Genomic DNA, 72089 nt, shown 5'->3' on the forward strand with positions numbered 1-72089 from the left:
TGGACCATCCTTGCCCTAAACATCGTTAGCAGCTGGTCAAATGCAATGGATAACTGTTCCGTTGACCCTGAACAGTTGACCCCAACAGCACTTTCTCAGTCGGTCGCTTTTCACTCGTCAGTAATAATCACCTTTGATCAGGTGGCTATTTTCCAGGGCTGTCACGATTTCAAGCTTTGCTTTCGTGACGACCCTTGCAACCATTGTTTAAATTGTTTATTAATTTTTATGTGTGATATATATTTGTCATGATTTATACAAATGATTGTTCATCATGTTGATGTCATATTTTAGATATGTATCTTCTTGTCCAGATTTTTGTTATGAAAAATGTTGCAAAAACCAATAAATGAAATGAAAATGAAATTGTCAATAGACAAATCATTCTAGTCATCAAGCCATGTTATATGACATAACATATGAGGCAGTCGCTAGTAAATGTCATCGCAAATTGAAAATCAGATTTTGATAATTTTTCTTCATCCCTGATGGATTTTTCTCAAACTTCTATCAATATTTTTACCATTTTTTATTATTTTTTTTACAGCTAACTTTTTTTTCCAAGGTGAACTTTCCATTTATTTCTTGTCAATGGCTTCCAGAGAGAAACGAATGTACGTTTCAGGCGTAGATCTCCCTTATAAGTAATTTCCCCGAGGAATTATTTTCAAGTGTAGCGATGATGCATGGCTCTGGGAAGCGGGGTGATGAGAGTGCTGAAACACCCCGTAAGATTTTTCTTATAGTAGTAGTAGTAGTCGTTATAGTAGTAGAAGTAGTAGTAGTAGTAATAGTGGTAGTAGTAGTAGTAGTAGAACTAGAAGTAGTAGTAGTAGTAGTAGTAGTAGTAGTAGTAGTAATAGTAGTAGAAGAATAGTAGTAGTAGTAGTCAGGGGCAGATCCAGCTCCCGCCAATAGGGGGCCCGAAATTTTTTTTCATCCATATTTTCCCCGATCGGCCGCTCATAGTTGATTTTTGTTTGTGTCTTTGAAGGGGTTGTCCCCAGTGGCGAAATGAGCTAAAAAATTTGGGGGCTCGATACGGCGTATTGCGCAAAATTAATAAGAAGTTGCAAGCGAGCGAAGCGAGTGAGCAAAAATTTTGATATTTTTATCACAAAAATCAAAGTTTGTGATAAATTTTTACTTAACACTTGGAAGCAAATAGGCCTACATTTCTTTCTTATCCCTTTCCTTTTCTCTTTTTTTTTCTTGGTCGTGAAAAATGGGGGGAGGGCAAAACGCCCATGTCTTACTTTCATTTCTTAGCTTTATTCTTATAAAGCAATATAAAAGTGTAATAATCTCATAAGCCCTATTTAGATAGTGCGAGCGCGTATAACGCAAGTTAAACATTTTTGGAGTTTCATGTGATTTTGTCCTGAAAATTGAACATTCTGGGCAATGTTTGTAAACCTGAACACGATGCATATTTCAAGTATTAAATAATGCGAGCGCGAAGCGCGAGCTGAAAATTTTTGACATTCCGACCTAAAAAATTGACATTCTAAGCACTTTTTGTAATCGTTAACGGTATAGGCAAATAACCAAACAATTGATGCGAGCGCGGAGCGTGAGCGGAAAAATGAGATTTCAGACCTAAAAATTGGACATCCTAATCATGTTTTGTAAATCATGAAAAAGGATGGTGATTTGGTATCTTCCTACATTAATGATGCGAGCGCGAGCAGAAAATTTTTGATGTTCTGATCTGAAACTGGATAATTTTAGCACGTTTTGAATAAAGATCAAGCTGCGTATTCGATAAACATGTGTGCGCGTGTTTTAGAGTTAAAGATAATCTGGGCATTCTGAATACATTTCATTTTTTATCATAAAAATAAAGAATGCGAGCGCGAAGCGCGAGCGGAAAATATTTGAAAAGGGTGAATTTAAGCACTATCTTAAGCACTGTGTAGGGGAATATTGAAGTGGATGTGGATAGCACTTAATAAATGATGCTAGTGCGAATGTCTATCAATAGACATTTTGAAAAGAGCATTTGACAGGGTCAGACTTTACCCCTTTTTCAACATTTTCTTTTATGGCGCCGGTGAAGTGCAAAAATATTATTATTATTATTTGTTTGGTGTCACCTGTGCCTGGGAGGCGAAAAGCGAACTGAATCACTCTGACCTGCAGGTCTCTCCTCCCGATATAACTGATATGTGCGCCGCTCGGCAGTGCGCCCCCCCCCCCCCCCCTTTCGCCAAAAGCTGGATCCGCCTATGTGGTGAACGAGGAGTTTACAGCTGAAGATTTCAGACAAAACTTTATAGTAAAATGTTAAAACCTTTGAATTTTTATGTCAAGAGGTTGGACCACACATTGAGAGGAACAATACAAAATTCAGGAAGTGTATATCCGTACGGAAGAGAGTAGCAATTACACTTTGGAAACTTACGACCAATTGTGAATACAGGACGGTTGGCCATCTTTTCTACCCAAATCAAAGACTTTATCAATCACAATTCACATGTCGCATGCCGCAAAACATTTGAAGAACGACGGGGCTGGGGAGGGGATAGCGCGCGCTATGACGCAATTTGACAGTTGGCGAACGGACCATGATAGGTTCGAAAGCTTGTGTGCGTTTACATCTACGAATCGGTGGACCGGGGTCGGCTCGATACCTACCCGAGACTACCTCTGGATGTGGTCTCGGGTAGGTTCGCTAAAAGGTGGCCCGAGGTAGGTTTGGGATGTTTACATCTGATTTCTTTTCGACCCGAGGTAGGCCCCGGGCCGGCCCGAGGTAGGGAATCTATCAGATGTAACAGGGGTCCGATTCGACCTCTGGTGGGCGAGACAAAAAATCAATGAAATGTGATTTTCTCAGAAAATCGGACATGGTTTTCACTATACCTTTGGAATATCAATAGACAATTCATTTCACACCAAATAACGAATAGAAAACAAAAATAAGTCCCCAGGAACCATTGGAAAAAAAAATCAAATTCATGCATTTTATATGACATAACATAATGAGGCAGCTGCTGGTTTATGACGTCACAATTCCAAAACTTAAAATTCGAATAACTTTTCTTAATCTTTAACGGATTTTGCTCAAATCTTCGCCAATATTGTTTATTCATTCATTTATGTTGTTTGCTATTCTAACAACAAACTTTTCTTCTGGGTGAACTTCCCCTTTAAATCGATTTGAAATACCCGTCAAATCACAAAGGGTGGGGGGTCATTGTCGAAAATTGATGAACCGCGGACAGCTGATCGCCGTAGAATTCTGCGCTGACAAAAAACCCCAAATATGTAGTTTATTCCAAGTCCAGGAAAACGCTGCTGTTTTGATTCACCGAATTTCGACAAAGACTGCTTTGTCATGAAGGGCTTTTGACAATAGATTCTCTACGTTCCAGAAAGCGTCTGTGTAGTGGTTGCAAAAACTCCGCATGAATTATACTGATAATCTGATCGTGGACCTACAAATGGTTCATGATCGGGCAAACTTACCGATTTTTTTTGTCGTTGGTTTTCTGCCAATGCTCATGCATTTTTTTTAAAGTTTCTAATGGGTTTTTATAATTTTGTGTAACAAATCACAAATAAACAAGACAGCTAATTGAGAAAAATAAATAAAAGAAAAGAAAAAAATAATTAAGCACCATACACATTATTAGCACACAATGGAAGCAATGCAGCATATCAAAAAGTAATGAACAAATGACTAACAGGTAGTTAAGGCAGTCCCTTTGTCTTTTCTATGATCGATCTTCGCAAGCCAGGGTGTGTTTCCTCTCCTATGCACTCGCGTATTTACCTCGGGTATTTACTTGACCTTATGTACTCGAGGTCAACACATGTGCACAGGCCTGATATGGTATCAGATTTCTGTCCATTTTGAGGACAAAGTGAAACAACCCATGAATTTGACCAAATAAAAAAAAAACAGGAAGGGTTATACTATATACCATGGGCAGAACTAGATATTTACCAAGTAGCAAGAAGGGAGGGGGGCAGTGGCGGATCTACGGGGGTTGGGGTGTGGAGGTTTACTCCCCCCCCCCCTTTGGATGCCAAGTGATAAAAAACAATGTGCATTAAAAATGACCATCATTAATTATGTCCAGACACACATATTTTATTGTTATAGCATGAACTACCTTTTGTGGTCTCGATGCGTTAGTAGATGCATGGACCAGTAGGTCCATGGTAGATGTCAGGAAAACATCACTTAAACGGGTTCAAACTGGTCCTTCTGGGGTCCGTCTTACAAAGAGTTTTGATTGATCCGATCAATCGCAACTATGGAAATCCAGCAAAGTCAACATATAAAAGCATGTTTGCTCAAAAATATCTCTACATATGAATGTATATCCATGAATTCATTGATTCGTTGACAATTTGGTGTGTTCTCCTTTGTCTATATATAAAGGACATTTTGCAAATTTCCTGTAGAAAAAATATGACACTGATGGATTTCTATAGAGTTACGTTTGATTGGATCAATCGGAACTCTTTGTAAGATTGGGGCCCTGGTGCCCTCCCCTACCCTTGGAAAAAATAAAGCTGGATCCGCCGGGGGGGACCAATTGGTTTGACCCATATTGTCGATGATCGAGCTGCAGATAATACCCCCTCCCGTACATCCACCACTGTCCTGCTTGCGCGACCCTCGTCAGCAGAGAAGAAAGATGATAGAGTGAACCCCTACTCATTTTTAGGGAGCCCAAGGCCAAGGGGTTGGGGGGGGGGATTACACTCCCCCTTCTCCCGTTGATCCACCACTGGTGGATCTCCCACACCCCAACTGCTTTAGACGAAATGCGACCCTGGTCGAGCAAGTTGGTAAACATGCTCTGGGCAGACCAAATAAATAAAGCGGTGTCTTCTGAACATTGCTCGTCTGTAGGAATATTGATGGTTACATTTAACTTTGTGATTCAAAGCTTTCGAGATTTGCTAGTTATATATCATTAACGCGAGCTAAACTTTCGGGTAGATAACTGAGCTTTATGGTCCGTTTATGAACGGCAACATTTTCCTCGCTCACTTGAAACCTCGGCCAATATACAGATATCGGGAGGCTTATCACGTGTACTGATGAATTTTGCATATTAACCCTTTATTTTTGCTGGCACGGTAAAGGTTAAGGATCTCACTACATCGGCCAAGCTAGTGAGTAAGACGATCGACCCTCTGCAAGCATGGCAATGTGTTGGAAGCTCCTTGCTCCTTGCTCCACCTCCTAGACTGTTGTTATTTTGTACGATACGACTACCAAACACATAACACACTACATCCCCATAACACTTTTTTTTTAAAAAGGCTTTTCAGTCTTTTTAGACTATTTAAGCCTGCATACACACACCCCTGAATAGTCACACGAAACAGTTTTCGGGGAAAGTGAGTAGGTAATTAAGGTCCATGGTTAGGTGAATCACTGGGGGTAAGTGAATCGCTGGAGGGCGTGTGTGCGTTGGTTACGTGTGCGCGCGGGGGTACCGGTTAGGTCCAATAGGGTTTGCCCCTGGTTTGCCCAATCAATAAAAAATGTCCAGGACGTGGACTAGCATGGCAAGTGATCGCTGTCCGCGTTGATGTGTCATTTGATCATCATGAAGGCGTCGGGGAGAATGAAGACGTGCTTACCCAGGGCGAGAGAACGTCTTGCAGCCAACTGGGGATGGGTGGTGGTTGCAATGTCATGGGTGCTGTTTATCAATATGTACGGTATCATGTATTCTTACGGCATTTTATTCGTCGAGTTCCAGGCTGAGTTTCAGAGCTCTGCGACATTGACAGGTAAGCGAGAGAGTCGTTCATCGTTTTCTCCAGCCATATACAATAGAGCTATATTACATGCATAATACAGTATCTGCAGAATACACTCGGATGTTCTCGTAGATCAAAGCACTGGCGTATACTGATGGGGGTCGTGGGGCCCTGCCCCCCTCCCCACTACGAAGGAAAGGGGGAGAAAAGGAACAAAAGGGAACGAAAAGGGTGACAAATTGTTGTTTCGTTGTTTTTGTTTTACCATTTGAGTTCGAATGACCTGATCTTCTGACCATGGACTACGCACATGCACAGAACACAACTACCCGTTCTGTTCTAATATCGCACGCTATAGGCTGAGACTGAGAGAACCGTTTATCCCTCTGTCATAACTGTCTGTTGCTTCAAGACCATTTGAGGTCCAAAGTTGTGCCTCCTTGAGGAGCCCCCGCTGCAGATATTTGACTATTTGTGCACTTTAGAATTGTAAGATGTTGATGTTGTTCTAGTAGTAAATAGTAGTAGTAGTAGTAGTAGTAGTAGAAGTAGAAGTAGAAGTAGTCGAAGAAGTAGTACATTATGCAAGATTTCTGTCTAAAAGGGACAGAAAATCGTTTACAACTCTCAAATGTCACGGAGTGACCCTGAGTGCGATCAGCTGAACGTGTTTACAAGTTGGCCGGGATTTATAATTCTCACTATAGGGGTGATCAGACTCTCTGGAGAGACTTTTATTCACTTTTAACAAAGAAATTTTAATTAAAATACTCATGTTGAATGCTGTGATCAAAATTATATGAGTTTCACATTCATTCGAACGAGAGGGCAAGATTATTGTCTATATACAGTGCATTACTCGTGAAAAATACTACCATTGCGACCCCTTCTCAGCCACTGATTTAGTCCACCTCCTGGACTGTTGTTATTTTGTACGATACGACTACCAATCACCACTGATTCAGGCGTGACGACCCGAGTGACGTCACCGATAGAGTACTCAAATATCAGAAGAGCCGATTCGAAAACTAACTTCCTCTGAAAATACGGTACGAAGATCACGTCTAATGAGGATATGGCTTACATTTTCGTGAAATATACATTCCTTTCTACAATAAATTTGATTTTTTTTTCTCCCCGTCTTTAACTGCCCATTCATTCTCGGGCACACATGCGCAGACCCCCATTCACTCAACATGTTAAAATACGGCACATAAAAAAATCATTAAAAATCAATCCCTCGATATATTTCGTTTCAATTCACTGACATTAATCATTATAAACAAAATAGATGCGTTAATCAGGTTCTGGTCCAGCTCAAACGAAAGTTAAATGGCCTGAAACAAGACTAACCATAATTTCGGTCAGTTCACGGAGAGAAAAACCGGAACTGCATTGCCGATAATGATAATTAAAAAAAAAAAAAAAATGCAATCTACATGTATCTTCTCCAAAGGCCCTTATTATGAAAGGGTATGAACATAGCATTATTTCTGTCATTTTTCTTTTGATATACAAACATTTGTGACCTGCCACCCCAAAATCAACGATAAGTCGACCCTAATGAATATTGAGATTTTTATTGAGCTACAAAATTCATTTGCTAAGCTTTAATACGATATGTTAAAATTGACCAACAATAACCATTACAAGTACTCGATTGAATGTAGAGGAAATTCAGCAAGAGCTTAAAAAAAGAAGGAGAAAACAAGGTTTAAAGTTTGGGGTTCACTCAAGCATGAGATGTGCATACTGTGTAATCTCAGTGAAACTTCCAAGCAGTCCGAAAAAGTAGTGTCCAATAAAATTTTGTATCTTTTCTTATATTCAACATCACGACTTAAACTTTTTACAGTAGGAAGAAGAAGAATTTCTCTTTCAGATGAGTTTTTTTTTTTTTTTTTTTTTTTAGAGACTAAATTACTATTTTGGCTATTTACAGAGAGCCTTACCTGGCGACTTATTAGTGGTGGTAGGTCACATTTTGTCTATTTTTAATAAATTATTTCTATCAATATTTTCGTAGAACTACATTTATTATGTGTCATATCGACGGATGCCCGTGCGTACGAGCAGTGGAAGCCAAATGTCTCGTATTTTTCATAATGTCGTAGTTGTAGTAGTAATAGTAGTAGAAGTATCAGTAGTACGTATTAATACTATAGAGTAGTAGTAGCAGTAGTAGAAAAAGAAGTAGTAGTAGATGTAGTAGTTTAAGTAGTAGTAGTAGTAGTAATAAAGGTAGAAGAAGTAGTAGTATTAGAACCAGTAGTAGTAATGGTAGAAGTAGTAGTAGTTGTAGCAGCAGCAGTAGTAGTAATAGTAGGTGAAGTAGCAGTAGCACGTACTAGTAATATAGAGTAGTAGTAGTAGTAGCAATAAAGTAGTAGTATAGTAGTAGTAGTAGTAGTAGTAGTAGTAATAGTGGTAGTAGTAGTAGTAGTAGAACTAGAAGTAGTAGTAGTAGTATTAATAGTGGTAGAAGAAGAAGTAGTAGTAGTAGTAGTAGTCAGGGGCGGATCCAGCTCCCGCCAATAGGGGGGGGGGGCCGACATTTTTTTTCACCCATATTTTCCCCGATCGGCCGCTCATAGTTGATTTTTTGTGTGTCTTTGAAGGGGTTGTCCCAGTGGCAAAATGAGCTAAAAAAATTTGGGGGCTCGATACGGCGTATTGCGCAAAATTAATAAGAAGTTGCAAGCGAGCGAAGCGAGTGAGCAAAAATTGTGATATTTTTATCACAAAAATCAAAGTTTGTGATAAATTTTTACTTAACACTTGGAAGCTAATAGGCCTATAAAGCTGCAAATTATATTCAGAACATAAAACGGACATTTTACAGAGCACTTAAAAAAAAGTTTGTAAATATAATGAAAGCTCGATGTCCGAGCTGAATTATGCTTTGTATATTGACTTCAAAACTTGATATTTTAAGCTACATATCAGCTTTTTTTTTAGCAAGATGTGTTTCTCATCGAACATGCAATGCGAGCGCGAAGCGCGAGCGAAAATTTAATATAGTAACATTAAATATTTTTTTAAATCATTTTCCAAGACTTCCCCTGACGTTATTTTATTCACTCGTCTCCATCCTCTTATTTTTACCTCTTCTTTTTCCTCCTTTCTTTCCCCTTCTTTTTCTTTTTTCTTTCTTTCCCCCTTTTTTCATTTTTTTTTGCTCCGCCAATAAGGGGGGCCCGGGCCCCTCGGGCCCCCTGGATCCGACCAAGGTAGTAGTAGTAGTAGTTACTACTACTACTACTACCTTGGTCGGATCCTATTCGGAATAGTAGAAGTAGTAGTAATAGTAGTCATAGAAGTAAAGTAAGATGGATGCTTTGCTTGTCATTTGAGGGAGGTGGGATGTGTGTGTGTGTGTAGGTGAGTGTGCAATGGTGTGTGTGTGTGATGGTGTGTGTGTATGCTGTAGTGGTAGAAATAGCGAATTAGTAGTAGGTGAATATCACTCTGTTTAAAAAAAATTAAGCTGTCGAGGGTTGGACTTAACCTTCACCTTTGTATTCTTGTGCACATTGTTTAAGAATTATTTCTATTGTACTTCGATCGAATGAGCTAGTTAAAAGACGTTAGGCTTTTTTTTCACTTTGAACCCACCGATTTATCTCGGATTCTCGGTATATGTGTACCTTGGATCCGCATGTGCAAATAACATTGTGTCCGAAGACTCACGTTTATTGACATGTGTTGACACATAATATAACAGTGAATAACAATTAAAGATACATATCTAACATAAACATACAGTTGTTAACATCATTATTTCTCCGCAAATAGTGCTTATATACATTTTAAAGAAAATACCTACATAATCGATTACAAACGATTACTGAATTTCCCTATGCAACTATATACATGGATTAAAAATTATTCTACGCTCTTTGCTGTTACGAAACCATGCTGAACAATAAATAAACCTTTCATTTCGTTACACAACTCCCTCCTTTGAAAAGTTCGGTCCCCGAGCTGACCAATTCAGTAACAAAACATAAATATACAAACATGTCATAAGAAACAACACTGCACGAGATCTACAGATTGAGATACATGGTCTACTTTCAATGTTCAATAGATTAAACATTGCTATCCGTACTTGTGCAAACGATTTCGAATATTTTCCTCTCCCTGATTTTATCAGCACAATGCTAATTGTTACATACAAATATTATTTTCTGACAAGATGTTTATCGGCAGTCATAACCGTTTCGTTACTGACTTCAATTTTCACATTTAAAAAAACCGACAAATTAATATGCTTATACAGCATGTACACAAAATAACAACAATAACGTAATAATTAAGTTTGGAAACTAAAAGTCCAATGTTTTACAAATTAAAGTCCAGTGAAACTTTGGCTTTCAAACTTAGTCGTTTATCAGTTCTTTTGAAAGCACAGGTGGATAGACTACGTCGCAATTGGATTCAGCCCTTCTCAACTTCATCACGGAATTCTGAATGCGTTTCCGGAGGTCTTCCCTTCTTCGGTCCAACAAACAGCGTGGCGGTACTTGAAAATGGTTGTGCGAATGGCCAGGTTTCCAGTTCAACACTTTGGCTCCTGTTCATGCGAATCGCCTGTGATCTATGCCGCTTTCCTCCATCGCTGATCGTCTGGTCTAGATATCTCCTGCTGTCTGGTTTGGATGGTCGTACCTCTTCTTTTTCACTGCCTAGCTGCACAAGACAGACTTTTTCATGGTCAAGCGACCGGCTCTAAGGTGAGACATTACCGAAGTCCTCAAACGATCTTGGCACCGATTCCCGACATTCAACTGGAACATCCTGCACAGTCTCAGCCAACTGGTTCTGCAGCTGCTTCGGTCCGCCCGCCGAAGTGCACCCACCAAATAGCTCCCCACCTGTGACTCCCTTGTCCATCAGGCCTGTGACCGATATTCCAGCTCTATCGAATTGTCCTCCAGGTATTGCTGTACCACTAAGTCGTTTAGTGCTCCTTGCCTCTTGTTCCTCACAATCAGCCGAGATAGAACCCGACTGCTGTCCAACAATTCTGCAAAAGGAGTTCCCCTCTGATGTTTCAACACTAGCCTGACCAGCTTTGGGATAGTTCTCTCCTGAATTTCCGTCATCTGAGTCTGGCTCTTCCGATTCCATTTCAAGAAGAAGGTCTTGAATGAGCCTTTTCATTCTCACTCTCAAGAAGGGTGTGCCAGTACGGACATGAATTCCGTCGCCATCTCGGGTTACAGCAGAGCTGAACCTGGCCTGCTGGTATTCCCACCTTTCATCCTCCATTCTTGAGAACGCCTCCGCATTCAAAGCAGCTTCTATTGCCTCGTCCAGTGATCTTGGTTGCGAGCGAAAAACCCCTTCTCGGATTGTGCAATCTACAATCGCATCCAGAAGGTGCCCCCTCGCCAACCGGTCTTGTCCGACTTCATCAAATTCAGGATAGGCGAGAGCCGTCAGATCTCTTATGCTCTGTCCTAATTCCTGAAGTGTCTCTCCTGGTCCTCTCCGTTGCTGTCGCAACTCGGCAAGGTAGACCTCTGCCTTACCACCTGGACCATATCGTCTCCTCATTCTGTCCACTAGTTCACAGTAACTAAGTCGCCTTCCTGTTTTCTGCGTAAGCAGTGTAAGAGCGCAGAACCTCTCAGGCTTGCTGCCAGATATTCCATTGCCTCAGATTCTCCCCAATGATTCACCACAGTGCACGCCTGAAAATGGATTAGATAGTCTTCAACCGGTGTGCGACCATCGAAACAGTCTGGTATAATATTTGGTTCCTTTCATCTAACTTCGTGATGATTTAGCAGTAAATTTCCTGATTCGGTTCTCATCTCGGGTGCTCGTCTATGTCTGGTATCTTGTAGCCCAGTCCTGAAAAATTCTTGTTCCAGTTCGGTAGGCTGCGGTATCCTTACTGCTCTGAAGTTGTCAGTTTGTGAAGATCGGAACTGAACTCTCGGCCCACGCCTACCGCACGCCTCATCAGTCCCCCACAATGGCGTCAACCCCATCCTGGTCCGTATCTCCACCATCATCTGATCAATCTCCGCCATACTGCTCTCAAACTTCTCCATCACCTCAGCCGGCGATACCGCACGCCCTCTTTGTCCTCGAACATCCATTTCTGAACTTCTACACCAACAATCCCACTTCTGACACCTCGTGTAGCCGAACCGACTTTCTCTCCTGACGAGCTGGTTCGTTTCGGCTGCAATATACAACCAGTTGGTGTAAAGTCCGTCTTTTTCACTTCTGACTCTTTGCTCCTTCTCAGTAACTTAGATTATATCTCATGGATTTCAACATCTCCGTCATTCCGTATCTCCATTTTCTCAGGACCAGTATTCAGTATCTCCGTAATTTCAGTATTTCGGTATCTTCTCTCGTGTCAGTATTTTCAGTATCTCAGTAAAGTCGGTATTTTCCGTATTCCGGTAAAGTCAGTATTTTCCGTACTCTCACTTCTTCTGGTCAGTACTATACTTACATCACTTTCGTACTTCTGCTTTTCCGACCATGTATACTTGCAGCTCCGTACATCAGAATAACGACAATTAGGAAGCAAGGCATCCAGTTCTATACTGAAGAAATCATGTTCATCCTGTCGCAGAAGGTTCCAATAAAAATTGAACAGTTTCGTTCAGAAACCTCTAACTGCCAAGCATATTGCATGGCTCATAATCGAGCATAGATCTCGGTTATGCTCAACTATTTAGGAGGGAAGTTGTCAGACAGTAAAATTTAATCATCTTTTAAAAACAGTTAAAGTCATGAAACAAATCTTTACAACAACAACAATGGTAATTGTCACTATTGTTTATCCCCGAACAGTGAAGAACAATTAAAGATACATATCTAACATAAACATACAGCTTCATGACGAAGCTGGAACAGCAGATGTTAGATTCAGCCCCCTGTCGCCCATGGATTTGGTGGCGTTACATAGACGACATTTTCTTCATCTGGACCAGGGATGAAGACAGCCTCCATACATTCATTGACCACATCAATTCCTTCCACAGGACCATCCAATTCACTTCTGATTTCTCCCAACAGGAAACCCACTTCCTTGATGTTACAGTCCAGAAAAAGTCTAATGGTATCACCACCACCCTATACTCTAAACCCACAGATACCCACCAGTACCTCCACTCATCCAGCTGCCACCCCCGTCACTGCAAAACCGGCATCGCTTACAGTCAAGCCCTCAGACTTCGCCGTATCTGCTCCGAGGACCCTGATTTTTCCTTCCATGCCAGGAATCTGCAGAAACATCTCTGTGCTAGGGGCCACGGGGCCAGGGCAGTCCAACTGGCAATTAACAAAGTTCGTTCTCTCCCCAGATCTGAAGTTCTCAAACCAAAAAGTGACAAGGAGACCACCGACAGAATACCGCTTGTGACCACCTTCCATCCCAATCTACCCCTGTTGCACCCACAAATGTAATAACGCCCACAAATGTAATAACGCCCACAAATGTAATAACACTTTACCCACAAATGTAATAACGCCCACAAATGTAATAACACTTTACCCACAAATGTAATAATTTCACCCACAAATGTAATAATGCACTTTACCCACAAATGTAATAATTTTTGATCGCCCACAAATGTAATAATGACTTTACCCACAAATGTAATAAATTTGAAGGGATTTTTGGCGAATCTGTTCTAAACTAAAATCCTATAGTGATGCCTTCATAAAGCACAAATGTGCAAAGTCTTTTTTCCAGACCCGGTTAATAAAACATTATAGTACAAGTCCAAGGTCTTTTTCCAGACCCGGTTATTTCAAAATTATAATATACGTCCAAAGTCTTTTTTCCAGACCCGGTTAATTCAAAAATTATGATGCAAGTCCAAAGTCTTTTTTCAGACCTGGTTGTTTAAAAAATTGTAATATAAATCCAAAGTCTTTTTCCAGACCCACTTGTTACAAAAATTATAATTTAAGTCCAAAGTCTTTTTTTCAGACCCGGTTGTTTCAATAATTATAATATAAGTCCAAAGTGTTTTTCCAGACCCGGTTGTTTCAAAAATTATAATATATGTCCAAAGTCTTTTTTTCCAGACCCGGTTGTTTAAAAAATAATAATATAAGTCCAAAGTCTTTTTTTCAGACCCGGTTGTTTAAAAAATTATAATATAAGTCCAAAGTCTTTTTCTAGACCCGGTTGTTTCAAAAATTATAATATATGTCCAAATTCTTTTTTTCCAGACCCGGTTGTTTCAAAAATAATAATATAAGTCCAAAGTCTTTTTTTCAGACCCGGTTGTTTAAAAAAATTATAATATAAGTCCAAAGTCTTTTTCCAGACCCAGTTGTTTAAAAAATTATAATATATGTCCAAAGTCTTTTTTTCCAGACCCGGTTGTTTAAAAAATAATAATATAAGTCCAAAGTCTTTTTTCCAGACCCGGTTGTTTCAAAAATTATAATATAAGTCCAAAGTCTTTTTTTCAGACCCGGTTGTTTGAAAAATCTTAATATAAGTCCAAACTAAGATACAATAATGATATTCCAGTGGGAAAAAAAATTAGAATCGAGCTTAGTCTTTTCTCCAGACCCAGTTAATTAAAACTGGTGGAATTAATGTCTTTGTTGTTTCAGCTTATATGGCATATATTGTGAATATATGCGCTAAGAGTAAATTGAGAATCAAGCATAGTCTTTTCTCCAGACCCAGTTACTTAAAATTAAAACTAAACCCTATAGCACTGCGTTCATATAGCACAAAAGTGCAGTCTTTTTTCCAGACCTGGATAATTAAACAATTACAATATAAGTCCAAAGTCTTTTTCCAGACCCGGTTGTTTAAAAAATGTTAATATAAGTCCAAAGTCTTTTTCCAGACCTGTTTATTTCAAAAAATTTAATATAAGTCCATACTAAGATACGATAATGATATTCCAGTGGAATAAAAATGAGAATCGAGCTTAGTATTTCCTCCAGACCCAGATAATTAAAACTAGTGGAATTAATGTCTTTGTTGTTGTTTTAACTTATACGGCGTATATTGTGAACATTTGCGCTAAGGGTAAATTGAGAATCAAGCGTACTCTTTCCTCCAGACCCGGCTATTCAAAAAATGAATTAAAAAACTTCAAATCTAAGACCAATTTTCCAAAGTTTCACCCAGTAAAAAAATATGTCTTTACCCCACACCCATTTTTAAAAAATAATACTACGACCAGGGGCGGAAAGGTAGGGGGACAAGGGTCTGGAAAATTTGACAAGCAAAAAAAAGGTTATCACCCGAAAGTAAGGTCATCTCGTCCTAAAATACATGTTTTATTTCGATTTTGAATGATGAATTTCTTACCATCATAGAAGACCAGAAATAGTAGGGGGAACATTTGATAGTGTGTCCCCCTACTATTTTGAGTAGGGGGGACACGTCCCCCTGTCCCCCTGGGATTTGCGCTCATGACTACGACCCCTACAAAACATTGTAATAATGCATGGGTTAAGCAAGCATCCTTTCTCCAGACTTGGTTATTATTTGAAAAAAATAAAATAGTTTTTACAAATATTCTAAAACGAATGCCCAATAATAAAATTACTGTGGAATAACATGAAGACCGACTGTCGAAGATCGACTTTCCTCCAGACACAATTATTTCAAGAATAAAAAATCAATAAAACCAAACCCCCAACAACGAATCTGAGAACCAACAATCCTCCAAATTAAGACCATGCATGTAGAAAAGCACATGTTTAGAGCGTTGTCTTTATTCCAGACCCAGTAATTTAAAAATGATTTTAACAATCTTAAAAACAAAAGACTTTGTCATATTCTTATTATTGTGGAATAACACGAGTATTATGCTTAGTCTTTCGTCTAGACTCGGTTATTTAAAAGATAAACAAATATTGAAAAAAAAATACAGCTAAGACCAATCTTCAAAATTAAACCCACTTAAAATGCTTGGACTTAGAGTGTTGTCTTTAACCATCACGCAGTTCTCTTAAAAATACAAATTAAGCGAAAAATTAATCTTAAAACTTAGACCCCAGCATCTTCCAAACTATAGAACCCTTGTGATAACGCATACTTAATTTGACCAGACCAGTTTATTAAAAAAAGGACAAAAAAAAATTATCCCTCTTCCAGCCTAACATCCTGTAATAAATGATGTAATTAAACATTCACTTTTTCTTCCAGGCAAAAAAATTTATAATAAAAAAACAACATCAAAACTTAGAGCCCGGGGAGCATTTCATGAAAGGAGTTGTCTGACGTTTTATCCGACACTTACCATGGTAGCACTGCTTCTTAACCAATCGACATCAAGGACAGTTGTCAGATCTGACAACTTGTCGGACATAAATGTTGATGAAATACTCCCCCAATCATCTTATTCATGTTGAACAGGCACAAGAATATGATTGTGTCTTAGTTATGAGGATTTCATTTATCTTATTTTTTGAAAATGACAAGGTCTGGAATAAAGAAAACTCTCTAAACTTTTATTTATCTTAGTTTGAAGGATAGTTGGTCCATAGATTCTGTTATTCTTTTTTAATGATTTTGGTTATTTTGAAATAATTGGGTCTGGAGGAAAGACCACGCTATATTTCCATGTTTTTCAACATAAACAGGATCGTGGGTCTTTGTTTGCTTTTTATTATTACTAATTTATTATTATTATTATTCATTTATATTTGAAAGATCTGGGTCTGGATGAAAGACTACACTATATTTCTATGTTATTTAACATTAATAAGAGAGTTGGGGTCTTTGTTACTTTTCCACCAGTTTTAATTAACTGGGTCTGGAGAAAAGACTAAGCTTGATTCTTATTTTTATTCCACTCGAATATCATTATCGTATCTTAGTTTGGACTTATATAATAACTTTTCAAACAACCGGGTCTGGAAAAAAGACTTTGGACTTATATTATAATTTTTGAATTAACCGGGTCTGGAAAAAAGACTTTGGACATATATTATAATTTTTTAATTAACCGAGTCTGGGAAAAAGACTTTGGACTTGCATTATAATTTTTTTAACAACGGGGTCTGGAAAAAAGACTTTGGACGTATATTATAATTTTTGAAACAACCGGGTCTGGAAAAAAGACTTTGGACTTACATTATAATTTTTTAATTAACCGGGTCTGGAAAAAGACTTTGGACGTATAATTATTATAACTTTTGAATTAACCGGGTCTGGAAAAAAGACTCTGGACTTATATTACAATTTTTGAAACAACTGGGTCTGAAAAAAAGACTTTGGACTTGCATTATAATTTTTGAATTAACCGGGTCTGGAGAAAAGACTTTGGACGTATATTATAATTTTGAAACAACCGGGTCTGGAAAAAGACCTTTGACTTGTACTTTAATGTTTTATTAACTTGGTCTGGAAAAAAGACTTTGCACTTTTGTGCTATATGAACGCATTACTATAGGATTTTAGTTTAGAACGGATTCGCCAAAAATCCCTTCAAATTTATTACATTTGTGGGTAAAGTCATTATTACATTTGTGGGCGATCAAAAATTATTACATTTGTGGGTAAAGTGCATTATTACATTTGTGGGTGAAATTATTACATTTGTGGGTAAAGTGTTATTACATTTGTGGGCGTTATTACATTTGTGGGTAAAGTGTTATTACATTTGTGGGCGTTATTACATTTGTGGGCGATTATTACATTTGTGGGTGTAACAACCCCCTCTCCGCAAAATCCTGTTTGATAACCACCACATTTTACACACTTCTGATCGTCTCCAACAGGCCGTTCCCGATACTCCCCTTCTAGCATACCGACGCCCACCGAATCTCAGGGACCTCATTGTTCGTGCTGAAGTGCCCTCCCTCACTAACCATTCTTCTCCCATACAGCATGGCACCTTCAAATGCACCAGCAACAGGTGCATCATATGTGAAATACACCTTCACGAGGGCGATACTTTCACCAGCAACTCTACCAGCCTGTCTCACCAAATCAAGGGCAACATCACATGCACTACCACTAATGTTGTATATCTCATCACTTGCAGAGTTTGTAGGGTACAATACATAGGGGAAACCAAGACCACACTCAAGAAACGATTCTACGGGCACAGATCCACCGTCAACACAGCAAAGCTGGACACTCCAGTTGGCCGCCATTTTAACCTCCCCAACCACTCCATCACTGACATGATGCTACAGGGCATCGAATCTTTAGGTACCCGTCCTGACTCAGTCCGTACTAGCAGGGAGAAGCTCTGGATGAGACGACTTCGCACCACCCAACCTCATGGCCTGAACATCCAAGAGGGGAACGACTGATTTTTCTTTCCTATCCACTTTCAATTTATATATACATATAATTTTTCCCCTCAGCTCTTTTGAATAGTTACATTATAGTTTCTTACTCTACTTTCCTCCCATATCTCATACAAGCTCAGCTCCAATTTTTCCTTCCTTATTCAGGCGATATAATAATTATTATATATATATATATATATTTGTTTTTTCTCCACTCACCTCTTTTAGATTTACCACATTTGCTTATTTACATGTATACTATGGTTTCTTCATAATACACCCCCTCTCTTCTATATTTGCTTTTACCTTTTTAGGCAATTTGCTTCCTCTTTTTCACATATACAGATTTTTTTTTTTTCTTTCCTACTATATAGTCTTATGTTTTTTCCCGTCACACCTAGCGGATTACCATATCAGTTACACCATATGTGTATATATTTATATATTTTTTCATATACATTTCTTTTTTGGATATATTTATATACATATCACTTATAGATACATATTTACACTTACCTTCTTCTCTTAGTTTGTTTAATGCTTTATCATATATACTTATATGTCTTTTGCACATTATCAGTTGTTCCCCATTCTTTTTCTTCTTTTTTCCCCCCACTCTTATGCACCAGTTTATTAAGCCTTTCTTTGTAACCTGTTTGACCCACCTCTCACTAATTCTCTAGTTATTCATCCCTCTATCACTGTTTTGTTCCAGATCCTGTTTGATGTTGCCTGCCTCATTATCTTAATCCCTCTTGGCCTTACTTACACTAACTTCCCTTTGTGTCTGCCTACTCCTTTTCTTTCATCCCCTTCACTAACCTGATTGGTCTTCTCTACTCACTAATGCCCCTTTTGTCTCCTTGTTTCTAGTGTTGCTGTAGCTTGTTTGTGGTCTATATTATGGTTGTTCCACTTTATATGTTTGTCATTTTGCCTCCGACGAAGATTCTGCTAGGATCGAAAGCTTAGGCCCCTTTTTGACTTTATAATAAACATACAGTTGTTAACATCATTATTTCTCCGCAAATAGTGCTTATATACATTTTAAAGAAAATACCTACATAATCGATTACAAACGATTACTGAATTTCCCTATGCAACTATATACATGGATTAAAAATTATTCTACGCTCTTTGCTGTTACGAAACCATGCTGAACAATAAATAAACCTTTCATTTCGTTACAATATATATATATACAATTCAACGTTTGGCAGATCGCATTAGCAATCATGTGTCCGCCTCTATCAGGAATTGTCGAATGAGCGTTCACAACCTCCGCGCGCATGCAGAAAAAGTACCGTTACTACTGCGACGGACATGACGGATGGTGGTAGTAGTTCGGCTGAGCAACCAAGTGCGCTGAACAATACTGTTCATCTTGGTTTGAGGTGCTCAGCCGAGCAAGGTGTTTCACTCATTTGCGCATGCTCGAGGCAGCGTATACCCAGTGTATTTTGGAACCAGATATGAATAACATATATTGCGTTTGGTGAGCTGAAAGGGGGCTATTATACTATGTGTAGGGTGTAGAATTTGTGGCGCACATGGGTTGGGGGTGATGGTTTTGAACATGTCAAAATCCTTAATGCGTGGATATCTTATCAATCATAAAAGATGTCAATGGATACACAGGCTTTTTGGTTTTGTTTTGTGTTGAAATTGTGCTTATTTCATGGATTGTATTGTGGTTGATAATGGGCGTTTTTTAGAGAGAGGTAGTGGTTTGAAGCTATGTTAGGATGCTGAGGATAAGACCAGGTTTCACTGTCCATGCTAATCATTAATTAAAGAGCAGAGAACGTTTGGCTGGAAAAAGGACAGTTGTTGATAAAAAAAAATGGGTGGTGAGAGGATGCATTGCCCATACAGGGAATACATCCTCTCACCTTGTGTTTTTTTAGATTGGAAGTGAATGTTGGGGTAGTTTATAGTGTACTCACTTTAGTTGGAGATGATTATGTGTTGATGTGTCCGAAGTCCTACCCTGCCTGCTAAGTGCTAAGTTAGTGGTTGGCGCATGGGCGAGAATCGGCCGAGGCAGGTGCGCGCGCCTGCCCAATCGCCTAGCCCTAGCTAAAACAAATTCCAATCTTATCAACTAGAAACTTTCAGTACAGGATAATTTTTGACCGCATTTTCTTGTAGTGATATAAGATTTTCACGATATTAAGTACTTTCTGAGATATACGACCGTCCACGAAATATGGTCACGCGCGAAGTAAGGTCACACGACCATACTTTTCACCTACCCATCACCCTGAATAATACGGCGAACAATGTCAATGATGACCCACATATGCGATATGCAGTGTGCACATATGTGATGCACTAAATAAAGCTCCGTTTACTTTTCCGAATATTTCCGAATAAAAAACGTGTGCGATGATCAAAACGAACCAGATAATTCTCAAATCGGAAAGTACCCGAGGGCAACAAAACCTCTGTACCCGGGGGACGTTGTTAACATAATGAGAAAACCTACTAAAAACAACAACGCCTGAGTATTCATTGAAAATAAAGAATAATTAGTTGCTATTGATACCCATTCTTTTGTACGCACAGATATCGCCCGACGATGAAACTTAAACCGGCTTTACGAGTTTTCTTGGACGATCATGTTGTGCATCTTTGAAAGGAAGTGGCTCCCCCGAACGTATTTTGGTACAGGGGTAAAAAAACGTCATCAATCACGTGACATATAATAAAAAACCGTATTTTCTTTGTAATCAGTTTCAACTTTTTTAATTTCAAGTCAGTGATATGTAAATTAAACCATTAGGTGTTGCATCCATGTATTTCCCAAAAAAAATGAAAAATGCCAGCATAAAAAACGAGCGTTATTTAGTGACGACAAAGATTCTGCTCACGAAAGTTAATGAAATGTTCCGAAAAGCTTAAGATGTGAAGAGCGCCGCACACGGCGTTCCAGGAACAGGGCGTCCAGCTAACGGAACCGATTATGTGCCGCCAAAAGAGGTTCGTAAGAACCCTTGCGTTATTCTAGTTGCTTCGCTTTAATTTACGGCTGGTACTAAGCCTAACTTGTTGACATTGACAGCCAATCATGAATCGCCATTTAGCGTCCATTGTCTAGTTTTTGATCTATTATAATATTTTTTTGCTTTAACATTTTAGTCATTCATGCAATTTTACTCCGATGAGTGCATGTCGAAAAGCTTCAGTATGGGTTTCAGTATCGTGTTTTAGACATTATTTCACGGTAACCCGACACATGCTCCGGCGACGATTGCTCCGGTGACAAATGCTCCCCAAAATGTGACATTTGCTCCGCGACATTTGCGCCTCGACATTTGCTCCGCCGACATTTGCTCCGCCGACATTTGCTCCGCCGGCAATTGCTCCGCCGACAGTTGCTCCGCCGACAGTTACTCCGCCGACATTTGCTCCGTCGACGATTGCTCCGCCGACATTTAATCCGTCTACTACTGCTCCGTCGACAGTTGCTCCGCCGACAGTTACTCCGCCGACAGTTGCTCCACCGACAATTGCTCCACATTTAGCGACAAATGCTCCGGCGACAAATGCTACCCGAACGACACATGCTCCGGCGACAATTGCTCCGCCGACAATTGCTCCGCCGACAGTTGCTCCACCGACATTTGCTCTGCAAGTAGGGACAAATGCTCCGCCGACAATTGCTCCACATGTAGTGACAAATGGTCCGCCGATAATTGCTCCGTCCACAATTGCTCTATCGACAGTTTCTCGGCATGTTGCTTTAAAAAAATAAATATAAGACCTAAATAAAATACCTGCGACAAATGCTCCTCGAATAAAAATTGCTCTGCTCACGATTGCTCTACCGACAGTTACTAGGCCTAAAGGAAGACAAGACACTTGCTCTGACCATAGGTCCATGCTCTGACGAAAACAGTTGTTACATCCTTTTGTGTTACATACTTTTTTGTATTGTTCTATTTTACCATTCATGTTGTTGTGCCACTTTATACCCTATGTAGGCCTATATATCGGCTGACAATGTTAATTTTAATATAAAAATAGCAAAACATCTAGCTAGGTTCTTACGGCTCGGCTTTTCGATAGAATAAAATAACTTGTCTTTAAGTGCTCGTAATGTGCATGCATAAATTTGTATATACCCTACGAAAGTAGTCTAATGTTTATGGAGTTATACTAATTGAATAAGCTGGTATCGTAGACCAATGTAAGAAACGGAGAAACGAGCTATTTTCTTCTTGGCCCTAGTCCTCTAGACAAACTCTTATGAGCTAAAAATCCATTTAAGAGGATGATGTTAAAACTGGCGTACCGATTGCTAATTTACACCAATCTACCCCTCTTTGGTCTTGAAAAGAAACCATAACCTCTGCATTGCATATTTTGAGCGAAGTTTTCAAGTACTAGTATAGGCCTACTATGAATTCGATTTAAGCCTTAACTGTCATAGCGAAATTCATCTAAATAATCATCGCTTCCGAGGCGATTTGGATATACTAGATCAGCTTATTATTTTTCGTTCGTTTTTGATAGCTGGAAAGCCTTGAATTCCCTCTGTGTTGTTCCCTCTCTTCTGTGCTATAATCACAGGGGCCGTGGAAGCGGGGGCTTCAGCCCCCCCCCCACTTTTTCCCAAAACCGTGTACAAAAACGTAAAAATGACCATATGATTGTGATGTTTTGCATGGTCAGCCCCCCCCCCCTTTGGAAACCGTTCCGCGCTCCCTGATTCTTCATCAGTCATCCCCCACCCACAATAGAAATCAACACCCATGTTTCAAGTTTCTAGTTTATTTTATTGATTCCATATCCGAACATATAGGATTGATAAAGAAATATTTTTTGTCACAAATGATAAAACAAAGAGTTACATTGAGAAAGGAAAACCCTTTTTGTAAACGAACAAAATACCCAATGAAAAAAAAAACATAATGAAAAAATAACTATATGCTGTCAAAACCCGTTACTATTGGCCACCCATTATTGTACTGCTCACTGATTACTCCCCCCCCCCCCCCCGCAATAATTCTGAGCTGTGGAGTAGCAAATTCGGGCATGCATCGCGTCATAAAATGAGGCATAACATTTAAAAATCTTGGTCAAAATTGAATGAAAATTGACGATCTTGGTGTATGATTAGTGAAAATGAAATCTCTTTGGATGAATTTTCATGAAATTTCACATCTGCAACGACTTTTTGCTACTGCTCTAATTTCACACTGTCTAATTCAAGTTCGTCTACAGTCAGTTCGTCTAATGACCATTTCGTCTATAATTGCCAGTCAGGCTAAACCAATTCCGTCTAATATCCACTTGGTCTAATAGTACTTGGTCAATATGATCAGATGATTAAATGATTTACTAATCAACCTTTTTTTGCCATTTGATAAAATGAGAAATAAGACTGACCGGCAGTTATCAAATTTATAGTAGACCGAGAGGGTTAGCACATGTGGTAACTGTGAGGTTAACAAAATGCTTGTATATCAATTGATAATAAGCCCATTTTTATTCAGCGTTAGCTATAGCAAGAACTGTCATCAACGTGGCATAGTTTGCGATGCAAGCATTCTGTTTAAATGCTGGTGATATTAATCTCTAACTCTAAAAGTAATTCATGCATGACCAAACCAAACAAGAATTTTAACCAAAACAAATTTATCCCAGGCTAACACCAGGCAGATTTTAAACGTCATCAGTCATTGTTAGATGAATTTAATTTTGCAATGAAAGGAAAAAGTTAAAACAGATTAAATAATAAAATACCTAGGTCTTATGATAGATGACAAGTCGAAATAGGATATACACTCTCATAAAAATAAGTTAAACTTTGCATGTTTACCGATGTTACACCTGGAGCACATTTAAAGCTGCAACTGAGCACCTTTCAGAAGAAGGGTTCAAAACTAAACATCTGAAGGTGCAAAGTGCACCTTTAAAGATGCTCTTAGTGTGACACTGGTCTGCACCTTTTATATTAATGAAAATAATGATATTAAAGGTGTAAAGTTGAACCTATTTTACTTGGCGTGTATATACAAATAATACGTGCAGATCTATACCCTGGTAGCACATAATGTTTTAATAACATTTCGAAAAAGTCTCACTTGTTTTTTTCCAAATAATGTTTTGAAAGATAGTTTTTTATAACATTAATACAACATTTTAATCCTCGCGTTTAACATTTTAATAATTTTCTGACCAAAACGTTCTTATGCTGAAAGAAAATAATGTTTTTAAAACATCATTATAACTTTTCAAAAAAAAATGCAAAAAAACGTTTTAATAACATTTAAAAAATATTATTGCTAAACGTTATATAAAAATGTTTCCCTAACCATACATATAACCATATATTTTGACATTTTGAAAATGTTTTCGTAACCTTTACCTAACACTATTATAATATTTTTAGAATGTTTTTGTGCTAGCTGGTTAGCTTTCAATAGCTATTTTGAATACATCGTACAAACATGACAAATCTATCATTTAGCCTTGCTATGTGCAGTACGGGGAAATTGCCTTAGATGTTTCTAAAAGAAAATTTTAGAGATTGCAAATAAAAAAGATCTGCACGAATTGTCACTGGTATTTTTTTATTATGAGACAAGTAGAGGAAGAAACCTACTGCAGATTTGTTTTTCTTGGCCAAGTATCAGTTAACGACTATATTATTTTTAACCACCCTAATGTTTTAATGTATTGACTGTCTTACACATATACATCAATGTCACGAAAGAGGATTTTTTTCCGTCACATTTTTAATACTCGAAAGGCAAATTCCCTCAATGTAGTTTTACCAAATCCGGGTTTAGAATTATTTAAATAGTTGTTCAGACGTGCCCTCCATTATGACTGAAACAGACATCCCTATGATCTTCAAAATCCTAATTAAAAACAACTTAACGATTCCTTAACCTATACTTATTTTTACCTATATCTTGATATTTGAACGATTTCATATCCCCCGGTTCCATGGATGCAAAATTATGTATACCATAATGATATTTTTGCAATCTATTCTTTTATTTTATTTTGAAAGATTTAAGCCTCATACATGCAACGTATTTACTCATCTTAGTTTGTTTCACGTATATGTTGTTAACAGTAATACAAACCCAGCTTATATTTTGTTAAGATTATTCACTTGTTTTAAACGCTGTATACATGTTATATGCGAAATTTATTTTTGGTAGTTTTATACCCATGTACTTACACTTCATATCTTTGGTTTTTACAAGAATTTTAACAAGCATTTGGCATAGCGTGATGAGTTCCTGTTTTAGCTGTATATGCTTTCTATTTTTGTTTTACTTTGTCATGTTGTAAATGATTTTCGACCTTGTTTTCTATTTTGTTTTTATAAACTGTGTTGGCTAGGTTTTGACATAATGTCGGGAAAATAACTTTGTAAAAGAAAGTGAAAAAGTTTTTTTTCTTTTAAAAAGTCGTTCATTGTCATTTGTTATTGTATGTAGATCTCAACCTTTATGCATGATCATATTTTAACAGATTATTTTGGTGAACTTTGAGGTTAGTTCAGCGTGATCAAACAATGACGATCAAATAAACTGATTTTGAGACTCCCAAAATGTTCCACCTCTTTTTATCAAAATTCTTTCCTTTATTCAGGTACCACAAAGTGGAACAACCTTCCGGACGCTACGCGACTAGAAAAGCGGCCAGCTTCCTTTAAATTACTCCTAAAATGATATCATGCAATCACATATAAGAATATGACATCACTTCTCATACTTACAGCCCATGCTACATGTATTATGTTTTATCAGAAATGCATGATCACTTCCTCAATTTGGTTTTTATCTTATGCTTATCTTATGCTATTCATAAGAATATGCTTGACTGGTCAAATATTACATAATTTTCTTTGCTCCTCAACTCTCTCTCTCCCTCTCTCACATTTTTTCTTCCCTCTCTCTTCACCTCTCTGCCTCTCTCTCTGTTTGCCTCTGCCCCTTTCTCTCTCTCTCTATTTCTTTCTTCCTATCTTACCATGTCCTTTTACTTTCTCATTCTGAATCTTACTTTGATGTGTGTATATATATGTCTTCTTTACTTATGTTTTCTTTATGTTATGAATTATATGTTTTTTGGTCTTAATGCAGAGCCCTGTGGAAGACCAGCGATTTTTAATGAACGTTTTAATTGTATATATTGTGTAATTTTACATATTTGATTGTATAAAGCTGAACAGGCTACTCCGGATAAAGATTTGAAATAAATAAATAATAAAAATAATTCTTTGAATGGCTCCAAGGCACGTCCTCAGCAAGTCTGTAAAACTAATTTTTAAGAGGACAGTTTTTTTTCACACTGCACGTAATTGAAGGGAAAACATAATAAAAGAAAATGGAGTGAATAGGCGGTGCTGCACCATCCCGAGTTTGCTCAATCTCGAGATTTTAGCCCGATCAGCCCTCTTTGCGATTAATATCGAGATTCAAGAAACCCCGTCTGCACCATCCCACGAAGAGCGATTCCTGCTCGAGCGAGGCAACAAGCCCGATATTACGAGCATGCGCACTTTCGGATCTTGGAGTTTCAACGGCCCGCGCTTTTGAATAACTTCCCGCGATATGCAAGCAATGTACTCCTTTCACTAGCACTTTCGCCGAATTCAACCGGTGTTATGCAACAATCATCTCAGCTCAGCGAGTGAAGAAGTGATGTATTCTTCGTTAAATATGATGGCGGAGTAGGAGGCAACGACAGAGAGAGAGAGAGGGAGAGAAGGAGGAAAGAAATGCTATTTGCTCACATTTTGCGAAGGAATAAGACAACACTGCTGTCAGTGTTGTTATTGAATATGACCATCGTCGATGAGCGCCTCCCCCTTCGGTCTGGTCTCTCCCAAAATCCATTCACTGGTGGGACACCATCGTTGCTTATGAACGCTATTCGCATGTATAAAGTTGACTTTCGCACGTGTTTATGTTTTGACCAAGGCGGAAGTGGAACGCGAATTGCATTATGGACTGACGTCATGAATAAATTACCCCGAGTCCAATCTCGAGTGCGTCTGCACTGACGAATTAGCGGGATAATTCGTAAAATAGCGCGCTATTTTGCAAATAAACCCGAGTTGACTTGGGATTGCAATCTCGAGATTAATCCTACGAACTAGCGCGATAATTGCGTCTGCACCGCCAACTATCTCGAGATTTTTCAGATCGGGATAATTTGCCGGATCAGAAATAGCGCGCTAATTTGAAAACTCGGGATGGTGCAGACGGCCCTAAAGTGACAGGAAACACCTTTCTAACAAGATTGTAAAACTTTATTAGTTTTCACTTCCATTAGAGGGGCTAGGAAAAAGTTAGAAGAATAAACAGTAAAAACAGACCAAAATAGCATTAGAGCGAGAAGAAAGAGATAGGAGAAGAAGGGAGAGGGTGTAAAAGAAATGGGAACAGAAGTTACTGGGAAGGCAGAGAGAGAGAGAGAGAAATTTTAAAACAGGAGGAGAGAGGGACGGGGGATAAAGTGGTTTTCAAGGAAAGAAAGGGAGAAATAATCGAGATAAAAGCGCTGATGGGAAATTTAATTTGAGTAAAACTATTTCTTTCCGCTGAGCAATTCAATAAGTAATATTAAAAATATGTAGAATAATAATAATGGCCATACAGCTTTTGAGAAGAAGTGTTGTTATTTTTACAAAAAGAACAATCCTTCGGTGGATGGCATTTTCGGCGGAGCTATTATCAGAGGAGCATTTGTCCCTACATTCGGAGCAATTGTCGGCGGAGCAATTGTCGACGGAGCAAATATTGGCGGAGCAATTGTCGCCGGAGCATTTATCGCTAAATGTGGAGCAATTGTCGGCGGAGCAAATGTCGGCGGAGTAACTGTCGGCGGAGCAACTGTCGGCGGAGCAAATATCGGCGGAGCAAATGTCGGCGGAGCAACTGTCGCCGGAGCAAATATCGGGGGAGCAAATATCGGCGGAGCAAATGTCGCGGAGCAAATGTAGCACTTTGGGGAGCATTTGTCACCGGAGCAATCGTCGCCGGAGCATGTGTCATGGATTCTATTTCACTCCTGTTTCACAATTACAGGCAAGGTGTGTAAAATTTAGTGATTTCCATGAGTAATTTGCATATTTTGGGGTCCATAATGGATTTTGCCAATTTTTCGCGGAAAATTCTCAAACTTACGAGAGTGGCATCCTTCTAATTTGGAATCAGCACCCTCGACTTGACAAGAACATAATATCGAAAAAGGAGGTTTGGTACATTTTCTATGGGACCTTGTCTGGATTACTCCCTCCAAAAAGGGGAGGAAAACAAAATCAACAAACACGGGAAACGAGTGGTGGTTATAAAGAGGACTTGCAATTAACGATTTGATTAAAGTGCAAAATGCAATACCCCGTGTTGGTTCATATGCCTGGTAGCCATATTAAGTTAACCCTGCATAATGATACCAAGATAAAATGTATTAAATGAGGACAATAGTACCTTGGTCCCACTGTCGTATGATCCTTTACGAAAGCCACGATTGACCCTCTGTAACTGATTGCGAAAAATTTGAACAATTCAAAATTCTTGTACGATCAATACAATTGCCACATTGATCTAATATCATCTGGGGCCCGTTGCAGAAAAAGTTGCAATCAATCGCAACTCTAAAAAAATCATGTGCACCCTTATTTTCAACCAATCAACAGCGCGTATTTGAGACTTGCGATTGATTTTTTTGGCTTGCGTTTAAACGCAACTCTTTCTGCAACGGGGCTCTGACAAGATTACTACGGTCACTCCACGATTAAATTCGTCGTTTGAGTCGTGGTGCAATCGTGACAGTAGGAAACAGGTTTCACGCACAACTTTATCCATAAATCTATTTGGTCGTTCATGCTGCTACTTTTTCCCCTTCAATTTGAATCTAGGTTGGGCAGGGTCTATTCCCATCGGACTCACCGTTCTCTTAGCCCCACCCATGAAGGTGATCATTGACCGTTTCAGCTACCGTCCCGTCGCCGTCGTGTGCCACGTCATGGCAGCCGTAGGGGTCGTGACGACATCTTTCGTTCCAAATATGCCCCTTGTCTACCTCACATACAGCTTGATGTTCGGGTGTGGGGCCGGGGGTCTAACTATCCTTGCACTTGGTCTTGTCGTACACTATTTCCCTTCAAAAAATATCGTGAGGGGACTGGCATTCTCGCTGTCTGGTACGAGTATTGGTACGTATAATCACCTTTAATATGGTCATTTCAGTACCTTCCTTAACTCTCTTAATTTTCCTTAATTTAACTAAAATTCAATTTGGGCTGGACTGCCTTTGTTTTTAAATCCCCATTGTCATGATTGGATTCAGTCGCTATTTTTAAACCCAAATTTAATTGCTTTATTGGTGGTTTTAATAAAAAAAAATTATTAAAAAAATTATATAAAAATGTCGGAGAAGATTTGATGAAAATTCATCAAAGAATAACGGAGTAATGGATTCGAAAGTTTTATTTTGTGACGTAACCGACGGGCAGCTCCTCTGTATGTCCCACAAAATGCCATTTTCTAAAGCTAGGGTTACACAAAAACCGAATTATCCCGAATAACCTCGGACCAAATCACAGGCGAATCGGAATCCAACCGAACTCCTTCCGAATACATCTCGAATGTGGCCCGAATGAAATTTGTCGTGGCCACATTCGGAAGCATTTTGGAGGGTATTCGGCTGATTTTGAAAATTTCAAAAGGAGCCGAATCCACAAATTTCCCCAAGTCCCTCCTAAATTTTATCGCATTCGGGGAGGGAGAACCAAATACTCCCGAATGCTCCCGATTTGATTCGGGGAGCTCTCGAATCAGAAACGAATATGTTCCGAATCCATCCGAGTCAGGCCATATTCGGGCGGAATCAGTCCGAATCTATTCGGAAGAATCCGATGTTGGTGTAACGCTAGCTTAAGAGGATTGGCACATAGCTTGTAGAGATCATGTTTCTCTTACTGCTATTGAGGTCATCATGTGGTTGCGGAAGTTCCCGAGCGGATAATAACAAATTTTTGATTAAAACTTTAAAAAATCTTTGGGAAGTAAAATTTTCAAATCAGACAAATTGCACGGGAAGTTAGCTTTGGTTGTGTGTGTGTGTGGGTGTGTGGGGTGTGTATGGGTGTGTGTGCAGTGGATATATCATCAGATATACAATTTCACTCCTGACGTAATATTTTGCTTATAATTTATCATTATGAATTATGCCTTTATTTATACTGTGCACTGGAATACTACTACTACTAATATCATAAAAAAATATTTCATCATCTTGCATACAAATATTATACAAATAATGCACGTAAGCGCGTGTATGAAGGGCCAAATAATGAACGATGGACGAGAAGAGCCAATGGATACACCGCACTGAGGTCCGCAGGACCGAGTGCCATATATCCATTCGGCGAGTCGAGTGCAGAGTTTATTATTTAGGTCCTCTATGTACAAGAATACGTGCATTGTTTGTTTTATCATGGACCTATTACAAATGGACATTCAACGAGAGCATTTCATGGCCACCACCTGTTTCCAGCTGTCAAAATTGCTGTCACACAGTTATCTTTCTCTTTGCGCTTTTTTTACGACGAGCGCCCGGGGCGGTTGTTTACTCAATCCCTTCTCGGACATTGACAGTCACCGCCCGAACTCTGGCCCCCTTTCGACCAGATGCGGTCATGTAAGCTCGATTGCTGCCATCAGGGAAAGTCCCTGCATTACCTATAATGCAATGCGCAATTTATTTCCGGCTTTCAATACATTATTTCACGCTGTCAATACTGTGCAATTGTCGTCTGATCATCGCAAAAATGCTATTAAATTTCGCCAATCCTCTGGAATTTTACGCCCAAATGAAAATCAACTTCTGACCGAAGGTAAGCGCTACTATCGACATCAATACTGTCCGAAAAAAGATGCATTTTTAACGTTTTTGCACATTTCTCTGTCAAATTTCAACTGCTCTTTTGCTGCAGATATACTGATCTGTATTAAAAGGTGATGTCAATGCATTTTATGTGCGGTTGTTTGCGATGTACGTAAAAAATACGTTTATGTACGCCTGTTTTCTTGTTTCTGCAATCATTTCCATAGCGCTAACGTTCGCTGCTGTGCGTTGCTTTTGATATAGTGAACGAACAACATCGCAATGGGTAGGAGCAGCGTACAATTGATTTCCGCTGTCCATCAGTGATAGCGTGTTTTACGACCGGCTTGATGGGCGTCAGCTGCCAGCGCTCTGTTTATAAAAGGATTAGCGGTGACGGTCTTCGGCCAAAAGGAGGGGATTAGTTGAATGTCCATTTGTGATAGGTCCATGATTTTATACACCCCCCCCTTCCCGCATGTTACTGAGTTGCCCCGAATGCTGTATTCTAAATTCTAGATAATTTCAGACCTCGCACTATCCTGCACTCTGACGTCAGAATGCAGGATAGTGCCTTTGCTATGACGTCAGAGTGCAGGATAGTATATTTGATATGACGTCAGAGTGCGGGATGGTGCATTTCGCTGAATATCATGTGATCCGATGTGTACCAATCAAATAACAGAATATTCTTGGGGGTTGTATAATTTCTGGATTCGTATCGTATTATGCTGTAGTGAGAATTATGTAGTTTCCCGCATATCACGTCGCACATTAAACATTGTAACAATTCTGACTAAACTTTTATTCTTTGATCGACTTCCATTAAACCTCTACCATAATTTTTCTCCATTTCCCCCTGCATTTCCCTTGCTTTTATTGAGACAATCTTAACGCAAGGGTGAAATTACCCTTTAACCCTAAAAGGACGGGGGGGGGGCATGATGCCCCCCCCCCCCTCGACGCTTCGCGCGATATTTCCGAAACGCAAAAAGATAGCACCGCAAAATTTTATGGCTTTTTTCTTTCTTTTTTCTCGCAACTTTTGAGACCAAATTCGCGACATACGGGTATGCCATCGCGACGTCACGTGACTTTTTACGAGGCAATGTCATGCCGAAAATGGCAAATTTTTATACTTTGTGTAAAAAGTCTTTGGGAGATGAAATTCATAAAAGGTGATTATTTTTCGTTCTAATTTGTCTGCTTAATCAATTTAGGGTTTAATTTAGCTGTTAAATGGTCTCTAATAATTTCCATTGAAAAAAACAATGAAAAACAAAAGATGAAAAAACAAAGGAATACATAAGAAATTTGTGGGAACCTTTAAATTAGATTACAAAGATGACATCTGCAAAACAAAAGAAATTAAGTGAAATAGCGTGTTAAATATGCAAATGTTTTTCATGAATAAATTTGCATATTTTATTCATAATAATTAAAAAATATGATTTTCATATTTTTTTATACTAGATTGTAGTTTATGTGGTAAAGAATGTGCGTGCCGAATTTCGGCGTGATCGCGCGAATGGCGGCCGAGATGAGAAGGGGGGGGGGGTGCATCATGCCCCCAGTCCTCAATACATCTCAAATAGCCCAGTCCTGTTAGGGTTAAAGGGGGAAATGGTTCGTTCAAACAAGTATTGGTCATGGATCGAGAGGTGAAAATTTCTTTTCACTTTTTTTACAAATCGGATATGGAATGACGGACAATTGTAAGAGTGTTTCTGTTTGCATGAAACCTACATCTCTATTGAAAGTCTATTCTTGAGCAATTGTGCAATAGGATCCACACTTTTTTTGGGGGGGGGGGGTTATTTTAGATACATACCTCATTCTTTATTAAAAACTGACTTAAATTGTCCATAGTTTTCAGGTCGGAATACCAACAAATTCACCTCGCGCTTTGCGCTCGCATCAATCGTTCAGTTAGATAGAAATACTTATCTATAACCTTGCTGTATATTGCCAACAGCTTGGAACAAATATGTCGCGTTTTGGTCCTTTATATTCAAATGATAATGATGAGATTTATGGGTCAAATCCGCTCCTCATCAGTCTTCACAGTGTTATTGGCGGAGGGAAAGAAATGAATCATAATAAAAAAAAAATGTGGTTTTTTTTTCATAATATTATAAATGAAAAGCGACATGTCCGGTATCATCATCATCATTGGTTCATTTAATCATTCTCATTTTTCTTTTTTTTTGTTTCAGGCATGCTTTCATTTGCACCATTTATAAGGTTTCTATTCGACCGATTCGGATGGCGACACACACTCCAAATAATTGGTTCGATGTACTTTACAATTGGAATCCCTTGTATTGCAACAATGGTGCCGCCCTCATCAGAAAATGAACGATCTCCCTGTGCCAAAGACCAAAGAACTGATGAAAATATGTTGACATCGAAAGTTGTTCGAACCTCGATAGGAAAAATTGACGACAGGCATCATGATCCGGGACCACCATTTCCGCAAGACGAGACAGGACGTGGGGCTGAATCGAATAAAAGAGTATTAGAAAATCACATACCAGAGGTAGTAGGTGCAGATGGGAACATTCCTGGAGACAAGTTAGATAATATACGTTCCGACAATAGTCGACGTTCGTTGCTTGAAGGAGACGCTCGAATAAAAGGGTGGCAACGTCGAATTACCTGCTATCCAGAATTATGTTTCATCAGTGTGGCTGTATTCATTAACGGAGTTGCGGACTCCTTTTACTATGTCAACATGGTAAGATAATATAAAGTAAATATAACAAATTGATCAGTGTAAACATGGTGAAGTAATAATACATTGTTGGTAAAATTATTTAATTCATTTTTATCGTATTCAGTGTTCTTTATGCAGGGTGGCCCTTTGTAGAGGTGTTGTGGCTCAGTGGATAAGTCTCTGGACTTTGAACCACAAGATCCGGGGTTCAAATCCCACCGCAGCACTTGCGTCCTTTGGCAAGGCGTTTATCTACATTTGCCACTCTTCACCCTGGTGTAGTAATGGGTACCCGTTAGGAAGAAATTTTCTGAATGTTCGAGCGCCCGATCAGGGTAGCCGTGCTAAAGCCGGGGTAATAGTATGCAGCGCTTAGAAACATTTTGTATTAAGCGATATATAAATGCTGCATATTATGTTTATCATATTCCATAACGAGTATTGTTCTGCCAGGGGGCCCTGTCTGTAAAAAAAATACACGGCGAATGACAATGTAAAACCTAATAGTTCGGGAGCAAGGACCTGTGAAAAATGAGTTCGTACAACCCACACCACAGAAAAGGTTTGATACCATAGGTAATTAGTATGGACCATCTAAATCACTGCTAGGTAGGTGCAAGTCTCCAAATTGTGGTATCACTTTTTTTACTACCGTTGAATTTAAAGAGCAATGTAAAATAGCAAAAAAAAAGAAAAAAATCAGTAAATTTTAAGGGGAAGGTGAAATGTAACTTCCATATCTCCGCTTGTATATGTCATAAATACGTCATTTATGTATCAAAATGTTAGTGGGTGACAGCCCTTACGTTACATCAACATTTAAAAGTGAAAATTGAGATATCGAACCTTCAAAATAGGAACACACTAATGGCCAGTGTCCATTTCCATCTCAAGTAGATATGAAAGAATTAAGACGATAAATTTATTTTTGTATATAAATATATATCGTTCAATAAAACTATACTTGAATTTAAATAAATGCGTTATTCATAATAAAATAAGGCTTTTTAAACATTTTCAGATATTTATTTATTTATTTATTAAACAATATTTCAATAGGGTGCCCTTTTAGCAAAAGCTGGTATCAAAAGAGACCCTAAAAGCATAAAAACAAAACATGTATATACAAGTGATAAAAGTATACAAGGTAAAAACATTATATAAATCATACATATTAGAACACAGAAAGGCATGCAAAATTGATGTCACTGTTAACACAGGAACCATTGACATTTTAACATTTGCTGCACATTATATATGATTTGAGTTTTTTTTTAACTAGAGAGGGTGGATAGGGTTTTTAAATGAAGGGGCAAGGAATTGAACATTGATATTGAGGAAATAATGAATGAGCATTTATAGTACTCAGTATTGCATTTTGGGACACCGAGTTGTAGATTGGAGGCAGATCTTGTATTTACGTTATGTTTTTCGGATACTAATTTAAAGTTATCATTAAAGAAATCGGAAGATAAATTATTTTAACTCTTAAATATAAATATACATCGGAAATACATTACTCTTTGGGAATATGAGAACCATTCAAGTTTTTTGAATAATTGATCAGACGGGGTGAGGACGTTAGCCTTGAGTATTATTCTGGCATCACGTTTCTGAAGTTTTATTATTTGATTAGTTTGTGTGATAAATCGTAAACCCCATACTTCACAACAATAGTCAATTTGACTTTGGATTAAACAGTTATAGATTAATTTTGCCGTGGTAACATCAATGGATGGATTAGCCCTTTTCAGTATGGCGAGAGCAGCACATACTTTTCTACTAACGTGTTCTACATGATCATGCCAAAGAAGTTTATCGTCTATTATGACACCTAAACACTTAGTAGAGTGAACCTTCTTTATTACTTTAACATCAAACGTGATAGAAATATCTGAATCTGATTTATTATAATTGTTCAATCTTTGTCTTGACCCCAGTATCATCATATTTGTCTTTTCAACATTGAGAATTAACTTATTTAATTTTAACCATTGGTTTGAAGCATTTACATCTTCTTGTAAAGCCAATTTCATACTATCTATATAGGATCCTGATAAAAATAATGTTGTGTCGTCGGCATACATTGTAACTTGACCATTCTTTATAACATTAGGCAGGTCGTTAATTAGAACTAGAACGAGTAGCGGACCTAATATGGATCATTGTGGTACTCCGATAGACACACTTTCTTTCCCAGAAATAGATTTGTTATATTGAACACATTGCGATCTCATGTTTAGATACGAGTTAAACCATTTTAGTGTTTTATCTGAACAGCCAATACACTGGAGCTTATTTAGCAGTACATTCGTGTTAACAGAGTCAAACGCACGTCTAATGGGGTGTTGCAAGAAACTTGCGATTGAACGCAAATCGAACGCAACTCCCAAAATTGAGCGTAAGTCCTCTGATTAAACGCAAATCTGCAATTGAACGCAAGTTACGTTCAATCCTGTTGCAAGAAGAAGTTGCGTTTGATCAATTGAACGTAGATCAAGCGCAAGCTTTGCAATTGATTGCAAATCGAACGTAACTTATGTAAGATTTTGGAGGATGCGCAAAATTTGCGTTCGATTTACGTTCAATTGATTGTCCATAGGCTTGTGAACTAACAATTCTGCAAAAAAAAATTTTTTTTGTATTTTGTTTTGAAAACTTGTGTAAATTATGCCATTTTCAATTTTCCATGGGTTTTTTTCAAGAAAAACTTGAAATAATGTTATTTTCAATCTGTATAGGCCTCTTCAGCAATTATGCCATTATTTTCACACAATTTCAGTACATTCTCTCCTAATATCATTTTAAAGTGTGTCAATCACCAAAAATATTCTGCTCTTGTTATCAGAGGTCATGGAATATTCAAATTGTGATTTCTGAAATAATTTGTATGAAGAAATGTTGAAGAAATAATAACTCTCCATAGGCACAAAAGCCACTCTTTATTAAAACACTTCATGCACTGGCAAATGCTTAACAATATTTCTGAGCGTTTGCAGTAAATACAACTCAGAATATGTATTGCAAGAGCGCTAAATTGCTTAAATGCTTTCATTCATACATATCATAATGAATAACATGCCCAATTAAGTTTTTCAAATAAAACATACATTTCAAGAGATTGCTACACTTCAAAATCTGAAGCTCTCTTGTTTCTCTCTCTTTAATCATGAGATTGCATCGTAGGTATATATCACACTTGCATACAGGGATGAGGTCGAGGCTGATTCTTCCGAGTCATGAGGCAGCTTGAGAGAACTTCCCATAGATTCTGTACAGTGACTCGGACCAAGGCCAGCAAAATGTTGCCTCGAGGTCAGCATTGACTACATCCCTGCTTGGACTTGAAAAGATCCATTGATCTGTGCACAAAAAAGAACACTGCTCAAGACATTCATTATTGATGGACCTTTTATTTTTATTTTTCATTATTTCTTGCTCCCAAGGAATCACTTCTGAGATTCAGTAATAAAATTTCATTTCATCTGCATCAAGTGTTTCACCACAGAATGTCTTGTTTGAAATTGATGTGTATCATGCAGAAGACCACAGTTCTTAAGGTTGGCATGAAGAATCCATAGAAGTCCAGTCAGGAAAGCCACAAGCATCTCTGCTTGAAGGAACAAATCTGGTTTCCAGAAGCAGTCTAATTTGCGATGAATTTGGAGAGCTCCATGGAGTGAAGTTTTTAAACAAGCAACGCCCTCATTCTGTAGTCCACTCTTATAATGATGTTACTACAGACAGGAGCAGCTCTGAATTCAGTTCTGATAATCAACCTGTTCATAAAAAAATAATATGGGAAATAATGCAAGCCCATAACTATACATAGCTTGGGTTAGCTCAAATTTTGTCCTTTCAGTGCAAGAACGCCCTTAGCAAACCATTTTTGTGCACCCATCGGTGCAGAAATGCCCCTATGTCTGCTGGTAAGGGCGTTGTTTGCACCCAAATGATGATATGATAGAGGGATAGTGGCTTACTCCTGAGACCATAGTAATTGGCAATTTGCCATGATGTAATCTAAAAAAGTGTGAACTGATTGTTTTTCCCCAAATAAAAGAATCATGGAAATTAAAATATGCAATAAATTAAATCAATGAAAGCAAAATACACACTTTCATACAGTACACCTTGGATGAGCACAACCACCCCCCCTCCCCCCCCCCCCCCATCAATGGGATGTCTTCATTGCTGAGAAGTCCAGTCAAGATAGAGATTTGTGTTAGCCTTTTTCATTTTGCATTATCCTTGGGTCAATGTGTACAGATTTCACCCCCATCCGCATCATGGTGAATTATTAATAATAATACAGTTTACATGTAACCTACCATTCAAGAGTTGATAAAAATGAATCAATCAGCTGGTTGCAAGAACACACATTGTAGCAGACACAGTTATGGTGGTTCTGAGGTTCCAGACTTCTTTGTCATAACTGTAGTAAGCAATTAAAAGCAAAAAGCAAAGAGATAAAACATATTCATGAAATTAATATACAAGTTAAGCTCAGTTGCCAGTGTGTTAATCATTAAAGTCACTTCTGGCCTGGGGAGGGGCACTATGGTTCCTCAGCCATGGGCGGCGCAATTAAAAAAAATATGAAATCATACCTTTTGCTTTAATTTACAAAAAAAAAAGCTCGTAATAGAATGCCAAACTTTGGTGTACATATTCCTTTCTAGAGCAATCCTAACAACTTTACTTTAAAAAATCTGGTATCAAAATAAATTCCTTATAATACATGTTTTTTTTTTTTTTTTTTTTCTTAACTTCTTAATTTTTTTTTAATTGTTATTTTCAAGACAAAGTTCATCAGTGACATTAAATTACTATTGTCAATAAAAAAACAAATTACCCAGTTATGAATATTGACTTTTTACATGTAATCATGTTTTTGTCTGACATGTACTTAAACAAACATAATGTTGCAAAATGTCCTGACCCTGTACCTGGGAATGGCAAATTTAGTACCAAAAGTTGTGTGAGACTTGAAAGTAAAACGTCAGTCAGCGGTGCGGTAATAAAATTTTGAGTGGCAGATTTATTCTGAAAAATGTCAAGGGGGACCATATGCCCCCCCCCCCCCGAGTATTGTGCTTGATGTAAAAGGATGTAAAAAAAAAATCATGATTATGCATTCAATATTAATACTGATGCACCATATGAGACACCCTTTAACTGAAAGCACCTGGAAAAGCATTGTAATCATCCATTAAACAATTTAAAGTGAAAAAAAAGTCTGTCATCTATTTAGCACCTCATGTGCTTGCATAAAAATCAAGAGTCAGCTACATAGTAGCCCGGGGGGGTACTCACGAGATAAGGCATATGGGGATATGCCGCAGGAATGGGTCGCCTTTTTTGAAGAAATCCCTAAACATGGCGTATGGTTTTATGCTGGAAAATCCCTAAGCATGGCCCAATTTTTAGATAATATCCTTAAACATGGGTCCAAATACAAAATGACCTTACATTTTGGGTGATAACCTTTTTTTTCCTTTTTTTTTGCTTGTCAAGTTTTTCCAGGCGAATATGTGCCCCCCCCCCTTTTTGGAAATCCTGGATCCGCCCCTGTAATGAATCCCTAATAATGGGTACCTTTTTAGCCAAAATGACCTGTAAATATGGGTACGGGTTTCAAACTTTCAGCCACACACCTTTGTCCAAACCAAATCTAAGTATCTCCCCCCCGGCATAGTAGATCTACTAGATGTATTTACATGTATACCTTTTTATATTTATATGAGATGGATATAAAAAATGTGACGGCACATCATTACAAATCAACGACACAAATAGACTGTCCTTGCAAAGAACCTCTTGTGCAATCTGCCCGTAAGAAATTTAAAAGGGCCCTGGGCAGGCAACATCCTATTCAATGTTAAAACTTTCCCAAGAATGTGGCAGATGTGGCCAATAGATTCTGAAAAGTAGCCCAACACATGTAGACCCCCTATACCTTTGGTTTTTTTTTCTTGTCTGGCGAGATATACGGAGTCTGGAGAACCCCCCCCCCCCCCCCAAATAAAAAAAAAATAATAATAATAAATAATTTTTTTTTTAATCCTCCAAAGACCAAAGTCAAAACAGCAAAATTTTCAATTTATCCCAGGCCAGGCCAAGGAAAGTCATAAAAAGGGAGGTTAACGGTAGACTACCTCACACGTATAAATAATTCACTGCCGATTTCAAAACATTGCATGCACGCGCGATACGGCAGTAAATTATTTATTTGTGTGAGGAACTTCATGTTGGCTCTAAATCACCAATTTTGAGACTGATAGAAGCATGAAAAAGTGAAACTTGGTGTAAAGTAAGAATATTAGTTTTAATTGTTTTTAAAGATCGTGATGTTGCATGAATTTTATATTTTCCCCCCATAAAATCCCACCTTTGTCACTCGGGATATCAGATAGAGTTCAGTCTCGAAGTTCAGGTAGGTGGAGCGTAGTGTAGCGGTAGTGAAGTGGAGTAGGGCCTGCACGAACTTCGCTCGAGGTAACGTTAGACAGACTCTTAAAAAAAGAGAGACAAATGGAGAGGAATCTTTTTTTTTTAAAGGAGAATGAAACTCTTGGAGCAAGTTAGCTTTTGTGAAAGCAGAAAAATCAAAGAATAAGATCAACAAAACTTTGAGTAAAATAGGACTAGCAATAAAAGAGTTATGAGCATATGAATGTCGAGATCACTAATGCTATGGAGATCCTCCCATTGGCAATGCGACCAAGATCTGTGATGTCACACACGTACAACTCTCCCATTTGGACACTGAAAATATACCCCAAAACATCTCTTTTTGCTCATTCTAATAATATGACAAACGATTCATCAATGATATAATGTTGTGAAACCTCTGTACTTGTCATCTCATAAAGAAAACACCTCACATTGTGATAGACTCTATAAAAGTGAGAATATAAGTGAAATAAGTACTAAAGTAATGAGGGAGTTGTACGTGTGTGATATCACAGATCTTGGTCGCATTGCCGTTGGGAGGATCTACATGGCACTAGTGATCTCAATATTCGAATGCTCATAACTTTCTTATTATTCATTCAATCTTCCTCAAACTTTCAACAATATGTTTCTTTGATTTTTCTCTTTGATATGGATTCAGCCGGTTTCAAGGGTTTCATTCTCCTTTAAATGTCTAGACTGTAGTCTGTAATGGAAGTCTTTAATTTATATTTACTGGATGGCTATTCTCCGTTGAAACCGATATAACTTAAAAAATCATTTCAAATAGGAACAAAAATAATCTTTGAAGGTCATTTTCGATGTTTCATACATAATTAGAGCCTACACATTTACTTGCTTCTGGGTGATTTTTAACAGCACTGCACCGGCAATGACCTGCCGTGTTGTTGATACAACCGTGCATTACCGACACAAAAAGTCAAGTGTGGGACTGGGATTGAAATTGTACGGTAGAAAATTTGTTGAAGGTGAACTTTCGACCGGCGATAAAGATACAGTTTCACTTCTTTCAAAATAATTTTTTTCCCTGGCATAGGTCTAAAATATATAAATTCTCTAAAAACATACATAATGGAGAAAGAATTGTCTGAAAAATGAATATTTTCTACTTACTCTCTTCCACAAACAGGATTGTTGCAAGCCATTATTTTGCTTTTTCGGCTAGTCTTGTGCTGCAGACCCTGTTTACAGCTGCAAATCGTCTGCAGATCAGCTGCAACTTGCGTTCAATCGCAAGCCTTCTTCTTGCAACGCAAATTGGCGATTGATTGCTAGTTGCAGTCGATCGGAATCGGCTGCAAAGTTGCAGTCGATTTGCAATCAATTGCAACGTAACTTTCTTGCAACGCCCCATTAGATCGATAAAAACAGCGCACACAAGCTGACCATTGTCTATCGATTTAGACCAGTGATCCGTCATTGAAGCTAAAGCGGCTGCGGTTGAGTGACCCGGTCGGAAACCAAGTTGTATTCTAACTTGCCTGCGGACTACTATTTACAATCTTGTAGTGCCGTTAGTTGACTTTTACTGGCGGTATAATCTGATCCAAACCAAATTCATTACCGCTGGCGTAAGACCATGCATGCCCTCAAAAATTAAAATGATGGGGCCAGACATGGAGTATGGGGTTAAATATCGAAGGAACTTTGCGCGACCGAAGCGATCGAGCCAAAAATTACTTTTTTAATACGCCGATATGTTTTTTGACACATTATGACATATTATCCAGAAAATATAATACTTCCTCCTTTATCTTAAGTTTCCTTTTCTTCTTACTTCATTTGTTATCGTGAAATTTGTTTAGTGGTTAACGACCCCAAGCCCCTCCCCATTTTTACAGCAGTATTAATTACTGAACATCATAAAATGTAAATATTTCCAAGTCGTTTACCCCATCATAGTCTTTGTTTATATCACCCCCCCCCCCCATAATTATGGGGAGGTTGCAATTGGCCAAAAGGCCAATGATCCTTATAAAAAGAATATACAATGTAAAGAAATTAGAAAAAAATTAGTTTGAAGAAAGAAAATGAAATATGGTTCGGATCAGATTATATCCCCAGTGAACAAGAAATGTTAATCGATTCATGCAACGTTGGATCTCAAACTAACGGCACTAAAAGATTGTGAAAAATAACCCATATATGGTAGTTAAAACATATCTGAAATGTTTGAAAATATTGCCCAAATCTTCATTTTGTTATGAATAATGCATATTTAGTCACGCTGTAGTTATATAGAGCGCCTCATGTTTAACAACACAAATTCACTTTATCGTATTTTTTTTTTCATGTCTACTTGAGATGGAGGTGGGTATTTGCCATGAGTGTATTCCTATTTTGAAGGTTTGATATCTAAATTTCACTTTTAAATGTTTCTATAACTTTAGGGCCGTCACCCAGCAACAATTTGATACATGAATGACTTACGCATGCATATACAAGCGGAGATATGGCAAGTTACATTTCCCCTTACCCTTAAATTTTTGTTTTTCATTTTCTGCTACTTTACATCGCTCTTTAAATTCGTCTGTAGAAAAAAGTGATACCACAATTTGAGACCACTACTTACCTAGCAGTAATCTAGAGGGTCCATACTACCCCCCTATGGTGTCAAACCTTTTCTGTGGTGTGGGTTGTACGAACTCCTTAAATAGGGCCCCTAAGAGATTCTGTTCCCGGACTATATATAACATGATACATGACATTGAGTGCAAACATGAAAATGGGCTTCGAATATCATTATCACCTTTACGCATATTCATGTCATACACGCGCGCTTACCCATGCACACACCTACGTATCTACGCAAACGTTAAATAATAAACAATAGAAAACAACAACAGTAAGAACGTCAATCTATTTTGATACCAGTAAAAAGCATACAGTGCCTCGTAAATACATGAACTGACGTTATTGCACGAATATCAGGCAGTCAGTTTTTCCAAGCATGGACCTACTAGTAGGTCCATGTTCCCAATGAGTGAACTTTCAAAATGTAGGGAGCGTTTCAAATACTCGGTTCTTTGTTTAATTAATAACGAATGGGGAGTGAGTAGCATGACGGGAATTAAAAAAAACTTTTCTCTGAATCTTTACTTTTTAATATGATGACATCAGATTGTTTGGATTTGTACATAACTAAAAGACGGTTTGATATTCAATTCTTTGTTTAAGCATTTGCCAAGGAAGTTTAGATTCATGGAATTCACAGAATGCTTCATTCGATGAAAGATGAAACGAATGATCTATTTAAGTCTGCTACGCCGCAATGATTGGATCATTTCATCTTTCACGTCATGAAGTGTTCTGTCCATGGCACTCATGAACATTCATTACTTGTATAGTGTCCCCATATTACATTACATGAACAATAGTCAATATGCAGGTTATACATCATTTTTAAAAATCGGTTGGGCAAGAGATACCGAATGGATCCTTCGTATAAAACAAATGGTTCTTGGCAACTTTTTTATACGACAATTTCAACGGAGACAATTCTAACCAAATAAAACTTGGTCCTGCATTGAGCTTTGCTGATTCTTTGGTAAAACTTCCATAAAGCTTAAGTCGTCTATATACTTCCGTCGATACCTTGAACTTACAACAGTCTGCATCATGGAATGGTTTGCCATATTACCATTCAAATGAGCAAAAAAGATATGTTTTGGTATATTTAGTGTCCAGATGGAAGAGTTCTACATGTGTGACATCACTGATGTCTTTCCCATTGACAATTGGATCATCTCAATAATTTCAATAGCTTTATTGATCTCAACACTCAAATGCTCATAACTGTATTACTTTTTGTCAAATGTTACTAAAACTTTTGTTGATCTTATTGTTCACTTTTCTGCCTTCACTCAAGCTACCTTTCCCCTAAAGATTTCATTATCTTTAAATCAATTTGTCACCGATATTTAATTGGAATTGATTAAAGTTCATGATTTTTTTAGTAATGAAATAACACTTGTCCATTCACCGTCATATCTGGATCCTGTTTCATAGAGGCTTGCTAGAGTAATACCAATTAAACAGTTTCTATAACAAAATTACCATCAGAAAAACAAATTGAAGGATTTCAGTAGCTTTTAATTGTTATTGAAAACTGTTAAAATAACAAGTTTTATGAAACAGGCCCCTGATTCCCTCCGGAAATGGCGGGATTTCAGGAATAATTATTCGTCGTCAATCGTCAAAAGTTGAAGATTTAAATTACCCCTCACCCCGTATTTTTTCAGGTGAGTTATATGGTATCACTAGGATTTACAGAGAATGACGGCGCACTTTTCCTGTCCATTTTGGGGGCGTCAACTGCCGTGGGAAAAACAATCCTATCGTTAGTCGGTGAATGGCTTCCGTTTCCTGTCTATTACACAATGGCTATTGCATCTGTGGTGAGCTGCCTGGTCATGTGCTGTTTTCTCGTCGTAAAGAATCTTACAATTATGCTCATCTTAGCAGCCGGTGAGAAAAATACTCCGTCCATCTTATTTATCTACAATGTCAAACTGTCGTAGGGGCGTTGCAGGACACTTGCGTTCTACAACAAAATTACAATCGGGAGTTTTAGCACCGCTACGTAAAACGAATTCAAGAACCGTACTGGAATGTGTTGAAAATGCCCGCCAAATGTCAATTAGAAGCTGGGAGGTCTTTGTCGAAAATTTGGTGAACCGGATACAGCGCTTTCGTCCTAACTTTCGGAGCTGACCGGAAAATATGTCGTTGGACCAGATCCAGGATAAACGACTGTTTTGATTCACCAGTTTTTGACACAGACTTTGTCTTCGTGATTGTCCTTTGTCATGGAGGGCTTTTGACAATACATTTTTGATGTTCTTGAGAGCGTTACGCACCGCAGATGCCAAAATTCCATAATTGCAATTAGATGTGGCCTTTTCACTCATATTGCCAGGAATTAAATTGCAAGCTTGCCATTGACTGCTAATCTACATGTACTTCTTTTACAACGATTGTCATTTCAATACTTTTTCTTCTTGTCTTACATACAAATATTTTCATGATTATTTTTAAGATATATTCCTTGAAACTTGGTTTGTCACATACACTCTCTTTCTTGCTTGCAGACAGAGAGTTTGTTAATGAAAATTGTGTTAAGAATAAGAACAAAACGGGATTCAACGTGATTTGCTTTTCGGTCATGAAATATAGAGCATGTAGACACATACCGGTATTCAAAACGCCATTCATATAAAAACCTCGTAAAGTTTCAACAATGAGAACGCAATACTATATTTCAATAGGAGATATAAATTTCAATTCCTATGCAATGCTGGCCTATAATACCTTTTGGGATTCGTATTAACTTGGACTAATGACTGTCGAGTAACGGAATGAACATTCTTCTGAAGCTTTTACCACATTTCGTAACTCAAACCAGATTTAATTGCTGAAAATAAATAAATCATATTATACTAGAGTAAACATTTGCAAAAGACATACTACAAACAATGATACAATGCATGATGAAAAGATTTTTTTTTTTTTTTGAAAATAAAAGTGATTTAAAAATGTATAAGTGGTAATAAATTAATGATGACTCATTACAACGGAGTGTAGAATAATCAGTATTAACGCACAGAGTATGGTTAAGTACGAAATGCATAATCCGTATATTATGATCATTGTATTATTATTATCGTCATCCTCATCATTATTATCATTTTATACATATAATATAAAAATTAAAAATACTGAATTATTTTCTTTTAAAAGTTATTGGTGGAGTAATGATGACTATAACTACGGTGATGACTCTGTCAATTCCGAATTGTTTCTTCGGTCCCGAACTTTCTCGTCAAACCTGGCCCGTTATCCTCTTTTGTAATGGTGTTGGTCTCATATGTGGCGCCATAGTTGGTAAGTAACGTTTCTGCTGATTATACACTCTTAAAAAGGTTGGGCAAAAAAAGGCCAGATTTTTTATTATCACACTGAGCATCCTACTGTCCACAGAACTATTGGTTGAAATCTGTCCAATTTCGGTAATAAAAACTAATAATTTGGTAATAGATTTGCTTAATTGCATAATAATTGCCCAGAATATATATATATATCTTTTACCAACATACATTATGTTGCCCAACATTTTAAGTGTGTACACTGCATCCTACCAAAAAAAAAAACGGAAACCGACAATCATCGTCCATTTATCACGACTTAATCATACATAGTTACATTAGACAAATGACCTATCATTGTAAAGCTTACGATCTTCTTCTTTTTTCTCCTGGTATGAATCATAATTATGATTGCTCATTCACGCCTAAGTGAGTAAAAAAAACGAAGAAAGGATACCAAAAAGCCACTTGTCGTGTGGTAACTGAATTTCAATACCCGGGTTTCAATCACAATGTCTAAGAATCCTGAAACATCTGCTCGCTAGTTTAATACATGTACCTCAACGTTCTGTTTCTTCGTAAAATAAGAAAAACTTCATTCAATTGGATTAAATTTTTGTATTTTTTCAGAGATCATTTTTTTCCGGTTACATTCCTTGATTCCGAAGGTTCTTTATTCCGAAGATTCGTTTTCGGATTAACGAACCTTCGGAATTACCAACCATCGGAATAACGAACATTCGGAATAAAGAACCTTCGGAATATTCGAACCGTCGGAATATTCGAACCTTCGGAATAACGAACCTTCGGAATAAGGAATGTAACCCCATTTTTCTACATGTATCACTTTGACTCTAGTTATATGCTGTTTTGCTTTTATTTGTTGTGATTTTTATTACTTCTGGCCATTTTCTTTTAATGTTAACAAATCATGGTATAAAGTATGTCTTTCGTGATCAATATAAAGTTATGAATAAAACAAACCTGAACAGATTTCCTTATTAAAAGAGAACCCTTGAATCCCTGCAAAGCACGAACCAATTGTAAGTTTTCAATTGCCTTCTTTTTACTCCTATAGGTCAGTCGATTGATCGTACTGGCTCCTATCGAAGTGCCATTTGTGCTTTTACTGGTCTTTACACTCTCGTGAGCGTACTACTTATCGCAGCCCCACTTTACCAAAGGACATTTGCACCTCAGCGTTACGTCGTACAAGAGTTACATCGACTAAAACGCTTGGAGAAAAGGAACCGCGTTGAACATGAGGAAGCACGTGAAAAACTTGTGAATATACCAAAGCTCAGCAGAACCGGCTATGAATATGAAATTGTTAACGAGCGTGTGTCAACCGTTTAGATAGCAATGAGTAACTTACTGATATAATAATAATGTGACTTATAAAGCGCGAAATCCACTCTGTAGAGTGCTCTAGGCGCATAAAGAGCTGAGAGTTAAATAACAAAAGTTTTTAGAAGATTTTTGAAAGTTTCGACAGAGGTACATTTTTTATGTCTTCAAGAAGGCTATTCCACAAAGTGGGGCATGCAAAATCAAATGATCTTTCCCCCCAAGTTTTTGAAACTTTTGGAATAACAAGGAAGCCAGAAGTGGATGAGCGCAAAGACCTGCTTGGTCTGTAGTAATTGATAAATGAAAGACTGTATTGTGGTGCTGATCCAAGAATACTTTGAAAAGCAAGCTACACAATCTTAAAGATAATCCGATATCAGAAAAAAAAAAAAACCAAATCAGTCAGCATTTTTCATCTGCCACAAGCCAAACCATTACGTCATGTGGTTCCAGGAACGTCATCATCATCAAGCCTTTGTGATGGGCTTCTATCGAGTTTTTGTGTAGTTTATGATTCCACAGAATTCGGACCAGGACCGAAATATTACTCTTCTTGACTTAAAAAGGACCAGTCAAACCCAACAAAAAAGTTGATTTTAACTTTAAAAAAAAAAAATCGAACAAGCATAACAATGAAAATTTCATTAAAATCGGATGTAAAATAAGAAAGTTATGACATTTAGAAATTTTGCTTAAATTTACAAAACAGTTACATGCACATCCTGCTCTGTAAGCGAATGAGGGGACTGATGGCATCACCCAGCCACCATTTATTTTGTATTCTATCATATGAATATGAAAGATTCCAACTTTTCCCTCATTGCCATGTGAAAGAAAATTTTATTCCTCGCTGAACATGAAGAATTATCATATTAACATTTTATGGTTCAGTCAACCTAATTCTTATTGATAAATTGATAAAAATTGAAATATTAATTGTATTATGCAAACAATAAAAAGCAAAAGAAATAGTGAGTGAGGGACATCATCGACTCTTTCATTTGCATATCACTGAATTGTGCATATAACTATGTCATAATATTTTTATTTACATTCGATTTTGATGAAATATTTAGCATCATGCTTGTTGGATTTTTGTCTATTAATTTAAATCAAAAATTTTCTGGGGTGGACTTGACCTTTAACGCTATGGATTATTCGTCAGCTCGTTCGGTCTACATCGTAGAACAACTAATAATTTGTTAACTTAATATATAGAACATATATAAAGCACGTAACCCTATTCGAAGTGGCCTTGTCAGACCTGTTTTTACGCTGTATTGTATCATTGCGTCCTCATTACTCACTGTAATTTAAATGATTGCTGTTACCTTTGAAAGTATTTTGTCCCTGGCCCCTATTTTATACATTATTCCTGAACCCTTAACGTGCCGTGAACACATATCTGTGCATCCACTGGAGTGCCACGAACACATTTTCGTGCAATGGTCAAACAGCTATTGTTATGCCTATTGCATTTTGAGGAGTGCATTGCATGCATGAGTGATTCCACTGTTCAGTTCAGCTAATGGTCAAGAGGTTTAACGTGATTGTCTCAGGAGTGATTCCCTTTTTTGTGTAAATAAAACAATTAAATATAGACCCTCTGAAAAAATGGCACGCTGATTACAGTGAATGGCACATTAAGAGTTAAAGATAAAGCTCATTAAAACATTCACACACAAATTGCAGTCGAACTAAGCGACCCTGTATTTGTGTTGATGTTTCATTTTTATCGAATTCGTTTAAATATACCATTTTATTTGTGGTTTTATTGTTTACATCTGAAATGTAGCATTGTGGCCCAGTGGATTAGTCTTCTGACTTTGAAACAGAGGGTCGATGGTTCGAATCCCAGCCACGGCGTAATTTCTTTCAGCAAGAAATTTATCCACATTGTGCTGCACTCAACCCAGGTGAGGTGAATGGTTACCCGGTAGGAAGAAGTTCCTTGAATGCGTGAGCGCCTAGGCAGCCCAGCTAAAATCGGGGTAGTAATAACAGCAGGGCCCGCTGGGAGAACAGTTTTCAGAATTGAAGTGGCTTCCCTGGGTAAATATACCTATCATCATTATTATTATTATTACTAAATAATGATGGTATATCGAGCCTATTGAATAATACTAAAAAACGGCTTTGAGTGTGGAGCTGAATTTTGTTCAATGTGTACGTTATAACAATATTTACCAACTATGCTACACTTCTTTTAATAAACATTTATGACTTCATTATTAAGAATTGGGATGAAAATAAACATTGTAATAGAACGCATTGATGTAGGCTTGAGATGTGTGGATAGCATGACCCTTTTAAAATGTTATGTAGGTCAATAACATTATTTCTTTTTTCCAGCCGGTTGGCACATTTCTCCTTGCAATCTACATTGCGGTCAAAAACTGGAACTTTCTCACGCGTAATAACATGAATAAGGGCGCGTGGTGGTTATTTGATGGTTTCAAAGGAGCGCACTACAATGATACATATATCACTTTCAGTTGATATTCCATTGAGTTTGGGTATACCTTTCCCCTCCCTTCATTTCCCTTTATTCGATGCCGGGCTTGGACGATTGGTTGGGTTGATTTGACATAGATATTTGTTTGGGCTTGATTATTGACTTGGATGTTTGGTTGGGCTTGAGTAATGAATATTGCTGGGCTTGAATAGCCTGTTTTGTATTAGAATTTGTATAGATAGAAAGCTTACACTTTTCCATTAATTATGACATAGTATAGATAAATGGACTGCTTTGAGAGACATGGTTGTTTCTAGAGGCTCAAGGGGACCGCAACGCGACTATACACGAGGGCTTTGCCCGAGGGCATGGTCTGCCCGATGCGGTACCCGCGAGCCGAATTGAATCAACCATGTCTCGAATATAAAAGCAGTCCATATACATTTTATGAACCGAATTATTAAACATTAGATCTAACGTTAGGGGCTAGTCTAAGTCTAGATCTAAAAGCCCTGGCTCTGGCCCCAAGCTAACGTTAGGACTTGGGTCTATGCCCTTACTTAGCCCTGACCCTGAAGTTAGGTCTCAAAGTCGAATATCATAAGCAGTTCCCGAGCAGTTCATACCGATAGGCCCTACTAGGCCTAGATCTAGATATTTTAAGGAACCAAATTACTAATTTGGTTCTGATTCTGAATAGGGTCTAGGCTAGATCTAACGTTCAGAAATAAATCCCTATTAGAGTGTAATCTAACATTAGATCTAGTCGACTAAACCTACGTCCTAACGTTAGATCTAACGTTAGATCTAATAACTTCTAAGCTAACTAACGACAATTAACATTAGATCTACCCTTCATAACGTTGCCGTTTGTCATACCTAAGGCTAAGTAACGAGTAACGTTATGTTAACCTTAGAAAGTGCAGTGACCGTCTAACTTTAATCTTTTCACCAGACTCACCTTTTGCGACTGCGAGCATGCATTTGAGCGGTCTGCGACAGGACTTGATGATTGATACATCCGTTATGTCCTTAATAAGTTAGTTTTCTTTTCAATAAATGCCATATATTTTAACAGGAATTAACAAGCAAAAGTCAAAGATCGGCATCGTTCCATCGATATGTCATATCCGTTGCGCGCACTTGCGCAATAAGCGCGTAAATGTGCGAATTGTCTAAAACTTTCGATCAAATCGCGCGGATATATATGGTATCCGCAATCACCGCAGAAAGCAACATTTTGCATGCAATCAAATGGGGATCTCAGCCAAATTTTGCTATGCCCGTCGTTAAGGGGCGGGTCAGGGGGCAACGGGCAGAAATCTTGTTAACTATGCCCGTTGCCCTTGGTTACCACCTTAGTTTGTTGTTTTGAAGGCTTGGTCGTTTACATGACCTCAGTTTTGACCAATCAGAGGAACGGATTATTCGACATTCTTAAAGAGAGGTTTATAATTATACATGTTTCGCTTATCTTATTGATGATTGTTTCAATGCTATGCATAGTTGAGTATATTCATATAGAAATTGGGCAATACAAATGTACACTTCTTCTTATTATTAATACTAACATGGTTGGTTGGGTTTGAATGTTGACATTGATGGTAGGTTAGGCTTGATAATGACTTGGATGTTTGGTTGGGATTGAAAATTTGTTGGTTTTATAATGCAATTTGTATAGATAGCAGGCTTCCCTCCTTTCCTTAAATTATGATTTACTTATACATAGTTTCTTATTTTATTGTTTCCTGTCCACCTGCTATGTATTGAAAGGTGCAGTTGAGTATATCCATATAAAGATTGCGCAATAAAATTGTATTGTGGTTATTTATACTTACATGGTTGGCTGATTGGGCTAAATATTGGAAGGTTGGTTATTTGGGCTTGTTTATTAACATGGATGGGTTGCTGTGATTGATTGTTGACATGGATGGTTGGTTGTTCTTGATCATTGAGTAGAGCTTAGGGGTTCCTTTTCCCACCATTTTCATACAACCATTGCATAATTTGTCAAAGGTCCACTTCAATACAATGCATAATTTGTCCCCTTTAAGAACATGTAGATTAACATGCAATTCATTTACGCTGGACATAAATTGTGGTAATTATGCCCGAAAGAAGCCCGGTCTGTGGATTGAATAGAATATTTTGAGCGCATAACATGGATGAACGCATGTCCCCACCATGTCCTCACATTGAGGTAATGAATCCCCACGGTGTGTGTATGAGGGTGCGTAGGCGTTGGTGCATTCGAGGGTGTGTGTGGGTGTGTGTAAGGAGCAACGTTTGAATTTGAATTTGAATTTATTAACAAACTTCATTCATATGGCATGAATATTTTGTTTTAAAATATATACAATGATAACATAAACAAAAACATTCATAATTGTAAGTCGTATAAATCAGTAATACATCAATATATATATTTCCAATTATTATAAAGATATACATCTATATACAAAGAGAAATGACGAATTGAAATTTAACATAAAGAAGGTGTAGCATAATGCAATATACATAAGTTATCTAATTATCGAATACAAATCAGGAAGTAAATAAATGTATAACGTGAGAGATATATCTTTGGAAATGGTGGATTTTAGATATTTTGAATGAAATTTAAAAAGAAAAATGTACTTGATGTTAAAACTCACCCCTCTTATTTATAATCGCTTTGAAGAACTTACAAAAATTATCAATTATGTTTTCATTATCAAGTTTCATTATAAATATAAATTTGTCTTCATCGCTAAGGTTCATTAACTGTTTATACATTTCAGCTATTTTGTCAAAAAACACCACCCTTTCAGTTGTGTGTACATTACATTCTATTATCGTGTGATACTCATCCCCAACCCTTCCTGAATTACAATTATTGCACGTTCTTAAATGTGAGGGTATTTTATCTGGACGTCTATGTCTTCCAGTTTCAATGTGTAAATTATGGGAACTTATTCTAAGTTCTAATTACGTTTGTAATTCAGTCTATTAATGAACGCAATTCCTGTCCTTATTGATGTTCAAATTTCTATTCAAAATCACTAGATTGATATTGTGCAAGTGATATCTAAACATAATCCATATTCGATTAAGTTCTAATAAAAAGCGACTCTGTCCTAAGTTAAACCCATAAGAAGCTAGTCAATACTGATTAAATACAGGAAAAAACGTGTTTAAACACGCTGCACTACTTTTTATACTTACATGTCGACCAAAAATTAATCATATCTATCAAAGAATATGAGCGTATTAATTTTTAAAGATTCAATTTTTTCACGTAATAAGGGAGCAGCTCTCAATAGCATGTAATTTACGTTCCATAAATTCTAAGATTTTAATAGAACATGATGAATAGAAATGCTTTTTTCTTCTAGTAGGGGGTATAGCATGAAATAATGTGACCAATGACATTTTCCCCGCACAGATACAATCACTTTCATAAAAAAAATGCATTTTGGGGAAATTATATTACACGACATATGAAGGAATTGCTCTTATCTGCGTCAAGCAAGCCCTGCCATTTTCTTATTTTTCAGGGAAAAGTCCAACAATAAGTACATGTGAAAAAAAAATCATACAAGCTTACCACTGAAAATTCCATCCCCTTTAATTGGTTTGCTTTGCAAGTGTCTGAGTCAGATGAGAATACGTATTTGACATTATTAAATGATAATATAATTATGAAAATTCCCTGAAAGAAGAAAAAAAACTGACGGAGTTTTTAATTAACTATCGCGACAATATCAGGAGTTAATTGGAATCAACATGCGGTAATCAAAGTATTGTGAGATTTATTTCAATCAGATTTTAATTAAATAACAGAGCTAGTCTCAGTGATGTTAATCCTTTCATGGTATCTATCTTCGCTTTCAGCAATATATTTTTTCTTCATAATATCTGCAATTTGCTAACTTTTTGAATATATTTTCTGTCTCTTGGCGTCAGTTATACGTAACATGCTGACTACATAATATGTGAAAGTGGAAACTAAATAATTCTAATTCTAAAACCGCTATATATGCATATTATGATGGATGTTGGAAAGAACAATCATGTGATTCCACTTAATCACCTGACAGTGGTTGTATATCTTTGAAAATGAAGACACTATCGATTAATCATATTTAAGTGAAGTAATATATATTCAAAATGATTTAGTTAGAGTCAGACCGTGTTTAAGATATTAAGAAAATCTCATTCAAAATCATCGTAATTCAATTAAATTCAAAGGGAAATATGAATGCGTGACGTCATGGCTTTCCAAATTTCTAGAGCACCCATGTTGTGCACATTGCCTTTTCCTTATTCCTTAGAGCAAGCTAAGCTAACTACAAAGTGTTGTTAATTCCTTTTTCTAGTTGCTTGTTTGATTTGTCTTGGGTTATTTTTTTTACTTTAAAGATTAGGGTAAGAAGGGCTAGGATGGTTTTTTGTGTGACCTAGGAAATTATTTCTTTCGTAGAAAGGAGTGAACAAAAACACTGCCCTATCAAGAAAGTTGAATTCGGGACAACAGTTTAAATACAGGTTTAATAAGATTGACAACCATTTCACCCCCCCCCCAAAAAAAAAAAAAAAACTCTTCAGAAGGGTGGGGGTTTTCATGACTTAATTGGGGATAGTGAGAGCATAATGCGGAGGGGTTTATACACTGCAAAAACCCTGGTGGTGATTTAACACCAGCCCGGAATCCATATATGTCCACACCAGAGAAGTGTTAAACAACACCAGTTTCGTTTTGGTCTAACACCAGGGGAGTGTTTCATCAACATTTTCATCTGACAAGTTGACATCTTTCTCTGATGTTGATTGGCTGAGAGGTACTGTTACTATGGTAACTGTCGGATAAAATGGGACTTGTCGGATAAAACGTCCGACAAGTCCTTTCATGAAACGCCCCCCAGATGTTTATACAACACCATTTAGTATTAAAACAGCATCGGTTTGATTCCAAACTGAGGTTGTTTCAATACTTCTCTGGTGTGGACAAATATAGATTCCGGACTGGTGTAAAATCAACACCGGAGTTTTTGCAGTGTAGTAAGGCATGTGAGGAAGTACTTATGGTTTGATGAGAGTATGATACGCATGACAGTCAAATGATGATTGTTCATTTCCTTCATTCTTCGCCCGATCTTGTAACTAAGACATGTTAGATGAAAGGAAACATTATGGCGAATCTTATTTGGATTGTCGTATATGTCACATACGATAGCTCAGTCGGTAGAGCGGGGGATTCGTATTCCGGTGACCCGGGTTCGATTCCTAAATGGTGCGCTAGTGCCCTTTGGTAAGGCATTAATCCTCAGTACCAGGTCCTTCGGAGAAGACCTTAAGCCGTTGGTCCTCTGGTTGCTTGCTTACAAGCATTCATGCTTTCTTAGCAATCAGGTAAAAAAAAATCACCATCACCATCATATCCCTCATCTTTTGAGATGCTGTGAAAACGAAAATCAGAGTGGTGTTTGTTTTTTCCCCTCTATTCTACGTTTCCACACTACGTATCAGTAGCAAAATGTGCGAAAATATTAAAAACAATATATTTTAGTGCTGCAATATATTACCTTCATAACCAGTACAGTCTGTCAAACGGAAACACAGGTATGGACATCTGGGAAGCATGATAACAATAAACCGACCTCCAGATATTGTATGATGATGATGATGATAATGATGATGATGATGAACAGCCTTTTTCACAGCCTCCTGCCCCCCCCCCCCAATATGTCACGTATTATTCCCAAAGCTGCTGGAAAAGATGGTCTTTAGTTCAGATTTGAAGGTCTCGATATTGTTACAATCACAAAGTTGCAGTTACCATAGTATTAGTCAGACACCAGTGCGTCTCAGCCAGTAAAAAGGAAATAAACTTTTCAGATCTCACTTCTTGTCAGACGACAAAAGCTGATGGAATGCTTAATTGCTCTCCATGGCACGCACGATCTTTCCCTGCTGGGAAGAACACAGTATCACAGTGTGTTCACATATTGGGATATGTGAGAATAATATTCACACTGTTATAATGCTCAAATTCAACAGTGTGAATATATTTTCACACTGTGGACACCTCGAAAGTGTGACTGTTCACAGCGTGTTCACAAAGGTCGACTATGTGAATATGTGATTCACACTGTTGAAATGCAAAAAAAACAGTGTGAAGGTGATTTCACATTGTGTTCCACACTGTGGCACACACTGTGGGACGCTGTGTTCTTTCCAGTAGGGCGATGCATTGAAGTGAAACAAATTCGAAACGAAAATAAATGAAGATCATCTTAACCTCGTTTTAGTCTTGTTATCAATAAATTTATTTCCTATTTAATTTGCTACGGTAGAAGGCACTAAAAACAATTAGTCAATCAATTTTACATTTATTAATTATTTAAACTTGAAGTCTATAAGTAACTGTTTTTATACGCCATATGTTATTTCATTTTTTTTTTCACAGTCACCATGAATACAAATCGAGTCAGTTTTATAACTGAAAATCAGAGTTTTACCTGTTTTCCTTTTCCTATAAGTTTGATTACAGTAACTGCTATTGCTAATTAATTCATCATTTTTTATCCGACGGATTAAGTCATCACGTTTTCGTAACAACCTTTATTCATATTCCAATATATTTCTCAGATCAATGTCAAAGCGATGTCCTTCAAAAGGTTAATCCAAATAAAGAATAAAAAGTACGAATATTCATTTAGCGCTGGCTCTTCCAATGGCATAAATGGATACGTCCTTCATTGACTATCAATCAAACGTTCATCTTTTAACTACAAAAAAAAACAACTGTTTGAAGGACTCTAAACTCAAAATCCCACTATCATTCCGTTTCAAAGAGTAGGAACCGGTATAGGTCCACAATGCATAGAAATAAAGCAAAAACGTGGCCAATTGATTTTTTTTCCCATTTCCATTGTAGTCCAAATATTAAAGTGATTGGCTAACATTGGTTTGACTTTAAAAAATCTGAGCTAGAAGGTCACACTTGTCACCTGTGTCTGTGATATGTTACAAAAATGAAGCCCAGAAAAAATTGCGTTCGAAAATAATTATTTAGTGCTTCAAAAATTGAAATATAAAGTGACCGAAAACACCATCTAAATTTCATCCCATACACTTATGTGTACTATTCAGGCGTCTATAAGACGCCTATTTACAAATTCGGGGTTTGCCTTGTAGTTTTAGCTTTTCATTCTCAATAATGGTTGTTTTCAGGGTTTATTAGTTCTAATACATGCACTTGTACACATGTTTCATCTTGGTTTGATAATTTTTTTAATCGGCTGCTCACAAAGTTAAACAATACCTTTAAGCAGATCATTATTTACAATCTAATTCCGACAAAGACATGCAAATGATGGTGATTCTTCGTTTCTCTATTCCATTGAAATTGAAATATCAAACGAAAGAAAAAATTAAACAAGGGTATTTTCGTACACTGTAAGAAAATGTATACTTAAAAAAAACGGAAAATCCCGCAGCAGAGTCTCGAGAACATCTGTAATCTTACTGCTCTGTGTAATCTTACAAACATTACAAAATAGTATTTAGTGTATGAAACTTTACAAATCTATTGTAATAAAACTTTTTGCCTTTTTTTAAACAGACCTGTTCTGTAAAATTGTAGACAAATTGTAGAAAATCTTTCCTGTTATAACAATTTACAGAATGATTTGGTTATTTCTTTCTGTAAAATCTGGGTTTTTTTTTCTTCTTCTGTAAAATCTTCTGTTTTTCTAACAGTGTAGGTCTTTGTTGGGGGCGTCGTGGTCTAGTGGTAAAGACTCTCGTCTTCAAATCTGAAGGACGTGGGTTCCATTCCAAGCCATGGCGTGTTTTCCTTCATCAATAAATTTACTCACATTATGCTACACTTTTCTTCGGGTGAGGTAAATGGGTACAGGCAGAAAGCAATTCCTCAAAAAGCTGTGCGCACCGGAATCGGTAGACTAGCTTAATCAGCTGGGGTAAATAAATAGGAGCTCCTTGAGCACCTAGCAAGGTGGATACGCGCGATATACAAATCCTATATAATTCATTAATATATACATGAATCGAAATATACTTTGTACCAATATATTTATTTACATATGAAGTGAGTTTTTAATATAGTTTTAAACAAACATGTGAAACTGTATATTAAGCAATCAGCAACAGTTTGTGAAGGTGATGGCATAACATCACTTCCCATGTGATTTGGATATAGCTTCAGATAGACACTGAATATATACATACATGTAAATTCACATCGTAGTGGCAGTGATAGAAAGTAAATAAGAGCCGATAAAAGTAGTAGGTCAGATTATCATTTCAACTCATGATTTGAGTGTAGATATGTGTTCGAAGCGAAAATGAAGATAGATAGTCTTTACAAGATAATATCGACGATGAAGGTGACAGTTTGCCTTTTCAACAGAACCAAGAGGATTATTTGTCCCGTTATTTGTTTAAAATACAACTTCTGACATACTCTTATCACATAAATAAAACAGGAGCGTAAAGTTCTTTTGAAAATGGCAGCTAAAACTAAACCATAAAGGCCAAAGTTAAACAAGATGTTGTTTTCTTCGGCGTTCGTTCCTGTGTAGCCCATTTTCACAGCCACTTGGCAGACGTTTTCCGGAACGTTGGAAATCTATTACCAATGCCCGACAAATCACAATGAACATATTTGAGATTATTGTCAACTGTTGGTGGACCTGGGGAGCGTTTCATGAAAGGACTTGTCGGACGTTTTATCCGACAAGTCCCATTTTATCCGACAGTTACCATAGTAACAGTACCTCTCAGCCAATCAACATCAGAGAAAGATGTCAGATCTGACAACTTGTCAGATGAAAATGTTGATGAAACACTCCCCTGGTTAGCATATCGTCTTAAGATTCGGACAGGACGAAATATTGAAAAGATGTCGTTTGTTAATAGAGTCCAGGAGGAAACTGTTGTTTTGATTCACCGATTTTCGACAAAGGCTTCTTTGTCATGAAGGGCTTATGACTATAGATTCTGCACGTTCCAAAAAGCGCCTGCGTAGTGTTGTGAAAACTGCCTACATGTAACTATGCTCATAAGATCATCAGTCCCGTCATTTTCTTCGAATGTCATTGTCATCCCTGACGGTCAACAATCATGGAGGTGGCGGAGCCTATACGGATTCTCTCACCGGGAAACCCCATGAATGTTGGGTCCAGTGCCGTATAGATATGTGGAGGATCGACCCCCAAGGGTTTCACGACCAAGAAAAAATGGAAAGAAATAAAAGGAAATGAAAAAAAAGGTGAAATACATTTTTCTGAATATCGATTTAGTCAAAATCTAGCACAAAACTTGAATTTCGCTCTCACCCTTATTTGCCCCATACGCCAACACAGCCTCCCCCCCCCCCCCCATTTGTGTCATTACGCCACAATGATTTGATGCGGAGTAACGCAGAAGTCAGAGTATTATGCGTTTGATAAGTTAGCCGTTGTGACGACGCGCGTAAAGAAGTCTTGATAACGACCGTCGAGATGATCGCAATAAGTTAATCGCAACTTTATTATTTTTTGTCCTTTCAGACCCCCACCCCCCTCTCTCTCTCCCTCCCTCCCTCTTTTTTTTCATCTGATTCATAATTCAAACATTTAATCGCTTCGCACACACTTTCGGCTCTAGTTTAAAGGCGCACATAATGCAAGCATCCATCTTGATCCGTCAACATCCCAGTTCTATCGTACAGTTCGCAATCATTGCCTTTGTAATTGAATGAAGCGCAGTTCTCTTCTTTCCCGCATTCACCGGCGCAATGTATTTTATCTTTAACGCCGCTTATGATCTTCATCGGGACGGCGGAAAGACAGTAGTCACTCCGAGGGTTCCCATTGGTATCCTTGGCCATCGCGTAGAATCCTGACGGGTTTTTATTATAGGATTGCTGTGGAGGCGGTGTCGTGGCTTCTGGAGTAGTTTCCTCTGGCAACGGGTCAACTGCAGAAGGTCAGATAATGGAAAAAAAACAAACATCAACCATTTTTATCCTGGGGGTGTTTCACAAAGATTCAAATAGTGACAGAAGTTGCATTTAAATTTGATTTATAGTTGCATAAGGTATCAACAGGCATCGCCGCATTGGTCAGATCTTGGTGAGAGGACGCGCGTATTAAAGCACAAGTCCACCCCAACAAAAAGTTTATTTGAATAAAAAGAGAAAAATCCAACAAGAATAACACTAAAAATTTCATCAAAATCGGATGTAAAATAAGAAAGTTATGATATTTTTAACTGAAAGTTTCGCTTAATTTCACAAAACTGTTATATGCACATCCTGGTCGGTATGCAAATTAGGAGACTGATGACGTCATCCACTCACTATTTCTTTTGTATTTCATTATATAAAATATGAAATATTCTAATTTCCCCTCATTGTCAAGTGAAACAACGAATAATTCCTCCCTGAACTTCATATGTGGAATTAGAATTGTTTAATACTATATGGTTCAGTCAAGTTGGTCCTTATTGTCAAATCTGTAAAAATGAAATATTGTATAATTCAAACAATAAAAAACAAAAGAAATAGTGAGTGATGGACATCATCGACTGACTCAATTGCATGTCACTGAGTTGTGCATATCAATGTTTTGTGAAAAGAGAAATTTTAGAATGCCAATAACTTTCTTATTCTACATCCGATTTTGATGAAATTTTCCGCGTTCTGCTACTTTGATTTTCCGTATTGTACAATCTGACAATGGATGTACAATACGGACAATATGGACCTGAATTATGCGGATTTATTAATTTGACGAAGATGACTAGGTAAATTATGGAAAACCCTCAGTCGCGAGGATGATAGGCCAAGAATATTCTTTATTATTATTCAGATGTAGGGTTTTAAAGGCGCGGATATTTTTCGACGTCTTGCGAGGTTGTTTTAAAGAGACAAAATACTAAAACTGATTTTTACCTACATGCCTATGAAATATTTTCCATATTGGATGAAATTAATATTTTGCCCCGCCCACAAGATTATCATTGGTTAATAAACGAGTGTGTGCATGAAGCTAGTATTACGTCACAATGAAATTGCATTGCGTATTAGTTGCGCCTTCCATAATTATGCAGACGTCGCGACGCTACAGCTAATTTATTGTTACGTCACAATGAAATATGCTCATGATTTACAGGATTGACATGAAATGGTGAGTAAAACCTTTTTTTTTTGCTTTATTGATTTATATTTAACTTTGTGTGGGTATCTAAATAATTCTGATAATATTGGATGACAAATTTTCGTGGGATGCGTAGAAATATTGTTACTCGCTGAAGAACAATATTTCTACGCATCCCACTCAAGGCCATCCAACATTCCCTAAATATGCCGTTAATCAAATTATTTCCTCTGACATGTTTCGAGCTGCTCCAACGGCAAACACTTTGTAGGGCTGTGCCCTTCCCAGATTTCCAGGACCCGATTAAAAAATTAAAGATAAATAATATTTTTCATTTTTATTTATTTCTATATTAATTCTAAGTGATGCGGATGCAGTGAAATGTATTATTCAGGACCGGACCCACCATTTTATGCTCTTTATAGTCAACCTTTTTTTTCATGTCGACTAATCGAGTCGTTCGAGAGAGGGTAAAATGTGGGATGCAAAGTAGTATGACTGTTTGTCAACAACTACCAGACTACAGGCAGAGTTCACAGGAGACTTGCCACCGGGAATGGTTACGTTAAAGTTTGCTGATATCCTGCATGGTTTACATGTGAACAGATGCTTTGTGCGATAATTGCGGATACCATAATGTCAGCGCGATTTGGTCAGTAATTTTATACAATTTGCGCATTTACGCGCAACGAAGAGTATATATATATATTATATATATATATATATATATATATATATATATATACATTGTTGAAAGGATGTTGATCTTTTGCTTCTACTTGTTCTATATAATGAATAGTAAAACAAAAATTGTCATGAAAAGACCAAAAATAATGAGATGCAGAATCCAGGATATCGTTCTTCCGTATCATTCCGAGATGACGTGGCCGAGCGGTCTAAGGGGACTGCTAGACATTGGAAGTCCGGGGTCCGATCACCGGCGACGACACTCAATGCCCGCGAGCAACGCATTTAATCGACAGTGCTGTTTTATCGTGTATTTAAATAAATGGAAATGCTACATGCATTCTTGGTAACTAGCTGTGCACTTGTAAAATCGAAAAATAAAATATATTCTATGTTTGCTGTGCGGATGCGAGCTGCGCCTTCATCCACGTGAGACTCAATATCAACTCGCTTTAGAATTACGGTTACCAGTGCGTTAAATCAGATGTGTCTACGTACATTTGTTACAAAATGAAAATCTTAGTAAAATTTCACCTTGACCATTAGCGGGGACTTGGAAAGTGCTTAGTTTAGGGTCGTTTTTGTTGCTGTCATTGTCGTTTGATTACTGGCTATTTAACATTCTTCAATAGAATCCACTCTTTAAAAAGTATTTTTACGAGAAAGAGTAGTTAAATGAGGTATAATCTAGTGAAAGTTTGTTACATTGCAGTGATTCGTGTTCTAAGGAGCACAGTGACAGCGCATTTTTCGTTTCTTGTCAGCGGTGAAACCGATCAGTTTTAACCGATATCCCAGTAAATACAAGACAGGGTGTATTTTGCTATACAGGTACATGAATTCAATTTTGCTAGTATTTATTTTTAAGTATTACTATCTTTTCGTTGGGTATGAGTACAGGGTTATTGATTTGAAGGTGACTCGATTCACTTTTATGTAGGGGGGTCCCCGTGATTTAATGCTCTGATGAAATTCAAGATACCTTCGCAAAGGGCAAAGGCGCTGTATGGCGCGTTGCAATCAGTGTCTTCCAAGCCATTGTTCGAAGGAAGATAGTAGAGACAGTCTTCGATGCCACCTCCTCCAACAGAGCTTTTTGGGAATCCGCTTAGCCATAAATCTGAAACAAAAAGAATATCAACGATGAAGTTAGTCGCAAAGGGATGAGAATGTGGTTCTTTATGAAGATAGATTCACCATGTTCACCATGTTATTTGTTGTCCCTCTACATTGAACTACAATGATTTGTTTTCTTTAGAATAGTTTAATTCCCAATATACAAGCTGCGTTTATATATATATATACATATATATAGGCCTATATATACATATATGACTGGAAATGGGCTGAAAAAGAGAGTTTATATAGACGTTTGACTGAGGACGTTCCACAGTTTAAGAAATCTATATCATTAAATTTGATGGTCGCCTTATTAAGTAGGGGTATTTCATCCGGTAATTAAGGTATTTCTGGTCCATTTTTAGGCTCACACTCTGGATCAACCAACAAAATATATGAATTTTCTTAAATTTTAGCATCTAGCATTGGTCCCTTATTGACAGGCATAAAAAGAAAGAAAAAAAAAGAAAAGGTCTTCACCAAAACTTTAACGCCGTTTCGTACCCCCAAAAATAACTAAATTTGAAAAGCAACAACAAAAAAGGTCTTCAACAAGGTTTTGAATTCTTAGGGGAGGGGGTGGGTATAAAAAAAATTAAAGGGGGTTTGAACATCTGTAACCACCCCGGCGTAAGCTACTGGTTGTAATAATGTGTATTTAAAACATGTAAAAAGAAATACTATCATGGTTATATTTGGTAGCCATCTGGAAGTCATCATCAGTATATAGCTCGGGGCAATTATTATTATTATTTGGGGGCATCTTGATTGTGTATCTAGGGAAGCTAATAAAGTTGATTTGATGTATTTCTAGGGTGGCAACAATGCGATAGGGGGTTTCCATGGTAGTAGCTACCCTCAAAATGCCCGTTGTTAGGGTAATTTTGTTACCTAGCAACCGTTGCTAAGAAAAGTGTTGAAAGTTGTGTCACCACCTCTAAAAATGATCAGTTTCAGGTAAAGAATGATTTTGCCAAGTTTGATGTTTTTGTGATTTTCTGAGTAAAAGTTTTTTTTTTTTTGGCACTAATCGCCTACCCTAATATGGTTCACAGTTAAAATGAAATCCATGTCATTGTCAACAAATTTTGCACACCAACTGGAACCTGTAAAGCAAAGGTTTATGTGCTTATATCTTTATATAAATAAGTAGAAAGACGGAATTAAGTGATTTGGACCTCAAGATATCAAAAACTGAGAGAATATCATTAGTTCCAATGGCCCTTGGAAGCGGAGGTGCTGGGTTGAAAACCATTATTATTGTTTTTTTTTTTCAAAACCAGCCACCCCTCTGCTCTTCGAAACACTTTCCCAGCCCCCTGCTGGTTCATGCAAAGTGAAATCATTTATTTTTTTCAATTAAAAAATGTAATAAGAAAATATAGGAGGGTAGGGTTAGCAGAGTGCTATGTTTGAAAACGATGCTAGAATTGAAAAAAAAAACATACCCATTAAGTTTGACATCACCATCAGAATTTTATACACAGAATGCTGTACTTCATTAATTTCCTATGTGATTTTCATTGAATTTCGCTAAGTTGTAAAATAAGATACACTGCCTTACAAAACACGAGCGATTCTAGACTAAACATTTTGAGGGGGCTTTTGGGGGCTTGAGATTTTTTCGACATTGGTTTGTTCAATACAACGGAAAGACTCTTTCGTGGGCAGCATATACGTTAGAGTCTGATCTGACCAAGTAGCTAGTCCCCCGCCATCGGCCCTCAAAATGTTTCTAATATTATGTGAGGGAGCATATCGAACAAGAAAAAAAGATCACATTCAAAAAATGCTTGAGAATGTTTATCATAAGCATTTCATCTACATTTGTAACGTCCATCAAGCCCGATTTGTGTTATACAATGTAGATTAGAGCATATGATTTCACTTCACAATGAGGGGGACAAGAATTAAGGAGGGAGCTTGCGTTGTTACTCATTCCAGGCGTTTAATTTATTTATACGGGAGTGAGTCACGTGAACGAGCGAAAACCTTTTACTTTCAAGAGCGATATTTTCATATATTAGAGGGGGAATTAGAAACCTTTGAACGTATAAATATAGCGTATAGCAAGGAATTGGATTTTCGATGTCAATGGTACCAACCCACTTTAATGTGGAGGCCGGGGATAAAAATTAAGAAGTGAAACCTAGCATTTGCAGCATTTTATTATGAACTTCTAAACAAAATAATGTATATATACATCTTTAAATTCCTGAATGTGATATTCAGCATGAAGATAAGATGCAAAAGAACACTACCCTTGGTTCATTGCCCTGTATAATACAGGGGAGGGAGCGGCGATCGTCTCCATATATCGATTTATTCCACCATTCAGCATGTTCAGTGGCATAATGAGCCACAAATTTTGAGGAGGCTTGATATGGCGTATCACGTAAAAAAATCTTTTTAAATGCGAGCGAGCAAAAATTTCGACATTTATATAACAAAAATCCGAGTTTTTTGTTTTTATAGATTTTGACATAATATTCAGAAAATAATATTACATTTAACCCTTGTTCCTTTCCTTTTCTCTTTTATGGTCGTGAAAAATATGGGAAGTGCAAGAACCCCCCCCCCCCCCATCTGTTGACAACCTGAAACATGTATAGTTTACGATGCAAAAAAATAGATGTACTTTATGTCTAAAAATCATCGGAAAAGACTATAAAAACATTATAGTTGACATTACGATATAATCAAACGTACTAAAATTGTCAAGTTTTTGACGCTCTTCATAATGTGCGAAAAGTCGTCTGTGTTCAAATGGCTCGCAGGCCGCGCCGAAAATCGTGGATATTTCCATGGCAGATACAATAATGGCAAAGTTGCAATAGTTGTAAATGTTCATTAAACGGGCCCCCTTAGGCATGATAGGTTTTTGTTTTATAGTTCATACTCTCATTGAAACTCTCAAAATATAGTAGTGATTTAACAAAGAAATTATTTTTGCATTGACAGGAATGTGCACCGAGTATGGATTTTTTTCGAAGTTATGAAGGGGGTGTATTCTATCGTACTCTTAGCCTCGGACTCTTAGTAACTTACCACTATCAAGGGAAAGTTGTGTACCATCTTCACACTCAAAGGTTCCCTCGACGTCCGCGTCTGTACAGCCGACCCAAAAGTTAAATTGCGATCCAAGTTCAGCTCCCATACGTTCTGACGCATAAGTGTTACCAACGTTCGCCATCTCATCTTGGCTGTTGAAAACAATTAGCTTAGCACCCATGGCTGCACAAATCACCTTTGCTTCTCCGTATGATGGTACATTGCTAAAGTCCGGGGCCATATATTGAAACTTGTAACATCCTGATCCTTCGCTGTCCCATCCATCAGGGCATGTCCCGTCTGTAAAAAAAGAACCATTATCATAAAGAATTAAAATATAATCCTAATTAGTGTCGTACAGGAACCTGTCACGTGAAGTGACCCTTTTTATTTTATTTTCTGCTACATGTGACACCAAAATAAAGAATATATGTTGTATAAAGTTAGATTTTAGACAGGCGCCGTTATATCTTCATGGATATAACTTGTCTTTCCCCAACAACAAATCCTCGATATCTTGGTAATTGTTTGAGACTGGTGCTTCGTCTCGATCAAGAACAAAGACATTCAAAGAGTTAGATATATAACTACATTCTCGACATAGTATCCATGTCATTGGGGAGGGAGAAAGAATATATATCCTTTCCAACTTCCCTTTTTTCGGGGGGGGGGGGGTAAGCGAATCGAAATAGTTTCCCATCAGACATAAAGGGATCTTTCAAATTCAATTTGAATCATTTCCTCAACTTTTATTCTACGTTTTATATTCATCGATTAATTTGCATCCCTGCATGTTTTTACAATGGAATAGGCGATCAGTGGCGTGAGATGAGAATCACGCATGATACGACAAATCATCAGAAGTTGATTTTTAGACAGCGAAAAAGATCTCACTTTCGCCTTCCAATCAGAGAGCCATGGGTTTGAATCCTAGCCACGATGTAATTTTCATCAGCACGGTTTTTTTTTTACTGTGTGCTACACTCAACCGAGGTAAGGTGAATTAGCTGTAAATGCCACGGGGCTAAACTTTATATGCATGTCCTTTGGAGCGCATAGAGACGTTATGCTCTACAAATTAATGAACTGTGATTCTTCGTCACTAAAATCGAGGAAAGTATTCCTCGATTTTCTCAATATTATGTCAAAAATATATCTCAATTTTTAACATAGACTCACTTGCTCGTTTCGCTTGGTTAAAAAATGTTCCATGTGTTGCTCCTTCCCTTAAAAGTTTGCACGATCATTTAATACGCCATTGAATATATATTAAAAAATTATATACATGTACATAGTTGGAAGCAGAATGCAGAAATTACTTTTTCAAAAGTACAAATCAGCACGGAACCTTCTTTTCATCATCCTTTAATACCAAAAAAAAAATGATTTTTGCGTATCTATGCAAGCATTTTGTATAATAAAGCAACATGTCTTCGATAAAATTGCATGCCATATCAAGGAACTGCTATTATCCATGGTTATAATGATACCTAAAAGTGTAATAATGTATGTGTTCAATATAGGTATCAAGAGGAAGAAAACATCCATTTGTCACATTCATAATTTGATATCTGTATATATATTACTTTCTTTTTACTTCATCTGATTGTTGTGTTTTAATATATCCTCCACTTCTTTCTCATCTTACACAAGCCCCTCCCCCCAATCGATCTGGGGGCACATGCCCCTCCGTGATCGCCCCTCAAGTACGACACTGTATATTTTAATTGCTTATCTTGATTATAGGGTTCCATGTATGGGAAATCAAAGTTAACAAAATAGGTCTGCGACCCGACTTGTGAATTATTAATTTTTAAAAATTCTTAATACCCATTTTTCTAAATTTAGGAAAATTTAGTTAAAAAAAGAGTGGGTACCATACAATATTAAATTGATATGGGTATGAAAATGATCAACAGGTCGGCTGCGTCGGCAGGTACAGAATAATGAGGCGATTTGAGGATTATATGGTGGTATCAGTGGGTGGTACGGATAGCACAAACATCATATCTCCACGACTTTAGCATCGTGTTTATATTGCCAGATTTGAGTTGGACAAACTAGCCCCTAGGCATCTGATAAATTTCCAAATTGAACAAATATCACCAAAGACTTAAAATCACATGTTAATATTGAATTGACATTAAAATGATCATTTCAATGGCATAACGTCCCTTGTCTTTGCTTCAAAGAAACAATAAGCTATATGTTTTAGCAGGGGTGTACAAAGGGGCGCACACGGTGTATTCTGAAAAACGATAAAGGGAAAAGTTATTCTATAGATCAAGACATTTTATAATATTATTGTGATATCATATTATTGGTGAAAAGCATTCATACTCATATTTTATACAAATTTAATCAAAACCAAATCAACCAATTTCTCTCTGTCGCAAAACTAATTTTTCGTCACCGAGTCTATCCTAAAATCACACAGTTTTCCAGATTACGGGGTCGCCATATGACAACGATGTCACAAAGGATTTTTACAACAATCCACTGTAAACAGGCTACTTAAATACTGAGAACATCGTGATTACAATACATACCAGTCAAGCAGAGTTGCCATAAAATTCCTGTCAATAAGAAATATTGGCCAATCATGTCTCTAGCTAATATTGAAAGGGCAATATGCTTAAACAGTCGAATATATCCTGTAAGTCTTGAATGAAGACTGACTTCTATCAATATCCGCGGTCAAAACAGCAAATCCAAAAATCAAGTAAAATAACATCATCTCCCATAACATGCATGCGAGGTGTACGATAATTGTTTTACAATTCCTTGTTTTTACGAAGCCCGAAATAGTGATGCTTTTTCTCGATAGAAGAAAACACAATGCTGCATCTATTATTTGATAATGGAGTTCCAAACGTAAAACGCGTCCTTATTTATACACAAAAATATGCATCTTGGATGTGGCATTCTATTTCAAACCAATTTAAACAGAATCCAATGAGATAAAAGAGCTCAACAAATTAATGCACTTTTTCAAATTTTGATGAAATGAAAGTGTCCTTTAGTGAGCGTAAATCATATGTCTCATAGATACGCCCAATATTGCATTAGCACGTAAAATCAGTTATCTTTCATTGAATAGCTCCTTAATCCCCTAGCTTATCCTAAATGAATTGGCCCTTCATTTGCCATCAATCAGAGCTTGCCGTTTTCCAGAGGAGAAAATTGCCGAGAGCGAGGTTACGTAGCTGACAGTTTTTGTTCGTTTGTTTATTCGTCTGTTTTCAGTTATCTCTCTCCCCATTATTTATGAATTATGCTATCACGAAAGAGATATGATACATCCTTACTATGACAGCTTACATTGTTTTCCATTTTCATTACCATGATAACGTGAAGAAGAACAATAAATTGATGCTGTAGTAATAAAAAGTGAGGAGAAAGATGGCACTTTGCATCTATACCTTCAGAAAATAATGAGACTTTTATGACAGATTTTTTCATCAATCCTTTCATGGATTCATAAAATTATCTTCTCATTTACTTGTCACCTAGTGTATTTATTCAATAATTTACTTCATGTTTCCATCAATATGATATGTGAATAACGATTTGAATTAGTCCACATTCTTTCAAAGTGAAGAGAAATTGAACCGCTGGAACTCGTAGATTCTACGCCCTGATTTTGCATTAATCTGTATGGTTATCCTGTTATTAAATTGAGATGAGTTGAAATAAAATAAACCAAACTTGAAATCACTTTTTTATGATAGATTAGAAATAAAATATTATTTCATGATATCATTGATATTATACTAATATTTGATACAGGATGGTGCGCCATCTGAAATCAATGGTCTTTCTCTATTAAACATATCACTTTTCATTGGAAAGTCCCGTGCTTGAAGAAGAATCTGGTTTTTATTTGAAGTTCCTCGAGTTATTAGTAGTAATTATTTTTTATATCTTTTGTCTATTTATTCGTTCATTCATTTATTGTTTATTCTTATTCTTCTTTTTTCATTTATTTATTCAATTGTTCATTATTCACGATGAGCAAGGTAATTCGGCCTTTTTGTATTGCCGCCTATTAAATCCATACTAAACATGATAAAGGAACGACGCCAGAATTACTATGAAAAATAATAAAAGAAAGGGTAGATTAAACAAAAATAAGTATACTTTACCTGTATATCTTGACAAACAAATAATCAGCAAGAATGCGACAATACATGCGCTGATTGGGAGGCACTGATTATGAATCATATTTATGGTTGTCCCTCACTTCTTTAGAAGATAACAAGTCAGTAATTTGAGCTTTCTTTACTAAAGTATTGAACTCATGGACTCCACTGGGAACAATGTGAATAAGTCATGTAAGTTGTAACACAAGTTTTGGTTCGAAATTTGCTCAACCATAGAGATGAAATGGTTCCTGCCAGTGTTGGGGCACTTTTTTATATTCGGTTTGAGGTAGACACCTTTGTCGAATCGGATGGCAATTTCTGTTTGATTTATAATAAAAATCCTCCCTCTTTCTTATCCAATACCATCGGTAGAACCCGGGAAGGTAATCCGAAAGCAATTTAATTTGGCATTAATTTTTAATTGTTTTGTACTCCAGACAAGATAATGAATACGGAGACGTACGCAGCAACCTTGGGCATTGTTACTTTATTGTCTCTCAGTATGAAATGGCACAAAAAGACTTTCATAACTCCAACAATAAAAATATTGAATCAACTGATGCTGGGTAAAAATACAAATAATCTCCAATCAAATTGGATTTAGTACACCAGAAACCTATCAAACAATTCAGGTTATTGTCTATGTATGAATGATATATGAGGGTTAGATAACTTATCAACACATGCTCTTGACAATACTTTAGACGGAATTGTTCGTTGGAGATCTTTGTTGCGGAGGTAATCGGGGTTTTTTTTCTTCAATATATTTCGTTTTGATTGATGGAAGGTATTACCGTTACTTATACGCTACAGTCCATGTAGTTGATTAGAAAATGTCAACTCGTAATGTATCATGGACCTATCCACGGAGGATTATCAATTGTTACTGGGGTGCTGTGACAATGCTCAGCACCCCCAGTAACAATAGCATAATCCTCCGTGGATAGGTCCATGTAACGTATTCGCGAGAAAGATTCACTTACCCAGATTTAACAAAATGACCCAGATTTCACTCTTTTCCTGATTGACGTTTACGATGTATATTTTCACCTTGGCCCATTAAAATAGCGTCAATATTTTACTTTCACAGTACCGAAATCTTAATTTCGTTTACATTTTATCTTTCTTTGCAAACTTTTTTTTTGTTTTGTTATCTTGGGAAGTATTTCCTGTTCTATGGCTAGACTATCCTTCTTAAAAAAAAAACCGTAGGGGAGGGGGTTATAAAAGATACTTAAGTCAATAATTAAGGCTACTTTCTATGGTATTTATTCGAGTTACATATTAAATTGGACATTTTCATTATGTCGAAATTTAAAAGAAATGAATTGAACCAATAGGCGGCCTTACTATCAACAAAAATGACCTCAAAGATCAAACTTAATATCAAAAGGTTAGGTCATGAGATGAAATCACCCCGGGGGGGGGGGGGGCTACTCCAATTATAACATGATACCTATGTGCCGCACCACTGAGTGTAAAATAGGGGGCACTGGAACTAAATAAAGGCCTTTAAAATGGGGGTCTTCGGAACGGCCCTTGAATCAATAATTGCTAAAAATGCATTGCTCTGGAACTGATCACATCAATGGATCAAGTGTTTTGGCTGTATAAAGCGACAATAATATTTTCTATTTTCTATAATATGCATAAACAGTGCATCGAACTTCTATTTTCGATTGATCGATTTGTGAAGCTTTTTTTTATTTGAGCAACATGATTCCATAAGTGTAAAAAGTGGTTTTATCGCCATTTTATTCGTGAAATGTACCACAAAATTAACTGCGATGCCCCAGATTGCCATACCTCACCTATTTAATTACGAGAGAGGTAGGAAATCTGTTGCTATTGTTGTAAAATCATTCTCTGGAAAATTCTGTCGGGAAAAAATGTCATGAACCTGAATAATATTTGACAATGAGAGACAGGATATTGTTTGGGAGTCAGGCGAGCTCGAAAGCGAATTAAATAGTTACAATGGGTAAGCTATTACTGCATTCAATTTGTGACACACAAGTCGTCATTCTGGTTTTGGCGTTCTAGAAACAAGAACGCCAATTCATTTCAAGGAATGGTTGCACCAGAGATAGGAAGGTAGATGTAATCTGCTGTGCAATCCTTGACTCGAATTAAGGGTTTGAATTTGCAGTCTATAGTGTTGCAGTCTCTAGTCTTTGTTTGCGTGGAGACCCGCTTGTTGATCGAAGTTTCAACAAGGGTCTATGT

The 72089-nt window shown here is 37.3% G+C and overlaps 1 protein-coding gene and 2 long non-coding RNA genes across 4 annotated transcripts; 1 reads left to right on the top strand and 2 right to left on the bottom strand.

Moving 5' to 3' along the window:
* Positions 1-36965: 36965 nt before the first annotated feature.
* On the bottom strand, positions 36966-41298 carry LOC129282448 (uncharacterized). The gene is made up of 3 exons (XR_010295308.1): positions 41159-41298; positions 37900-38003; positions 36966-37347 (listed from the first exon to the last, which is right to left on the bottom strand). It is a non-coding gene; the product is annotated as an uncharacterized LOC129282448 (long non-coding RNA).
* Positions 41299-44285: 2987 nt separating this feature from the next.
* Positions 44286-48958, top strand: LOC129272579 (uncharacterized). The gene is made up of 3 exons (XR_010295334.1): positions 44286-44512; positions 45785-45928; positions 46988-48958. It is a non-coding gene; the product is annotated as an uncharacterized LOC129272579 (long non-coding RNA).
* Positions 48959-57432: 8474 nt separating this feature from the next.
* On the bottom strand, positions 57433-70101 carry LOC129272580 (asialoglycoprotein receptor 2-like). 2 transcript variants are annotated; one of them, XM_064107954.1, is made up of 4 exons: positions 69864-70101; positions 65716-66018; positions 62531-62668; positions 57433-59680 (listed from the first exon to the last, which is right to left on the bottom strand). In XM_064107954.1, the coding sequence occupies exons 1-4, from the start codon at positions 69940-69942 to the stop codon at positions 59370-59372; spliced, it is 831 nt and encodes a 276-aa protein (XP_063964024.1). In that variant the 5' UTR covers positions 69943-70101; the 3' UTR covers positions 57433-59369. The 2 variants fall into 2 exon arrangements, with proteins under 2 accessions (XP_063964024.1, XP_054765675.2); XM_054909700.2 differs by lacking the exon at positions 69864-70101 and adding an exon at positions 68268-68583 and having other exon boundaries at positions 57440-59680.
* Positions 70102-72089: the final 1988 nt, after the last annotated feature.

This window comes from Lytechinus pictus, chromosome 12 (assembly GCF_037042905.1).
Source record: "Lytechinus pictus isolate F3 Inbred chromosome 12, Lp3.0, whole genome shotgun sequence".
Classification (NCBI taxonomy): domain Eukaryota; kingdom Metazoa; phylum Echinodermata; class Echinoidea; order Temnopleuroida; family Toxopneustidae; genus Lytechinus; species Lytechinus pictus.

Excerpts from the sequence above, each read along its gene's own strand:
- LOC129272580 (XM_064107954.1), bottom strand. The coding sequence starts at position 69,942 with ATGATTCATAATCAGTGCCTCCCAATCAGCGCATGTATTGTCGCATTC. Across the intron at positions 66,019-69,863 it reads TTGTTTGTCAAGATATACAG|ACGGGACATGCCCTGATGGA; the intron begins GTAAAGTATACT and ends CTTTTTTTACAG. Across the intron at positions 59,681-62,530 it reads CGCCTTTGCCCTTTGCGAAG|TTGACCCGTTGCCAGAGGAA; the intron begins GTATCTTGAATT and ends GACCTTCTGCAG.